The following is a 72089-nucleotide window of genomic DNA, read 5'->3' as shown; positions in this document are numbered from 1 at the left end:
AGACCAGGGAGACCTCACAACCTCCAGCCTGAGAGCAGAGCTGGGGCTTCACTGCTGTCTCCAGGACCTGGCAATAAAGGAAGCATTTCATTGGTTGGCTGGTCTGTTTGACTGACAGATATTTCTCACAGAATAAGAATTCTGTCTCACAGAATAGTATTTTGTAGTACAGAAGTAGAATTCTGTCGCACAGAATGGCATTTTGTAGTACAGAAGTAGAATTCGGTCGCACAGAATAGTATTATGTAGTACAGAAGTAGAATTCTGTCGCACAGAATAGTATTTTGTAGTACAGAAGTAGAATTCTGTCGCACAGAATGGCATTTTGTAGTACAGAAGTAGAATTCTGTCGCACAGAATGGCATTTTGTAGTACAGAAGTAGAATTCTGTCGCACAGAATAGTATTATGTAGTACAGAAGTAGAATTCTGTCGCACAGAATAGTATTATGTAGTACAGAAGTAGAATTCTGTCGCACAGAATAGTATTTTGTAGTACAGACGTAGAATTCTGTCGCACAGAATGGCATTTTTTAGTACAGAAGTAGAATTCTGTCGCACAGAATGGCATTTTGTAGTACAGAAGTAGAATTCTGTCGCACAGAATGGCATTTTGTAGTACAGAAGTAGAATTCTGTCGCACAGAATAGTATTTTGTAGTACAGAAGAAGAATTCTGTTGCACAGAATGGCACTTTGTAGTACAGAAGTAGAATTTTGTCGCACAGAATGGTATTTTGTAGTACAGAAGTAGAATTCTGTTACACAAAATTATATTTTGTATCACAGAAATAGTTTTTGTTGTACACAAAAAGAGTTTTGTCTCACAGAATGGCATTTTGTAGTACAGAAATGTAATTTTGAAAAGACTCTTATACAAAAGTCATTTTGTTAAAAAAAATTATTCTGTGCCACAAAATAAAAAATCTGTGTCACAGGACAAGTTTTGTGTCTACAAAATTTAATTCTGTGTCACAAAAAATTATTCTGTAAACACAAAATCGTTTTTTTGTTCACATAATCTATTATGTAAGCACAAAATAAATTTGGTGTTCACTAAAAGTAGATGTGTAGTTTTGTGCAAGTGTAATGTATTTTGTCTTCAAGCAGAATATTTTGTGAACACAATTATTCTGTGCTTACAAAATGGATTCTGTGTCACAAAATGCACTGTGAACAAACGGCGCCCCATACCATTGATCCTTACTGATTGATAATCATCCTCAGGGCCGGATTAAGGTTGGTGGGGGCCCCCGGGCGCAAAATCTGGTGGAGGCCCACACTAAGTGTAGCGTACACACACGTCCTCCTTCCTTACTTTTCACTATCCCAGCAGTAACACAGCTATATGCAGCCGCCTCATCCCCAGTAACACAGCTACATACAGCCGCCTCGCCCTCATTAACACAGCTACATACAGCTGCCTCATCCCCAGTAACACCGCTACATACAGCCGCCTCATCCCCAGTAACACCGCTACATACAGCCGCCTCATCCCCAGTAACACCGCTACATACAGCCGCCTCATCCCCAGTAACACAGCTACATACAGCCTCCTCGCCCCAGTAACACAGCTACATACAGCCGCCTCATCCCCAGTAACACAGCTACATACAGCCGCCTCATCCCCAGTAACACAGCTACATACAGCCGCTTCGCCCCCAGTAACACAGCTACATACAGACGCCTCATCCCCAGTAACACAGCTACATACAGCTGCCTCATCCCCAGTAACACAGCTACATACAGCCGCCTCATCCCCAGTAACACAGCTACATACAGCCACCTCAACCCCAGTAACACAGCTACATACAGCCGCTTCGCCCCCAGTAACACAGCTACATACAGCCACCTCATCCCCAGTAACACAGCTACATACAGCTGCCTCATCCCTAGTAACACAGCTACATACAGCCGCCTCATCCCCAGTAACACAGCTACATACAGCCCCCTCGCCCCCCAGTAACACAGCTACATACAGACGCCTCATCCCCAGTAACACAGCTACATACAGCCGCCTCGCCCCCAGTAACACAGCTACATACAGCCGCCTCATCCCCAGTAACACAGCTACATACAGCCGCTTCGCCCCAGTAACACAGCTACATACAGCCGCCTCATACCCAGTAACACATCTTTACATCCTTCACCCCTACCAGATACTAGTCCCATGTAAGATACACCTCAGCCACACTACCCATGCAGTCCCATGTAACATACACTTCAGCCACACTAGCCATGCAGTCCCATGTAACATACACCTCAGCCAGCACAGCCATGCAGTCCCATGGAGTGGTGTAACAAGGAGAGATTGGGCCCTATAGCAGATTTCTGCATGGGGCCCCCTTTCCCCTTAAAAAAATATAAACATATGTCGGTTGCATTCGCATAAACGTGTGGTGGCCAGACTATAGCCTGGCAGGCACACATCTGGCGTGCTGGAGAAGAGGAGAGGTGATCGAGGCTCACCACTCCCCTCTCCATAGAGAATAGAGCTGCATGGTCGTTCTTACGGCCATAGATAGAGCACGCTCTATCTCTTTTGCAGCCACAGCATGAAACAGTGAGTACTCGTGGTACTCACTGTACAGAGCCCAGGCGCTATAGACGCCTTTGAGGGAAGTATATCCGGTAGCAAATTTGCGGCCAGATATACATCCCCCATATGTTCTTGTGAATGTACCCTTATACAATTACACACATTTATATACTTATATACACACACATAAAGTTGTACACTCGTATACTTGCACCCATATATACATACAAGTATACACTTATACACACACATTTATGCACTCATATACATTTAAACACCAATACACAGAGTATATACAAACTCAAAGTATATACACACATACAGCAAATACATACATACCAAATACACAAACCACATCATTCACATATATATATAAATGTACACACATATATGCTTATATAAATATATGCGTGTATAAATACAGTATATGCATCTATACACAGTATATACACATATACACAGTATATACATCTATACACAGTAGATACATATATACACAGTATATACATCTATACACAGTAGATACACAGTAGATGCATATATACACAGTATATACATCTATACACAGTAGATACACAGTAGATGCATATATACACAGTATATACATCTATACACAGTAGACACACAGTAGATGCATATATACACAGTATATACATCTATACACAGTAGATACACAGTAGATGCATATATACACAGTATATACATCTATACACAGTAGATACACAGTAGATGCATATATACCCATATACACTGTAGATGCATATATACCCATATACACTGTAGATGCATATATACCCATATACACAGTCGATGCATATATACACAGTCAATGCATATATACACAGTCGATGCATATATACACATATACACAGTCGATGCATATATACACATATACACAGTCGATGCATATATACACATATACACAGTCGATGCATATATACACAGTCGATGCATATATACACATATACACAGTCGATGCATATATACACAGTCGATGCATATATACACATATACACAGTCGATGCATATATACACATATACACAGTCGATGCATATATACACAGTCGATGCATATATACACATATACACAGTCGATGCATATATACACAGTCGATGCATATATACACATATACACAGTCGATGCATATATACACAGTAGATCCATATATACACAGTAGATCCATATATACACAGTCGATGCATATATACACAGTAGATCCATATATACACAGTCGATGCATATATACACAGTCAATGCATATATACACAGTCAATGCATATATACACAGTCAATGCATATATACACATATACACAGTCGATGCATATATACACGTATACACAGTCGATGCATATATACACAGTCGATGCATATATACACAGTAGATGCATATACGCAGATATACACAGTAGATGCATATATACGCATATACGCAGATATACACAGTAGATGCATATATACACATATACACAGTAGATGCATATATACACAGTAGATGCATATATACACATATACACAGTAGATGCATATATACACATTATATAAATATATACACAGTATATACATCTATACACAGTATATACACATATACACGCAGTATATACACATATACATGCAGTATATATATACATCTACATGCAGTATATATATACATCTACACGCAGTATATACACATATACATGCAGTATATATATACACATACACGCAGTATATATATACACATATACACGCAGTATATATATACACGCAGTATATATATACACATATACACGCAATATATATCTATACACATATACACGCAGTATATATATACACATATAGGCAGTATATATATACACATATACACTGTATATACACATATACACTGTATATACATATATACACTGTATATGTATACACTGTATATGTATACACATATACACTGTATATACATATATACACATATACACTGTATATACATATATACACATATACACTGTATATACATATATACACATATACACTGTATATACATATATACACATATACACCGTATATACATATATACACACAGAAAAATACATATCTATATACTTACCTTTTAGGGTGACCGGATGCCTGTTCGGGCGGGTGGGGGGTCTTGCCGGTGCTTGTTCGCGCGGGGGGGGGGGAGTCGGTCAGTCGTTTGTTCGGCCAGGAAGGGGGGGGGGGCGGTCCGAGTGGGGGGGGGAGTAGTTGCGGTCCGAGCGGGAAGCAGGGGGCGGGTGGTGGTTTGAGCGGGGAGCAGGTAGGCGGGGGGCGAGGAGCAGGGGTGATGTCGAGCGGGGGCGGGGTTTGCTTGTTTGGGCGGGCCGGCTCTGCCATGCATGGCGGCGGGATAGGCGGGCCCGGAAGGGGTCACCTTTGCCGGAGGCGGGGGTTGGCGGGCGCGGAGGCGGAGTCGCCTGTGCCGAAGTGCGGGCGGCTCACCATGTAGCAGAATGGGTGGGCGGGGAGTCCATGTAGGGGGGTGGATGCGCTGGGAGGCGGCTCGGTTGTGCAGGCAGATGGGCATAGAGGCGCTCTCCTCTGCCTGGGGGCGGCGTAAGGCTTATGAGGGTTGGGCGCGGGAGGCGCGATCTGGTGGGGGCCCCTAGGGGGGTCAAGATGGTGGGGGCCCCGGGGATCAAGCCCCAGGAGCCCCGCCTATGATCCGGCCCTGATCATCCTGATCCCTTGACTTGGCAATAACAATTCACTGTGCTGTGATCTCATAACATGATGATATGCCATGGAAAGGACCTGTTCTGGGTATCCTCTACTTTGAAATCATCTTTTTAAATCTTTAGCAGCTCTCAGTTTCTGCGAGCCTAAAGATACTGCCCCTTGATGATCCCTCTCTTCATTGTTGGTGGACGTCAGCTCTTCCACTATAGTATGTTGTTTGTTGTTGTTTGTAGAACTCTTACTCCCCGATCCTAGTCACAGGCCTATTACCCAGCCAAACCAGTTCCCTACACTTTACGGAGGAGACCCAACCAGGTCTAAACATCACTGCCTACAGTTGGGAGTCTGTTCCTTCTGGAATAGATATACTGGTTTGGTTTTAATCCCACATCATGTCATAAGGCTTCCTGAAGGTCATGCTTGATGTCAAGGGAGCTGCCTTACAAGGTAGCTAAAAGAGGCGTTGTTTTCCTTAACCCATCCTGGAAAACTTTGCATATTTTTGAAGAATCCCCCTAGTGGAGCATCCATGGCTTTAAGACTCCACACGCTTACATGGTGGTCTTAATTGGCAGGGGCGTGGTCATGGGCCGAGCCACCAATCATTATCCATTGCAGGCAGTACTATGCCGCCCATAATGGGAGGAGGATCAATCTATCACACCCTTGTAGTTTACATTGCTTGTTGGAATAAATACATGAAGCGGTGGTCCCAAGATAAATCCAGTTAGAGTGTTAGCCAGGGGTGCTGTTTGTATAAGACAGACTCTTGTATAAGGATTGAGCCTAAGTAATATAATGTAGTATTGAGCCTAACTACATCTACATGTTACTGGGTTATGTGTGTATTTGCTGCTCTCTATTGGCTAATTGAGGCTACTGAAAGCCTGATGATAGTATATAAGGATTGTATGGCAGTTAGCCCATGTGTTTTTAATCAATGTAATACAATTGAGTTTTTAAAGGGGTTATCCGAGATTAATAAATAATGTAGGGACTGGCTGGGCCAGGGTTTTTAAAAATAATAAATGTGTACTCGCCTTCTCTGATGCTGCTGATGTCCTGCACCACAGTCCTTCTGATCTGTGCCCCTGTTTGTTTACAGAGGCACGGAATCTGCGCTCCGAGAGCTTAATAATAATGTTAAATAATATTAATTCCTTCATTTATATAGCGCACACAGATCTTGCCAATTTGGTCCCTGTCCCCAATGGGGCTCACAGACTAATCAACCTACCAGTATGTTTTGAGGTGTGGGAGGAAACCGAAGGACTCGGTGCAAACCCACGAAAACATACAAACTTTTTGTAGATGTTGACCAGGGTGGCTGGCCAATCTCATCCGACAACATATCCCAGTATCCTACAATACTGAGAGATAGGAACGGATTGATGTGGCTGGCCACTTCCGCCGGCCGGAAGCTCTTGGAGTGGGGCAGGCCACAGATCAGATGGACAGCAGCGCCAGTGGAGGTGAGTACAACCTTTATTATATTTAAAAAGCCTGCCCCAGGCTGGCCCAAGTTATTTATTAATCTCGGATTGTCCAAGATTTTTGTCTCTTCAGGATTAAACAACAACCTACTCTGGAAATCCTTACAAAGGTTAAAGGGGTATTCTCATTTCTGCAAATTAATGTTATTGTTTGTATGATGAAAAATCATGCAATTCTCCAAAATACTTCCTGTATCAAATCCTCACTGTTTTCTAGATCTCTGCTTGCTGTCATTCTTTAGGAACCTTCATTGTTTATCTCCAGTGGACAGAATCTGACCATGGTCACGCAGGTGGGCGGCTCGTTATATCACACAGATCTGATTATTCTCTATGACTAACGAGCTGCCGAGTTCTGTTCTAGTATTTGTTCTATATACTGTAACCAGTACATTGTACTGACGAGTTGCAAAGACATCGAAACAGTGCTGTCTAGAGTTGGGAATCTGTTCCTTCTGCATGTTTGCATATTTCCCAGATAAATTGTACGCTAGAATTGTACCACTGGAAAAAATTAGGGCCATTCTTTAATTGCAGCCACTAGATGGCGCTATATCATTATCAAAACAGTTGCCCAAAGCAAAACAGGAAAATACGAAAACCAGTATACATATACAATAACAAGCTAATTTTATGTGACCACTGTCCATGTGGGAGAAAAAAAGATGTGAAAAGAATTAGAAACAGAAACAAAACTAAAAAAAAAAAAATCAAGACAGTGTAATATAAAGTAAGTATTCAAATTTATATATCACATCTGTACATGCATCATGTAGTATGTAGTGAAGCAAGGACATTATCAGCCTGGTTCACTCTGTTGGGTCAGCCTTTGTACACCTTCCCTGCCTGTCTGGGTCTGATGGATGGGCTGTACACTGGGCTACAGAGTATATTGGGCATGAACAAAGGAGCATTTGACAACACCATGGAACTATATATAACATATTAGGGCTTATTTACTAAGGGTCCGCAGAACTCACTTTTGTCAGATTTTTCGGGATTTGCGCTGCTGCGACAGCTATTTAGAAGGGGATTGTGTAGCATGCGATTCTGGCGCATTGGCGCTGGCTTTCATGCGAAATCGGGAGGGGGGCCATCGGACGATCCGAATGATTTGGACTGAGCACAGGATTTAATATTTAAATTGTGTCGCAACCAATGCACTTACATGCACCAGGAAGAAGAAGGTGAACTCCGGCAGACCCGAGCGACAGATGCAGGAAATCAGGCGCACGATCTTAGTGAATCGCGGCACAGTGCATTATAGATGGACAATGCACTTCGGATGAACTCCGTCGGCCGGGTAAGTAAATGTGCCCCAATCTGTTACATATTTTCTGAGAATAAAATGTTTTTTGCTTTGTATGTACAATGCTCTGCTTCATACCTTTCATGATAAGATCTGAGTGAAGGATTTTATCTATTTATGATTTATCCAAAAATAAAACCAACCTGGAAAATAAGCCCTTGCATGATTTTTTAGCCATGCCTGCAGAGCCCCCCTTCACACAACTGTCCACAGCAGAGCCCCCCTTCACACAACTGTCCACAGCAAAGCCCCCCTTTACACAAATGTCCACAGCCGAGACCCCCTTTACACAAATGTCCACAGCAGGTTCCCCCTTTAATAAAATGTTCACAGCAGGTGCCCCCTTTGATAAAATGTTCACAGCAGAGCCCTATAATGAAATGTCCACAGGAGAGGCCACCTTTAATGAAATATCCACAGCAGATACCCCCTTTGGGGAAATGTCCACAGCAGAGGCTCCCTTTAATGAAAGGTCCACAGCAGATGTCCGCATCATATCTAAGGTCCTTAGACAACTCTTTCCTTTGCTTCCTCTGGTCCATGCTAAGTGTCATCCACACCATGTCACCAAACAGCACAGTGAGTAGCTGCAGCCCTATATACAGTGCAGTGAGTAGCTGTAGCCCTATATACAGCACATTCAGTAGCTATAGCCCTATATACAACACAATGAGCAGCTGTATCCCTATATACAGCACAGTGAGTAGCTGCAGCCCTATATACAGTGCAGTGAGTAGCCCTGTATACAGCACAGTGAGTAGCTGTAGCCCTATATACAGCACATTCAGTAGCTATAGCCCTATATACAGCACAATGAGCAGCTGTAGCCCTATATACAGCACAGTGAGTAGCTGTAGTACTATATACAGCACAGTGAGTAGCTGTAACCCTATATACAGCACAGGGAGTAGCTGTAACCTATATACAGCACATTGAGTAGCTGTAACCTATATACAGCACAGTGAGTAGCTGTAACCTATATACAGCACAGTGAGTAGCTGTAACCTATATACAGCACAGTGAGTAGCTGTAGCCCTATATACAGCACAGTGAGTAGCTGTAACCTATGTACAACACATTGAGTAGCTGTAGCCCTATATACAGCACAGTGAGTAGCTGTAACCTATATACAGCACATTGAGTAGCTGTACCCCATATACAGCACAGTGAGTAGCTGCAGCCCTATATACAGTGCAGTGAGCAGCTGTAACCTATATACATTACATTGAGTAGCTGTACCCCATATACAGCACAGTGAGTAGCTGCAGCCCTATATACAGTGCAGTGAGTAGCTGTAACCTATATACAGCACATTGAGTAGCTGTACCCCATATACAGCATAGTGAGTAGCTGTAGCCCTATATACAGCACAGTGAGTAGCTGTACCCTATATACAGCACAGTGAGTAGCTGTAGCCCTATATACAGCATAGTGAGTAGCTGTAGCCCTATATACAGCACAGTGAGTAGCTGTAACCTATATACAGCACATTGAGTAGCTGTACCCCATATACAGCATAGTGAGTAGCTGTAGCCCTATATACAGCACAGTGAGTAGCTGTACCCTATATACAGCACAGTGACTGATTATATGACTGTAGATACTTATGAAGCTAATTAACGGACACACTGCGATTTAACATGTCCCTTTGTTCACATTTTTTTCAGGGAATTTATCATTTTTGCGAAGGCCTGTTTCCTGAGTTTTATTTAAAAAAAATTCTGTTGAAGCCTGCCTTTCATTTGTTAGTTTTCATAGAAATTAATTTTGTTTTTACATTTGTCAGATTCACGTTATTTCTGTGACCATTTTTCTGTGGATTTTTCTTTCATTAACCCCTTAACGACTTGGCCTTTTTTAGTTTTTTCACTTCCATTTTTCACTCCCCACCTTCAAAAATCTATAACTTTTTTATTTTTCCACATAAAGAGCTCTGTTATGGCTTATTTTCTGCGTAACAAATTGCACTTCGTAGTAATGGTATTTAATGTTCCATGGTGCGTAGTGGGAAGTGGGAAAAAAATTCCAAATGCAGTGAAAATCTTGAAAAAACACATTTGCACCGTTTTCTTGTGGGCTTGGATTTTACAGCTTTCACTGTGTGCCCCAAATGACATGTCTATTTTATTCTTTGGGTTGCTACGATTATGTGGATACCAAATTTGTATAGGTTTTATAATGTTTTCATACATTTAAAAAAATTAAAACCTCCTGTACAAAAATATTTTTTTTTATTTTGTCATCTTCTGGCGGCAATAACTTTTTCATACTTTAGTGTACGGATCTGTGGGTGGTGTCATTTTTTGCGACTTTTGATGGCGTTTTCATTGCTATCATTTTTAGGACTGTGCGACCTTTTGATCAATTTTTATTAATTTTTTTATATTTTCCAAAATGGCTTTGGACGCTATTTTGACTTTTTGACTTTGGACGCTATTTTCCGTTACGGGGTTAAACGCAGCGAAAAACCGTTATTATATTTTGATAGATCGGACATTTTCGGACGCGGCGATGCCTAATGTGTTTATGATTTTTACAGTTTATTAATATTAATATCAGTTCTAGGGAAAGGGGGGTGATTTTAATTTTTAGGTTTTTTTATTATAATTTTTTTTTTTAACTTTTTTTTACTTTTACTTTTACTATTTTTCAGACTCCCTAGGGTACTTTAACCCTAGGTTGTCTGATCGATCCTACCATATACTGCCATACTACAGTATGGCAGTATATGGGGATTTTACTCCTCATTCATTACAATGTGCTGATAGCACATTGTAATGAATGTGTTAAAACAAGACATCTTCGGGCCTCCGTGAGACCCGAAGCTGTCATGGCAACGGATCACCGCTCCCCGTGACATCATCGGGGAGCGATGATCCGCGGCAAGATGGCGCCTCTGAAGCCTCCGGCAGCATTGCCGGCGGCGATCGCAGTGAAAGCACCCGCGATCGGTGCTAGCGCGGGTGTTACCGGTAAGCCTTTGCTGCAATATGCAGCAAAGACTTACCGGCTATGGAGAGGGCTCGGCCCGCGAGCCCTCTCCATGCACCCGGACCCGGCGCGCACCGTACTAGTACGGCGCGCGTCGGGAAGGGGTTAAACAAGAGGAGATTTTTCCTGGTTGACATCCATTGGGTCCTGTCGCGATCCAGCGGCGCGTTCTCCAGTTTTCCGACGGCCACACCCCCTGATTTCCGTCGCATGAAACCCGGCACAGATGCGCCACAATCCGATCGCGTGCGCCAAAATCCCGCCAGAATTCGACGCAAAACGGAAAAATGCGGGAAACCAGACGAAAGTGAGCCCCATTGTGTCTTGCGCACATCCTTCCTTTTTTTTGTGTTAGTGGCGTAAGAAGTGCTCCCATTCTCTGCAATTATTTATTATACTTAACTTATCCGTAGCTCACGTTCTTCCACACCATTAAATTGGAAAATTCTCTATGGAGAATTGACATTAGAGCTTAGGAATCATATCCTGTTCTGGGCACTGAGGGCCAATTTTGGCCCCAGTTATTAAAATGTCTATTATGAATCTAACTAAATGTCTATTAAAATCTATTATGACACATCAATGGAAACTGGTGCACAGATTTAGACTGGTGTATAAAATGTTGTTCCTTTATGTGATTTTCATTCCAAAAGTTCAGACAAAACCAACACCAATCTGATAACATACATTGAATGTAGTACTTTTTATTCATATAATTATTGTCTTTGTTGAATTATTCATCAAGATCAAAGATCACATCCTGTACATACTTCTAAGGCTGCATTCACACTACCGTATGGGGGATGTAAAGCTTGCGGCTCCATAAGCAGCAATGGCCGCACGGAGTGATATGGTCTGCACACGTGTAGCACCGTGCCGCTCCATACACAGGAAAAAGATAGGGTATGTACAAGGGAGGGGTCACCCCTCCTCCTCTTTATGGGGCCTGACGTATGTCAACCCGACCATAGCCGTGTGGGCATACGTCAGTGTAAATGCATGTAAATGAAGGTGAAATGTAAACATATTTTATCAAAATAAAAACTCCCCAAAACATCGTGGTTGGTAATGTTGCCCACCGCAGCCTCCACATACATAGATCTTAAACAAAGAAAAAGGTAAAATAGAGTTCCGTAAAAAAATATTATTTTTACCTGGCATTCACCATTAAAATCTTCCTTTATTTCAATGTATTAAAAAGACTGGTGACCGGATCTGGGAGCAAAGGAACTGTGAGATCTGGGAACAGGGGGATCTGGGAGCAAGGGAACAGGGGGATCCGGGAGCAAGGGAACAGGGGGATCCGGGAGCAAGGGAACAGAGGGATCCGGGAGCAGGGGAACAGGGGGATCCGGGAGCAAGGGAACAGGGGGATCCGGGAGCAAGGGAACAGGGGGATCCGGGAGCAAGGGAACAGGGGGATCCGGGAGCAAGGGAACAGGGGGATCTGGGAGTAAGGGAAAAGGGGAATCTGGGAGCAAGGGAACAGGGAGATCTGGGAGCAAGGGAGCAGGGAGATCTGGGAGCAAGGGAACAGGGGGATCCGGGATCAAGGGAAAATGGGAATCCGGGAGCAAGGGGACAGGGAGATCTGGGAGCAAGGGGACAGGGAGATCTGGGAGCAAGGGAACAGGGAGATCTGGGAGCAAGGGAACAGGGGGATCTGGGAGCAAGGGAACAGGGGGATCCGGGAGCAAGGGAACAGGGAGATCTGGGAGCAAGGGAACAGGGGGATCTGGGAGTAAGGGAAAAGGGGAATCTTGGAGCAAGGGAACAGGGAGATCTGGGAGCAAGGGAGCAGGGAGATCTGGGAGCAAGGGAACAGGGGGATCCGGGAGCAAGGGAAAAGGGGAATCCGGGAGCAAGGGGACAGGGAGATCTGGGAGCAAGGGAACAGGGAGATCTGGGAGCAAGGGAACAGGGAGATCTGGGAGCAAGGGAACAGGGAGATCTGGGAGCAAGGGAAAAGGGGAATCTGGGAGCAAGGGAACAGGGAGATCTGGGAGCAAGGGAAAAGGGGAATCTAGGAGCAAGGGAACAGGGAGATCTGGGAGCAAGGGAATAAGGAGATCTGGGAGCAAGGGAAAAGGGGAATCCGGGAGCAAGGGGACAGAGAGATCTGGGAGCAAGGGAACAGGGAGATCTGGGAGCAAGGGAACAGGGGGATCTGGGAGCAAGGGAACAGGGGGATCCGGGAGCAAGGGAAAAGGGGAATCTGGGAGCAAGGGGACAGGGAGATCTGGGAGCAAGGGAACAGGGAGATCTGGGAGCAAGGGAAAAGGGGAATCCGGGAGCAAGGGGACAGAGAGATCTGGGAGCAAGGGGACAGGGAGATCTGGGAGCAAGGGAAAAGGGGAATCTGTGAGCAAGGGAACAGGGAGATCTGGGAGCAAGGGAACAGGGGGATCTGGGAGCAAGGGAAAAGGGGAATCTGGGAGGAAGGGCACATGGAGATCTGGGTAAAGGGGGAACTGGGAGCAAGGGGACAGGGAGATCTGGGAGCAAGAAAAAGGGGAATCTGGGAGCAAGGGGACAGGGGATCAGGGAGCAAGGGAACAGGGAGATCTGGGAGCAAGGGATCAAGGAGATCCGGGAGCTAGGGAACAGGGAGATCTGGGAGCAAGGGAAAAGGGGAATCTGGGAGCAAGGGAACAGGGAGATCTGGGAGCAAGGGAACAGGGAGATCTGGGAGCAAGGGAAAAGGGGAATCTGGGAGCAAGGGTACAGGGAGATCTGGGAGCAAGGGAAAAGGGGAATCTGGGAGCAAGGGAACAGGGAGATCTGGGAGCCAGGGAACAGGGAGATCTGGGAGCAAGGGAACAGGGAGATCTGGGAGCAAGGGAAAAGGGGAATCCGGGAGCAAGGGGACAGAGAGATCTGGGAGCAAGGGGACAGGGAGATCTGGGAGCAAGGGAAAAGGGGAATCTGTGAGCAAGGGAACAGGGAGATCTGGGAGCAAGGGAACAGGGGGAACTGGGAGCAAGGGAAAAGGGGAATCTGGGAGGAAGGGCACAGGGAGATCTGGGTAAAGGGGGAACTGGGAGCAAGGGGACAGGGAGATCTGGGAGCAAGAAAAAAGGGGAATCTGGGAGCAAGGGGACAGGGGATCGGGGAGCAAGGGAACAGGGAGATCTGGGAGCAAGGGATCAGGGAGATCCGGGAGCTAGGGAACAGGGAGATCTGGGAGCAAGGGAAAGGGGGAATCTGGGAGCAAGGGTACAGTGAGATCTGGGAGCAAGGGTACAGGGAGATCTGGGAGCAAGGGAACAGGGGGATCTGGGAGCAAAGGAAAAGGGGAATCTGAGAGCAAGGGGACAGGGAGATCCGGGAGCAAGGGAAAGGGGGAATCTGGGAGCAAGGGAACAGGGGGATCTGGGAGCAAGGGAACAGGGGGATCTGGGAGCAAGGGAAAAGGGGGATCTGGGAACAAGGGAAAGGGGGATCTGGGAACAAGGGAACAGGGAGATCTTGGAGCAAGGGAACAGGGTGATCTTGGAGCAAGGGAACATGGAGATCTGGGAGCAAGGGAAAAAGGGAATCTGGGAGCAAGGGAACAGGGAGATCTGGGAGCAAGGGAACAGGGGGATCTGGGAGCAAGGGTTTCTTTTTTTCTACAGAAGATGGCTTTTTCTCCTGCAGTGTTGCTGTCTCCACTCCTCCACTGGCCCCCTCCTTGTAAAGGGACGGAAAGGATTGGTAAGGAATGTTTGTGACGCCAGTCGGAATAATGGTTGCTGACTTCAGCCCCGGCCGATAGGTGTTTTGGGTCAGCGTGTTGTTATGAACCCTTCCGGACTAGTGCTAGCTCTCAGGGGATGGATGGAGGAGGAGGTGTGCATCACTTGCCTTGCGCTGATAGTGACACCAAAGAAACAACTCATACACTTGCATTTGAACTTGAACTGTAGGGATGCCGCCACCCTGGTGAGCTATCCTCCTCAATATGATTCTCCACGTGCACCTCCGTATGTTCCTTGCTTGTTAATCAGCTGTGCTGAACTCCTCTTATTACAAGTACAACCTCTGCTTGCTGTGCTGCTTAGCTCCTCTGAGCTCCTCTGAGACTCAGGCCCTCTTCACTACTGACTGCTCCCACAGACTGACTCCTCGCTCACACTGCCTCTGACTGCAGACTTCTGACTGACTCTTTCAGTCTACACACTCTGGCTGCCACTGCAGACTGACTCTTAACTCCTCCCTTCTTCTTCTCATAATCAGAAGTGTCTGAGGTAAAACTGTCCTAGTTGCCCATGGCAACCAATCAGAGCTCAGCATCAATGTTATAAACAGCTTTGGAAAAATGAAAGCTGAGCTCTGATTGGTTTCCAGGTGCAACCAGAACAGTTCTGCTCTCAGACACATCTCATATGTTACTGTACTAGACACTTCTTAGGTATAACAGTGGTGTATGTGCAACTACATTTTCCAGGATGGGACAAAGAATAATGGCATAGTGCCATGAATGACTTCCAAGAAGCCTAATAACATGATGTGGGATTAAGCTAAACCAGTAAATCTATTCCAGAAGGAACAGGCTCCCAACTCTAGACAGTACTGTTTCAAAATGGTTACATCTCATTAGTACAGTGTAGGGAACTACAATGGTGCCATTCTGGGGGAAATGCTCACAATCTCATACATTTTCATAAGTATGTAATCAAATAAACCATTTTATTAATCTCAATTTCTCCATGAACCAATACATTATTGATGTTCCAGCAAACATACTCATTCTATGACCTCTGGAGCCATATATTGTAGGAATAGGAGAGCGAATAAAATCCAACTGTGTCTCTCCAGCCATATTTGTTTTCTCGGTTAAAAACACATATCGGAATTGTCTTGAGAAATGATTTTGAGGTGTATAAATGTAAACATTGCCCATATTTATATATATTTACAGTGGAGTTACAAGGCGTATTCTTATGACCCCAAAATTCATGCTCAAACCACACATGGATAACGCAACCCTTGCTGTTAAGATGTAGAAAACATCCAGTTATACATCATCTGAGACCATGTCCTTGTAGAGTTCTACTGTATATTGGCAGCCAATGTCGCAAATCCCTGAAATATAGAAATAACAATCTTTATTATATCCAACAATCAAAGTTTCCATCTAGTGCCCACTACCCGCTGATCTACATGGGGAATGGGCTGGAGAGATCGCAGTGCTGGAGGGCGGGAGGGTCCTGGAAAGTACATGTTTATATTTTTTTAACCTGCCCCATCTCGGCTAACCAAGGGTTTTTTCATACCCTCAGACAACCCCTTTAATCGGATGTGAAGTGCCAAGCCACTTGATGATCAACATACGGAAACCGGTGCTCGGCATCGGCCTATAAAAATATCCTTGGTTGGCAATTTCTTGGATAAAACAGCAGCTGGCTGCCAAGTCTGCGACTTCCCTAAATCTCTATTAATAACTACATTTCCATAGACTAATAGAAGAAATTCTCTCACCTCTTCAGGATAGACTGTAGCATTTTTCAGGAAACTGCTGGAAATAAATATGCCTCTTGATAAATTTTCTGCAAGATAAAATATAAGAATACATGAAAGGACTTGCCAGAAAATAATGATAATTGTCTTATGAGAGTTGGGATTGCATGACTTACCATTAATAGATGGTATTATTAACCCATGAATGAGCTGCTGGACGGCCTTTTCTGTCACCGCCACCTGAGATAATGAGAATGTGGTCACTATTACAGAATTATAAGCACTTTGGGGAAGATGCAACCAGCAGTTTAAAAACAAAGGCCCATTCATGTGTAGGTGTATGTGAGGACACGCACTACAGGTGCACAGGTGGCAGGAGCCCCATTCACCCACTATGAAATTTCTTTAACTTGTCATCGTTTATAAAATGATTATACAAATGTTTTTTTTTTTTTTTGGGAGTATAAGTTGTATTAAAAAAACCCCACAAATAAGTTACATACAGCATGTACCATATGATATATAAAATTTTGAAAAATGTGAAGTCCTCTGTATTGAAAGACTTGTACAAAACTTGTACAAAATTATGTGTGGTATGCCTGGAGCAGGTTGACTCTTATGCGGGTGTTGATAGATCATATATGTTATACATCCTACCTTGTTTTCTTTAGGTTGACTGCCTTCTATCTGTAACCTGTTGGAAGGCACGTTATAACTTTAGTACATGTAGTGATACATCTAATAAGTCACATACATTGAATGCAGTAGTCTTTAGAAATCTGATTATTGTCTTTGTTGACTTATTCAACGAGATCACATCCTCGTTCCCTATCCCAGGCAAGCACAGGAACGGGAGTAGGAGGAAGAGGGTTGAGCGCTTCTCATCCCTCCTCCATCCATAGACAGATGAGCTGCCACACCACAAATCTGGAATTATATAGAACATATAAGTATTGTGTATACTATATTTTGTAGTGCGGCCTGGACCGTGATGAGGAGCCATAGAAATCTTGGGTGGCCATGATCTGGTCGCAAATCATGCAACCATTTCAGTTCCCCCATACTGGGTGTATGAATGTACCCTTATATATGACTTTTAATGTTTTAATGTCTAATTGGGTTTAGTGGACCTTTTTGATGCAGTCGGAAGGGGATTAGTCGTTCATAAACCTGGATAGGTTTAAATTAAGGAGTATGCTCTGAAAAGCAGCAGTGGCCTATCATTAAAGGGGTATTCCGGGAATATGAACGTCTGACACAAAAACCCTTGATGATATAAATAAATGAATACAACAATACTCAATGCCATTAGTCACAAAACGGAGCTAAAATAATATGATTTTATGATTTACAAAATTTATGGCCTCTCTAAAGTAGGTGGAGTTATCACTAAGATGACCGCCACTGGAAACTACAAGTTCCATGATCCTTTAGTTCTCAGTAACTCCTCCTTTCACTTATGCTCTGCTAACAGTGATGATGTAACAGGTTTTCTTGCACTGTTACCATAGTAATGATGTGTAACTGCCGTCACCACAACACTGGCCATACTGGCTGCACTGCAACCAACCGACATAGTGATGATCACATGACCCTGCCCAGGCAGGTACAGGACATGTGATGTGGACATGTGACCAGCGGCCATCTTCTTTTCTGCGACGGACCGCGCGGAGGAAATTAACGGACTGATTAAAGGGCCGGTAGCATTTTCATTCTTCATTACAGTCTATGTCACCAGCATTTTCTGCTAAGGGGAGCAAAATTTTAAATAACAACTAATTAAACATTGGCTTATATTTTGAGTGCCCACTTGTATATGAATTATGCTGATTCCTGGAATACCCCTTTAAATCTCCGGCATGTCAGTATCGTACCGCTGGCACCTCACTGCCCAGCACCCAGACCAACAGACACGCCGCATGCACACTGAGAATGGAGACGTGGCCCAGCACAGGGAGAGGATGAGAATAGACATCATTAGGTGAAAGGAGGAGGAGACAGAGAATGTTGGAGGAGGTGGGAGGGCTTCTGGAGGATGGTCATGGGTTGAAGGATCCAGGAGGATCATTATGATTTGAAATGCTGAATCATCTGGCAGGGAACCAGGTAAAGTTTCATATTGTTTATTTCAATCACCATATAACATACAGATATTTTAAGAGCATGTTTGCAATAAACTGTACTTTTTGTGTGGGAATCTGTCTATAACATACCTTGCATCCTGACAGAATCCTCTGTGTAGTCCCAGGGTTGGGCTTGGTTTGAATGCATTTCAAAAACATGTGACTTGTCTGTGCTGCAGACTGCTCAGCTCTCAGCCCCCACCTTTGTTCTCCTGTACAGCTCCTCTCTCCGGTACTTTACAGATCTCACAGCCTGGGGAGTTGCCATCAGTGGGAGAAGGAGGAGCTGTACAGAAGCACAAAGGTGGGGGCCAAGAGCTGAGCAGTCTGCAGCACAGACCAGTCACACGTTGTTTTTAGAAATGCATCCAAACCAAAGCCCAAAATAATAGTGTAATGCAAATGCTTAGAGAAAGCAGAAAGGCATATGTGCACTGCAGGTGTAATGGGCTTTTGCAACCTAATGACAGGTTCCCTTTAAACACTTTGCTGTATCCTCATGAGATACAAAAGATTGTCACACAAAGAAAGATAAGTAAATTATAAAGATACCTGTTCAAGTTCATAGATGCTGTGAGGTTCATCCCCCGTGCTCCAATGGCTTCTGACATGGACATATTTACTTGAAAACTGGCCACCTATACAAGAAATGTTGCCATTACAGACTGAAATGTTCCCATTATAGTCTACGATAGAAATGCAAGGTACTTACTATGTTAGCACTGAATATACTCTCATGTTTGGCCTCTGAAGAATAGGCATTTGCTTGTAAAGATCCCCCAAACTGGACTGTAATATTCTTTGAATGAAGAAATACCATCGGAGTCCTTGTAGCATACATTAAAATTTTCACTGGTAGAGAGTTTGGGAAATGCTGAGATATCTAGAAAATAGAAACACAGTAATTGAACTACTAAGTGGTAGTCATAGGGAGACATGTATCATTATTTCTGCTAGTCAAATTGTCTCATTTTTGTCGTATTTGCGCCTTTTTTGCAACTTTTTATGTGTCATTTTTCAAGTACGCCTTGGTCTGCACCTTGTGCAGTGTGTCTTATGTATCTTTGTTTCCATTTCCCAGATGTTTTGTGCGACTTTTCACTTATGTATCACATTTTTGCTTATTTTTGCGATTTTATAGGCGCACATCTGTACCTGTTCCAGGGCAGGTTCAATGGAAGGATTTTTTACATGGACCCGATTTTAACATATAGATTGGAATTATTTCACATGCTTTAACTTTAAAATTTTGCACAGTAGCTTGTTTTTTGAAAATTCATAAATTTTTGCATTTACATTTTATTTTTAAATTTATAGGTTACTTCTAAGGGTGCGGTCACACGTTGCATTTTTATTGCATTTTGAAACCTATTGCAACAGCTGAGGAGAGGTGATTTGCCTAATTACATTACTGTTAACATTTGCTCTTACAAAACGCAATATAAACGCGACGTAAAGGCATGTGTTAACATCGCTTTTACTATGTGTTATGTCATCATCTCCCTGGAATGCGTGACTAGATGCTTAAAAATGCTGGACACGGCCTCAAATCCCAAATTAACAGAAGTGTCCACTCCTGTATATAACCCCTCACGTGACTTGTGTCCACTCCTGTATATAACCCCTCACGTGACTTGTGTCCTCTCCTGTATATAACCCCTCACGTGACTTGTGTCCACTCCTGCATATAACCCCCTTACATGGCTTGTGTCCTCTCCTGTATATAACCCCCTCACGTGGCTTGTATCCTCTTCTGTATATAACCCCTCACATGGCTTGTGTCCTCTCCTGTATATACCCCCTCACGTGGCTTGTGTCCTCTCCTGTATACAACCCCCTCACATGGCTTGTATCCTCTCCTGTATATAACCCCCTCACATGTATTGTGTCCTCTCCTGTATATAACCCCTCACATGGCTTGCGTCCTCTCCTGTATATAACCCCCTGACATGGCTTGTGTCCTCTCCTGTATATAACCCCTCACATGGCTTGTATCCACTCCTGTATATAACCCCATCACATGGCTTGTGTCCTCTCCTGTATATAATCCCCTGACATGGCTTGTGTCCTCTCCTGTATATAACCCCTCACATGGCTTGTATCCACTCCTGTATATAACCCGCTCACATGGCTTGTATCCTCTCCTGTATATAACCCCCTCACATGGCTTATGTCCTCTCCTGTATATAACCCCCTCACATGGCTTGTGTCCACTCCTGTATATAACCCCATCACATGGCTTGTATCCTCTCCTGTATATAACCCGCTCACATGGCTTGTGTCCTCTCCTGTATATAACCCCTCATATGGCTTGTATCCTCTCCTGTATATAACCCCCTCACATGGCTTGTGTCCACTCTTGTATATAACCCTCTCACATGGCTTGTGTTCACTCCTGTATATAACCCCCTCACATGGCTTGTATCCTCTCCTGTATATAACCCCCTGACATGGCTTGTGTCCACTACTGTATATAACCCCTCACATGGCTTGTATCCTCTCCTGTATATAACCTCTCACATGACTTGTATCCTCTCCTGTATATAACCCCCTCACATGACTTGTATCCTCTCCTGTATATAACCCCCTCCCATGACTTGTGTCCATGTGGATTTGGGACATTTGCAACAAAAAGTCTCAAAAAGAAGCCAAAATTTGCACTTGCCAGGATAGAAAAAACTGAACATGTATCACAAGTAAAAAGACAGGATCATGCATAAGTTGCAAAAACTAGCCGCCAAAAGTCTCTAAAATTCACCACAGAGAGACAAAACTATGATACATGTGCTCCATAGAAGTAGTAGTACTAACAGATTCTTGGAGTAGCAGAGTCTTTGTGTCGTGTCTACTTCCGAAAGTGCCAATGATTCTACCTTAATCTACTCAGTATCTGCCCTCAATACTCCAGGTGTGGTCACAAATACAGATGAGATACAAACACTTCATTAAAATGTGTCCCTCTGTAGGTTCCATAATTGGCTTTGGCTAGCAAATTCTGATGCAAAACGCTGAGCACATTATTACCGTGTGAAAGTGCCCTGAAGCAAAAAATATAATAAGATAATTTTATCAAAGTTTTAATAGCATAAAATATAATAATTTTATTGAATGTTTCCAAAACAGCTCTCTGTAAATGAGTGTCTGGTTGAGCTTATGCCCTAGTAATGAAGAAAGGTTGGTTAAAGGGTCAGACACTGGTAGCTACCCTTAAACCGTTGGTGATAGAGACACCACTGTGTATATTTTTCTGTAAGGAGAACTAATTTGTGTTTCTTTGGGACTCATAAAATCCCATTCAGTCAGATTTTTCTTCACCTCATTCCTAATCTTATTTCTCTTTAGATTTCATCAGACTTTCTGTATTTAGGTAAGTTGTAGACAGGTTTATGATTCACCTTATATTTAATGCCACCTATACAATTTAAATATGTTATCTGTACATCACCACAACTATTAGTGACTACTTACATATCTGGGACAGCATAGTTGCAGGTGACTACCATATTTTATTCTAGCACACCTTATAGGTAATATAGGAAGATATATGGCAATTACACATAGACATAGTAAAATATAACATCTGGAGGGTATTAGCCCCCTGTGCATGTCCTAGCAAGAATAATTGAGACCTGTGATGACCAGTTGTAATGGATATTGCCAGCAACAGCTACTAGACAGCTATGGGTGAAAGACTTTTTGGCTGTCACTATATGCTATGTCACCCTAATGATGATTTAAATCATGTTTCTGGCCTTTTAAAGGGAGTCTTCAAGGTTCCAAATAATCCCACAATTACAAGCATTAAAGTGTATGAGCTGTATCATTTTATAACAATTTATATTTTATTTCTATGCAAATTAGTTTCTTAGTGCACCATGGGTAGCACCAAGTTTTCTGATGCAACTATTTTCTTGTGGGGATGCCAATCATTGTGTGTTTGCCACTAGGATTTAAAGGGTTAACACTCATGATCAGTGAAAGCATCAGTTGTTCCATATCGGGTCGGTGTATGTGAACCCGGATTTTTGGTCCAGGTTCGGCCGAACCCATTAGTTGCTAATCCTCCCTGTTCACTTATCACTAAACCTGATAAAATGTGTAATGACTTAACTTTTTACAGAGAGTCCCTATATAGTATATTCTCTTCTCTTCCAGAGCTAAATCATCAAGATATTCTCATTGTATGGAAAAAGTTAATCATTAAAGGAGTTTTCCCACAAAAGAAAATTCTCACATCTCAATCCCCTACTGATGTTAACACAATAAAGATCATTTTAACCCTTTAATTTTACCCAGTGTTATTGCTGTTTTAACTCCTATGACTCCCTAGGCTGCTCAGTGCAAAATTCCATGGTGTGGGCGGGGACTCAGACTGCATGAGATTACACAGAGGCTGACAGACTTTTACACTGTTAGCACTGCTACATCTGTGTTCTCACAGATATGTCCTTGCCTCCCACTTCCCCCGAATCACTTATCTCCTTGTAGTTTTCTCCTCACCATGTGTTTGCTGGCAGGAAGTGTATCAGTGTATGTGTCTCTGAGCTGCTTGCAGGGGCGTGGCTACAGGCTCAGAGCAGAAAGACAAAGAAACTGAGCAAGCATGGCTGTCACACAGAAATCCATTATGGTGGCAACCAAGTCAGAAGTTACAGGGTCGTGTCTCTGGGCAACTGAAACTGTGTACAGCAGGACTGATAGAGACAGGTTGGATTATATATGTGAAATGCTGCATTTTTGTTAATAACAGTGAATTAAAGAATTTTGCTAGTACAAATAAGAAACTCATCTTCTTGGGAATACCCCTTTATCCTTCATATCTGTCTAAGTTTCATGTAGCTCAGACGCTTTTCAGATACACTACTCACGACAGGAGAAAAAGGAGCAGAAAAAAAGACACAGAAGAGCTGCTTTACTTAATAAAGTATGGGGCAGATTTACTTACCCGGTCCATTCGCGATCCAGTGGTGGATTCGGGTCTTCCGGCGATTCACTAAGGCAGTTCCTCCAATGTCCACCAGGTGTCGCTGCTGCGCTGAATGCACTGGAGTTCACCAAGCCCGGCTGAGTGAAGGTAAGCACGTGTCGAGTGACACTTTTTTAAAAAAAAAAATGTGACGGTTTCTCCGAATCCGTCGGGTTTTCATTCAACCACGCCCCCCGTTGCGTGCATGCCGGCGCCGATGCGCCACAATCCGATCACGTGTGCCAAAAACCTGGGGCAATTCAGGGAACATCGGTGCAAATCGGAAATATTCGGGTAACACGTCGGGAAAACGCGAATCGGGCCCTTAGTAAATGACCCCCTATGAGTATACCACAAAGGTTACTTCTATTTCCTACTTTATTTATTTCTGAAATAAAAGAAAATGCTTCAAAAGTTTAGTTATGCTTTAAGCAAGAGGGAACTGATAACAGCTCTGTATTCTTGAAGAAACCCTAAAATATTACATTACCTTATCTTAATATACAGTAATCGATGCACTCACCTCTGGGATGTAGGTAGCCAACTCTGCGGTTGTTAATGCTTTGGAGCCCTGCACAAAATAATTTAAAATAATTTTGCATCAATAAGAAGTAATAAGGTGTTATAGTACGATATATATATATATATATATATATATATATATATATATATATATACACATTTTTAAATTATTTTATTATATTGTATTATTCATTTATATATTTTTTATCATATTATATTAATTTATACTTACTTCCATATGTGAGACCTGAAAAGTCAGAAACTCAGCAGAGTAATAAGCCGAAGCGAGGGAGGCCAATGACGACTGCGATACACCAATATAAATCATTGCGCCATCTTGGATGGAGATATTCAGGGGTGCCGGAGAGAAAGCAGCCTCACTGTGTGATTCGTTATGTGTGCGGAAAAGTCCCTATTTGGAGGAGATTGTTTTATTTTCAGAAATTGACATAATTTGTTTTGCCAATAGTCCTACTTTTTCGAAGAACATGACATGAAAATACCAATAATTACTGGTCAAAGGATGCACTCTGGTGGCAATGTGTGCGCTGGTAATGTGATACATACATAGGTGTGTGACGTATCACACAATACAGCTCTTCCACTTGCTATCTATAACATAAAGAAACATGTCTTCAATGCACACGAGTGGAACACCACAGCACATCTTGATGAAATAAAATATCTTCTTTAATTCCATGTTCATTAAAATTTTTTCACAACGACATCACAGAACACAAGCCAGGCATTGCCTACGCGTTTCGGAAAGTTTGTCTTCCCTTAGTCAAGGCATATCTAGCTATAGAATACCATCTTAATAAATATTGTAGTGTACCCGACTTACAGACGGACCCCTCTATCCACTGTGACCTTTGGTGAAGCTCTCTGGATGCTTAACTATGAAGCTTTATTGATAATCCTGGGTTCAATTACAGCAAAAAAATTTGAAATTGTCACTGGGGCAAAAAAATTTTTTGTCTGGAACTACAATTATAATTACAATGTGAAATTATCACTATAATATCGCTATAATATGGGGGAACTAATAAGAACAAAAAAAGGGTTGACAGTTTAAAAAGGGTAGACGTAACAGGAAAAATTAGGAGAAACAAAAAACAGGCACTAATGGATGCAGGTGTGGACAGGAGAGACTCACCAGTTTTTAGTACTCCTTATAGTCCACAATACCATGACATAGTGAGAATCATTAAAAACTATTTACTTTTATTAAACCCGCATCCCAATTTTGAAAAATGTTTTTTTTTAAAGTGCAACGGCTTACGATGCGGCGTCTGTTCATTGGTTAAAAAAACAGACGGAGTACAGATCGCTCAAAGCAAATTATACATTTTTAAAACCTTTATGAATTGTGATATACCAAAATAGAAGAACAGAGGATGGCCCCTCAGGTGATACCTTCCAGCAAAGAAGATAAGTAAACCAGCCCGTTTGGGGTGCTCACCTGTCAATGTCTTGTCTTATGGCAAAATACCCCGATGCGGGGTCCTAGAAGTGGACGGTAATCCTCTTGTACGGAAACGTTGGATCCCAGTGTAGTACAGCAGCCGCTAGCCAAAGGAGATTTCCCAAAAAGTCCCAAAAATTGGGAACTTAGGATCAATGCAGAAATGAGTTTAAAAAAAAGGTATTGGAAAAAGTTGTGGCGCTATTGACCAGGGATATTAACCAACTATCAGAATAAAATAGTAGTAATAAACCCAAGTAAAATGAATTAGGTTTATTTGTAAGTAAAAAAATATAGGTAAACAGAGTCCTTTCTGACGTGTTTCTCAAAGTGCAGGACAGAAATGTGTGTGTTTTGTCATTTGTAAATATGCCATCACTAAGGAAAGACAAACTTTTCAAAACGCGTAGGCAATGCCTGCCTTGTGTTCACCTCTGTCATGTCTTTGTGAACGAATTTTAATAAACATGCAATAGAAGAAGAAATTTTATTTCATAAAGATGTGCTGTGGTGTTCCACTCGTGTTCTTTGAATACAAGTTTCTTCATGTGAAGTCAGCCTACACCTAGCACTCTTAATTTGCCGCACCTGCATTTTTTCCTGGACAAGATTTGGAAGCTATTCACACTTCTTTGCCAAGTTTCATATCTATAACATAGCTTCTATGGAAATTGAATTATGGAATCAGAATTTTGGGAATAAACAAGGGAACGGAAGGGACAGAATAGGATTCTATACCCGAGATAGCTATAGATCCCGTTCTGGTTGACCAGTGGAGGTCCTAGCTGTTGGACCCCTCCGTTCAACTTGTTATCCCCTATCATGAGGGTATGAAAAATTTGTACAACTTGCGTATGTTTCCTTGTATTTTAGAAGCAGTAAACTCTTACCTTTAAACCTAAACAACCATAGCTGTCTGTAATTTCTGGGTTACCCACAAGAGATACATCAAGGTCTATGAAGGGATTTAGGGTCACATTCACTGTAAAGCAAAATGGATAAAATATTATCTAATTATTGAGTGAGTCAGTGGTTACTAAGAAATATTTTATAACAATTTAGAATACAAATATTAGACAATACAGGTTTAGTAAAATATAATTGGCTATATGTAGAAGTTAGTATAGTATCCGTCATCACTTGGGAGACCGGCTATAATTTACATTAAAAACCTAGGCGCTGGTCTGCAATTTGTAGAATTGTGGTCACATTGAATCCCAGACCCTTATTTGCCTACAATATGGGAATACTCATCCTATAAGTGATACATTATACAGATGTTGTATTGCAACAACTTTACGTGGCATTTGCATTTTGATTACTACTAAGAAATGTAATATAATATTCAGTAATGAAAACAAGTTACTGCAAATTACCAGTGTGCACAATGACGTGACTTTGCAGAGCATTTCATGTACTCACATTGCAAGTGGCTCACTGACTCATCCCATTTTGTAGATTGGCTTCTTATCGCTGAACACAACTGAAATAGAGACATAAGTAATAATTACTGATTACTTTTTTTTTTTTTAGGATATCACTTTGTGCAATAATATCAAGTGGATTCATTGAGGTGAGCTAAATAGAAATCCATATCTGCCCAAATCCTTCATCTAAAGGTAGCAAACAGGTCAGTAGTCTATTGCATAATTTAAAGGGGCTGCATCATTAAAAATGTAACTGATTTCATAATGATTTTTACCAACTTGTCATGTGGAAGTATTACTTTAAAAACATGCCCATATTGATGCTTTTCTTTCAAGAGTTATGGCCTTTTCTGTACTAAGCTACTTGATGGAAATCTTCTTTCACAGCAGTGAAGTAGGGAGATACTTACCTCTGCCTTTGCCCTGAAACTGTGTCTAAATCATTCTGGCCACAGTTCCCATTTTGCCTTGTGTTCTCTTAGCAGTTAACCCAGTATCTTACAAGTAAATCCACTGATCTCTACATAGTGTAAACATAAAGGACTATATAGTGATTAGCCCTGAAGCTTTTAGCACATGGAGGAACATGCAGCATGTAATAAGTGGTAAAAAACAGCAGTGAAACTGTTACACTGTATAATCTGCACTTTGTAAATACTAATGTTTAGTATTTGGGGCAGAAATTTGGGGAGGTTTGCTGCAGAGGAGCGTGTAAAAAAGTTTGAGCTAAGACAGAGAAGGTTCTGCAGAATCACAGACTGAGATGGGGTGGCTGATAGAGATAAGGGGAGCCCTTTACTTCACTTTTCTGTGTATCCATAGATCTGTACAGGCACAGCTCTCCTGCTAGTTATACACAGAGAGCACTATCACATTACCTCCCCCTCCTCCCTCCAGAGTGTGCAGGGAGCAGCACAGCCAGGGGAGACAACCGCTGCAAGCATAGACATTGCTAGATAGTGGTAATCAAGATGATAAGCAAAGGTGCTCTACATGACAAATATATTGATTTGTAAAAAAATCAGTTTTTTGCATTGGTTATAGTGAGCAAAAATCAACACAGTGGTGGAACACATAGGACAGGTGAAGATCTTTCCTTATTACTGTATATTCTCCATACCTTGTTTTGGCTCACAATAACTTATGAAATAACTGAGATGTGAGCTGGCCCTAAGATACATGTCCTTTAAGGATTTGTTACCATATTGGGGGTCAAAATTCCTTTTAGGAACCCAATCTACTAGCTGGTGCAGAAAGGTACCATCCCCACAAAGACTTTTGTTATGGAGGACTTACCCTGTCTATACATTATATGGTCAGACACATTAATGTGACCCACTTGTAGAGAAATTGGGAAACTGGACCAATGGCAGTCACTGATCTGTCTCTAGAGCATATGGAAAATGGTTGTCTTGAAGAGACATCATAGCAAAGCCCAAGTTTATTAAAGCCTTTGTAGATCTCACCTGCCGGTTAACAGTTGCTCGTACCACATCTTGAAGAGGCTGTTTTAGGCTCTCATAGACGTAGCTAGAAAGATAGTAGAAATATTTTTTGGATTAACAGGACATGATTAAATACTGTGAAAAGATTTAGTCATTTTCGAGCATCTTTCCAAACATGATGAGGTGCTAAGCTCATGGACATACAAGCTTCTAAGATTTACCTCTGTAATGTAAATTAAATATGTGCATCTGTTATGGGGTTAATAATTTGGGGATAGTTAGTATGGGGTCTGTATTTTTGAGTCTGTATTTAAGGGATCATCTGCTCATTCGTCTTGATTTCCGTTTTTGTCTGGAATCAGTTCTGTATTATGGGGATAGCCTGGCCCTTGATTTCTGTTTTGGGTATAGTGTGACTGGGAGGTCTGAATTTTGTGAATGGTGTTCTCTATAGTGTGTATCAGGAGTATAGTCTGGTCTGGGTTTTGTATTTTGGACAAAACTGGTCTTGAGTCTGTGTTTGGAAAGAATTTGATTGAGCATATGTATTTGGGGGATAGTCTGGGACAAGGTTTATATTTAGGAGCCTGTATGTAGGAGTCAGCCTGTGAACTGTACTGTAAGTTGGACTTTGGTTGTGTATATTAGGTATAATCTATATTTTGGAGATATTTTCTGGTCTAACATTTGTATCTTTTGGATAATCTGGACTAGCATCTGTCATTTTTGGGGATAATCTGGTGTGTATTTGTGTATAGTGTCTTTTGGGGGTCTCTATTTTGGCAATAGTCTGGTCTGATGTCTATAATGCGATTAAATCTTATCTATAAGATTTATAAGTGTAGTATGGTACATTTTTAATCAAGTGGCCTGGTTTTTGATTTATATTTGGTTGGGGCTTTTAGTGTTGGGTCTATATTTGTTTTGTTGGGTCTAAAACAATTTGGCAAATGTGCTTAAGAAACAGGAAGCTTACACTAAAACCCTTTAATTTGAATAAATGTCCATTTCTTTGTATTACCTAACTCCATCCAACATCTGAATGTCGACATTATGAATGCTAGATTGGCAGTCCAGCAGGGATATCGATGGTACACCTGGATCAATTCTGCGAAGCCCCATCATCATGGAGATAGATAACCCAGATATGGTGAGGATGCCTCTTCCACTGTCTCTGCTGAAAATAAAAAGAAAAGGTATAACTTTCACTCTCATTTAACATATGGGGATACGTTTCCTGTGATCAAGATGCTTACATGAGCCAGCTGTCTATTTTCCAGTTACAGTTGATTGTAGCACTCCCATTTTCCATTGATACATGCATTCCAGTCTCAGGAACCCAATCGGAAAGAATATTCCCGTGATGAAATTTTACCAATCGTATCCTTAATGAATAGACAAAAAGAAGTAAGTAGATTAACTGTACTGTGTTATTGTCTACATATGCTTTGCAAAAAGTTACCTATTGACAATGTTAAGTTGACCTTACACGTTAAATGAAAGCCAGCTAAACAATAAGGCTGGCCCAACCCTTTTTCCAACAGCGCAAGTCAGAGGAAAGAGGGATTAGGTGAACATGCATCCTCATCATTTCTCCAAATTACTAAATAATTATATATATACAAAAGTCCAGACTTCTAAATTCTAATGGCTCCATGTTTTATTACAGGCCTACACAGCAAGGGCAACCTGCAGTCTGCAATCAGGTATGGTCCTCAAGAGCAATTCTGTTCAAATGTTCAACTACATTTATGTTCCCATAGGACTTGTACCATAAAGATAGAGGGAACAACCCAAGAGGAGACGGTTTCCAGATAAATAGATTTGTAAAGGAAGATTCAGTTGCCAGAGACTCTACACATCTCTTAAATGGAGCCTGGTACCTCTCCTAATATGTCTGTTGTATAACATTTGTTCACCATGAAATAAAATTTGTGCAGCATCTTTTCTTATTTTCTTATATCTCATATTCTGGTTCCAATATTTCTGTTAAATGTCTATGACAGCCTTGTGTTCTTCCAAAGTATTTAACCATTGTTCACTGAGACTTCTGTGGTGTTCCATTGTGGGTTTCCAATAAAAAGTTTTTGGGGACAGAGCTATTCCTTGAACCCGTCAGATACCAGCAGATGCTCTTCTGATTCTGTTGTGCAAGTTCTATCCCAGACTTATCAGTGGTGGTCTGCCATCCAATATCCCCATAACACAGTTGTTCACTTCAATGAGCAAAGGTGGTGACCACATACAATAGAGTTTTGCTACTGGCTCTGTTCTTTGATTTAGGCTTCATTCAGATGGCCATAATGGCCGTGATCTGGTCGCATGTACAACCAGATCACGTCCCTCATATACTTCAGTGTTTTCCATGTCTGAGAGTGTTCACCCCTCCCCCACTCCTCCTGGCCCTGTGCTTTCCCGGGATCCGGTCCAGGTGAGCAGCTGGCGGTATGAAGAGCTCTTAGATTTGGTGATGCCGGCCGGTGGTTGTTTATTCTCCGGTCTGATATAAAAATGTTCACTTCAGGAAAAGGATCGGCGTTGACTCGAACAATGTCTGCAGCTCAAGCCATCATCACATATTATGCAGTATTCTTTATAATGAAACCACATTAATGCCATAAACAGTTAACATTACAACTATTCTCACTTACTGTGTAAACTCATAATTCATATCTTCAGATGCTATATTTTCACTTCCGGACACATCTGGGAGTTGGTATTCAGTGTTATTTGACATTAATTTATTCACAAGATATTCCACTCCTATGTGAACAAAACATTGAGTATTTGTTATTTGATCAAATCGTTATTTGTTTTGGTAAAAAGCGAGCATTCAGTAAATTAAATTTTTGAAAGCACTTTGTAGGAACTACTGTAGGTGCAGTTGCCAATAATGGAATTTTATGTGATCTCCTCTTTTAGTATGGTGAGCAACTCCAGGTTGCAGGGAGACAGAGAGAAAATGAGACAGAGAGAGAGAGAGACAGAGACAGTCAGTGACAGAGACTGACAGAGACAGTCAGTGACAGAGACTTACCTTTTTTCAACCCTTGTTCTTTTACTAGAATCTTGGCCCCAGGATTCTCTCCATAGCAAATGGTGGACAGGGTTAATAGAAGAAATGTGATAACGGGAGACCACATCATTGTTTTTCAATATAACCAAGAAAACTAAGATAGAACATAAATAATTAAAAGGTATTTGTAAAGAAAAATAAATCCCCTTTCACTGACTTCTATTTATCCAGTCATTTATCCAGACAGCTGCTCTATTAGGGTGCTGGGTGTCAACTGTATTGCAACCATTAAGCCAAATGCTGAACAGAACCTAAGGCTACTACTCAGGTCCAATGCATAAAACACATGAAAATTTAGCCTAAAGCATAATGAAAGTCTTTTTAAGCCCCCATGCAAAATTTTGGACACAATGGGGGGATTTAAACTCCCCCCCCCCTCTCCCACCACATGAGATTTATCAGGATATTCCAGATAATTCCGGTGGCATGCTGTTCCCGATGTTCCCGATTCAGGCTATAGGTCCTGCTCAGGCGTGGGGCAGGACCACCCAGCAACAGCCCATTCTACCAACCAGCATAGCCTTCTACACACCCTTCAACACCCACTGGCCGTGGAGTTGGCATAAGTAAATCTGCCCCAATGACTTTCTCAAGCATTCTGTATTGTATGTCTTGTAATCTTAGTGAGATTTAGGAGTGCTTGTGCCATCCATTTCCATTATGTGTATCTATTGACTTCTTTGGAGGTCCATGGTTTGCATCTAGAAAAAATTGTGCATGTTGCAATTTTCTTCTCACAGTCTGCACTTTAGTGAAAGCAAACAGGCATGTCCGAGAGAAGTCTTGGTGACGCAAGTGGGAGGTTCGAATTAAGGAAGAGAATAATCTAAGATCACTGGCGGTTTCGACTACCCCAGGTTGATATGTTGTTTTTTTACTGTTAGAAGTTAACTTATTGCTTTATATGCGATGTATACCATTCTTTAAGAGTGCTTACCTAGATCATTTGAGCGTATACACATGCCTAACTGTTGCAAATTATGTAATGCATTACCACCTCCTGTACTACTATGCAACAAATAATAAAGTCTGATGTTGAACCATAAGATCACTGGCGGAACGGAGAGAATGGTTTGGGCGATAGACTGAAATAAGAGAAGAGAGGTAGGGAGGTGCAGCATTATGCAGAGCTTTGTGGATGAGGGAGATTAATTTAAATTGTATTCGGAAGGAGACAAGCAACTAGTGCAGTGACTGGCACAGACTGGAGGCATCCATGTAGCATTTGCTTTGAAAAGCAAAGCTGGCTGCTGCATTGAGAAAGGATTAGAAAGTAGAGAAGAGAGTTTAGTAAATGGCAGACAGAGTTACAGTATTTTAGACAAGAGTGAATCCATGGTGTTTTAGATGTTTCTATTGTTCGAGATGGTCAGATTCTAGAAATGTTTTTAAGGTGCATCCGGCAAGAGCGAGCAACAGCAAAATATGGTTTGAAGGAGATGTTGGAGTCCTGTACAGCCCCGAGCCTGCTGCCTCAGGGTTATGGTGACATCACAGACAGAAATGGAGAGATCAGGGTTAGGTCAGTTAGTAGGTGGTGAAAAGACAAGAAGATCAATTTTGCAAGGATTAAGTTTCAAGATGAGAGAGACAGTCACTGGTGTTCCACAGTAAGATGGGAGATATATTACATGCAGACTTATATAGCTGGGTATCATCAGCATACAGATGATACCTAATGTCCAATGGAGGCAGTAAAGAGGGAGAAGAGAAGAGGTCCTAGGACTGAGCCCTAAGGAACCCCGACACCGAGAGACAAAGAAGAAGAGAGAGATCCAGAAAAGCAGATGCTGAAGGTCACTGAAGCCAGAGAGACCGGGCGAAAAACCAAGAAAGTGCAGTGTCCTACAGGACACTGGAGTGAAGCCTCCTGAGGAGGAGCTAGTGGTCCACAGTATCAAACACTGCCGAGAGATCCAGAAGAATCAGGAGAGAATAGTCACCTTTGGATTTAGTGGTGAGGAGATCATTGGAGACTTTAGAAAGAGCAGCTTCAGTACAATGCATAGAGCGGAAACCAGATTGTAGGGGGTCAAGGAGGCAGTTAGCAGAGAGATAACAGGTAAGTTTAGAATAGCCCAGGTGTTCCAGGAGTTTGGAGATGAAAGGAAGATTAGAGACTGGTGAATAGCTAGCAGCACTGGATGGGTCCACGGAAGCTTTCTTTAGTAATAGGGTGACAACAGCATGCTTGAATCATTCATCAGTCTCTTTTTGCATCTTTTTTTCTTCTTAATGGAGGAAAATAAGGGAATTATGGTTCAGAGATTTGAAATTTACTTTACATTATGATTATTCACCTCTGGACTCTCTTCCTCAATATTTTGGTGTTGAATGAGCCTAGTGATTTCCTAGATGCATATCTATTTATGCCCTTCTTATCCATCCTATAAAAATACCAGCTTTGACTTCAGTTGTGGTCCTCTGTAAGACGTTGAAACCATGAATGCCTTAGTTAGGGTACTTACCTGTAAGATGTTCCTCACGCTGGTGTCATCTGCTTCTCAGCTGTGAAGCTCTCGGTCACAAAAGATGAATGGAATGACTGATCTGGTTCTTCTTCTTTTATTTTGGGTGGGGAATTAAGGAGGAGTTATCTGCATGTGACTGCATTACTTTCCTATTTCTAACACTGTAATAAAAACAATAGAAGGTGATGAATGTCAAACAACTGCTTCCCGCGGGATGGTCTACATATCAGGACACACTTTGTTGCTCATAATGATGACAAGATGCCTGGAATTAGTCATCCAGGAGCACTCTGCCTGTTTGAAGTGTTGGTCACGGGCACAAGCTCTTGGTCATTATGGGTGGCATACAATTGGCATTCATATATAAACAAACAGTAGTTTTGCAGGTGATCATTTAATATATATGGGATATAAACCCATTCATGACTTATGAGGAGGAACAGTTGAAGGCCAAATGATCTGTTATATAAAGATGTTGTAAATCAGTAGCTCAGTATCCATCAGCTGCACCATCATTTGACCTTCAGCTATTCCTTCTGACCTAGCATACACACGCACACACAGCTTAGGCTGAGTTTACACCAAGATTTTTGCCATATGTTGTAAGGACATGTCAGGGAAATTCCAATTGTGTCCTTACAATATTTGGCACAGACATATCCCACTGTATGCTGATACAGTGGGATATGTTGCCGGGGATCCCCCTCTTCACTGAATACATGAGGAGGAGTGTACATCGGCAGCAGGTGGTGATTGGCGTAGCAAGCTACGTCTTTCCATCCTGCTCCATCCTGCTGAGCGACATAAGATCTCAGCGGAGGTAACAGAAGCCTATGGCCAGCAGATGCAGCTTGCCTTATCTTTGGGGTTTGACCACAGTAGCGACCACCGATCACTAGAATGGAGGTTCCGATCATTCTGGATTGAGCATATGTTGGCTGCCTCCGGTACTCTCATAGTCAATCAATCGGTGATGGGACCCCTGTTCTCATGATCGTAGCTATCTTGCACAGATGAAGTGAAGGGAGATTCCATCCTCACTTATTGGCACAGCACCAGTTCATGCATCCTGCCCCTTTGTTCACCACATAAGTGTCTCAGAAGTTGCTGTGAACGACTCTAGAGTATCGCCAGACAGTGAATGAGAAGGCTGGAGATACCTGCATACAGCTCTGCATTTTCTGGCTACTACAATTCTATTGCGTAGAGCGCCAAGTCAAGCATAGTAATATTGAGATCTCTAGTCTTGTGATCATTGGGTCGGACCCCCAATAATCAGATTGTTATCCCCTATCCTGTGGCCAAGGCATTACATATAACTAGGTTCATCCCCTTTAAGTCTTGTTTTCTTTAAATCCCTAATTTATGTACCAAATTTTTACTGTACAGGCCGTACCCGGGTTACCTACAAGATAGATTCTGTACGTTGAATTTGCATAGAAGTTGGAACAGGTGTATCTCCAACTCCAACTGCTGTAAATCGAGAAACATTTTTTTTGTCTTAGTGACAATTAGATTTTGAAAATTCTAGATTGTCAAGAGAACGAGAATTAAATATTAATTTTCATTGCAGACACCTTATAGTTGATGATACTAAATGAGACTAAGGTTCAGTAAATTATGGACATCCGGAGAGCTTCACCAGAGGGCACAGTGGGCACAGAGCTCTGTTTGTAACTAGGGGTCATTAAGTTAGAGCCTTTATTACTAATTATTGCTCTGAAGGTCTACATTCACAATAATATTTTTCTGGTAACACACTGAAACACAAAGGCAGAGGCATTGCACCATAAAATTCAGAACTTATTTTAGTATCTTGGGCAATAATGTGTTAAATTTCTGGCTTTATCTGGTTGCAGTTTTATGAGCCAATGCATAGGGAGAGGCTCAGTTTGTGTGTATTGCCTTGCTGGAGAATAATTCAAGTCTGGGCCAGGTAATCTGTATCCATAATCTACATATTGGTAATGAGGTTGGCAAGATTTCTCTATTTTTTCCCGAGCTGTTTGATCAACAACAATATAGCATGGTCTACATGAAAACATCCAGAAAGGGCTGGGCCTGAATGCAGTGTACGGGGAGATTGGTCTGACATTTGGAGCTGGAGGTCTATTGATGGAAAGAAAAACATCGCAACCTATTGTCGGTAACATATGTTGTCAAAATAAATAATAATAATAATAATTCCTTTATTTATATAGCGCACACTGATTACACAGCGCTGCACAGAACTTTCCGAATCAGTCCCTGTCCCCAATGGGGCTCACAATCTAATCACCCTACCAGTATGTTTTGGAGTGTGGAAGGAAACCGGAGTACCCGGAGGAAACCCACGCAAACTCTTTGCAGATGTTGACCCTAGGACTTGAACCCAGGTCCCCAGCGCTGCAAGGCTGTAATGTTAACCACTAAGCCACCATGCCACCCTAAATTTACTCCACTGTCAAAGTCTCATTCTGTGCCTATTTATATTATATTGACAATTATGATTTTAACACATTACATGGACTGTGTAAATACAGACACTAATACATGTCATATCCAGTGTAACCGGTTTGTTTCACTGCAACATCAAAAAACCATCTAAGAGCATGTGATACAGTAATTGCAGGAATATCTGTCCTGTACATGTGCCAATTGTCTAATGACACACTATTAAAAGCAAAAGTCAGCAGGGAACTAGGACTCACCTCAATCTGAAGTGAGGCACTAGATCAGATCATATTCTAGAATTTCAGATCGCTTCATAAAATACAAAACTATCAAAAACTGTTATTATAAAATAATATACCTGGCAATTTTATGCTGGAAAAATAAACGTTTGTGTTGTGTTCTTTATTATATACATGTAATTTATTTTCAACCGACATTATCATAGCATGCCAGCCGATGAAGAACTTGATGTAGGTAGTGAAATACATGGTTTTTTTTAATGGTAGACAGGCTGTCCCCTACTTAAGAACACCCGGCTTATAGATGACCCCTAGTTACAGAGAGACCACTCTGCCCCCTGTGACCTCTGGTGAAGCTCTCTGGATGTTACTATAGTCCCAGGCTGCACTGATCAGCTGTAAGGTGTCTGTAATGAAGCTTTACTGATAATCCTTGTTCCCATTACAGCAAAAAACTTTGGAATTGTCACTGAGGCAAAAAATTTTTTGTCTAGATCTACAATTAGAAAATATACAGTTTCGACTTACATACAATTTCAACTTAATTACAAACCTATGGAACCTATCCTGTACGTAACCCGGGGACTGCCTGTATCTGTGAATGAAGCAGACTATGTCAAATATAATATACTAAATTGGGCACCAGGATTTTTTGAGGTTTCCTTTTTAAACTTATCTTACTTTTTCAGTAATACTGTAATACCATGTTTCTGCAAAAATAAAAAGACCTACCCTGAAAATAAGCCACAGCATGATGTGTAAGGCTTTTTAGAGTAGGGCTGTTATATAGGTGCTACCCCAAAATGGCTATACAAAAGGCTATAACTTTTGTACAGTGGCACCTAGATACACAGTTCTGGTGTCATGTTAAGGGGGAATTTGATATTTTTGTGGCTGCACAATATCACAGTTTGAACTCTGCCCCCTCCACCCTATTTGCTAAAGTCAGCAGGGAGAAAGATAGAGGATAGAGGAGGCAGCTGAGAGGTGCAATGTACTACAGGGCTACATGGACAAGGGCGAATCTCAAAAGAGTCACAAGAAATTCACAATGCAAGCTAAGATTTGGAAAGTTATGATAATGTTCAAAAATGAAGATATGATTATATTTGAATAATGTGATTTATTTATTTTTTGTGCTAGTGCCATTTGAACAGTTGACAGCCATATTTGGTGCCAGTACTGAATTCTAAAATTCAGGTAAGGCCAAACTCATCCAAAGCCAAATTTTAACGGGTCCGATCATCACTATTCAAGAATAAATGTGGATTTTTGTTCATGGAAATAAAAAATTAGACATTTCCTGAAAATAAGCCCTAACTCATGTTTCAGGGCAGGATATAATATAAAACTTATTTTGGTGAAACATGATAGTAAGTGATCATTACAGGCAGCTACAAGATAGGTTTGTTCTTAAATTGAATTTGTATGTAAGTCGAAACAGCTATAGTTTTATAACTCCAGACAAATTCTTTTTTGGTCCCTGGTAATAATTGGATTTTCAGAAAACCTGGTAACAAGGATTAACAATTAGCTTTCATTAGAGACACCTTCCAGTTGATCGTTGCAGTCTGGGACTAAAGTTCAGAGGTCTGATTGTAACTAGAGGTTGTCTATAAGACATGTGTTCTTAAATCAGGGACTGCCTATAGTAAGGGTAGAATTTGTCAGGGGGCAACAATAAATAGTCAAATAGTAAACTTCTTACCAGTTTCGGGAACTCTTGCTATCATGGATAAAAGAAGGACCCTGCTAGTTGGGAAGAGTCCAATGAACGGGCACTGGATACGTCGCAGTCTCTCTCCAAAGTGTGTGCACAATATAGTTTCCTTATGGAGGAGGGTGGATTATCTGGTGGAAAGTCAAAAATGTTTGCACAGTATTGATCAGATTGGAACACAGAACTCAGCTCCTGCTAAATAACAATAGACTCCTTACTTATCTCACTGCAGCCACCACCTTCTCCCCCAGCCCCATTCCTGAGCTGCTCGCACGTATTTGTCAATTGGGCTTTAGTGATTACACTATTTACCTAGGGGTTTGGCTAGCTACATATCTTAGGGTCTCATATCGTACACAACAAATAATTTAATATATACTTTGGTCCACAATTTTTCCAAAATTCTTTGGACAGTAAAAGAGCCACATTTGGCATAGCACCTCTCAGTCACCTGTGTCACATGTTAGCATCACACACCCCATAATGATTATTAGTAAATTCCTATAAACCAACCAAAAATCAACAACTGCAGTAATGTGATAGGTACTAAATATGATGAGGTATATAATGTAACATCATTAAAGCTAAGTCATGGTGTCTATGAAAGCTCACACGTGTGTTTAGAATGTGCACTACTTGAGGGCATCATCAGGTGAGTTTAATGGAAGTGTGACTTTGTTATGTTCTGACAGATGACAACGCCCTTTCGAAGTATCCTGCTTTTCCTATTAGTCACCGGGAATGTATGAGAAATTCCAGGCTGAATTGAATCATGTCTGCTGACTGTTCAAAACTTTCCACTATGTAAAATAAAAAACAGGTACAGATGTATCCTCTCTTCTCAGTATATCATGAGATGCATGGTGTGGGTTGACCAACTTTGATAAATGAATGATTTTATAATGACCTACCCAAAAATGTCTATACAGTATGTGATGACTGTCTATGGGTTTGATAACATGTTGATTATTGGTTAAATTAAAGGGGATGGAGAAGTCTCATCATTTTCTCATATTTTATTCAGGATGCCAGATATGACCCTCTATCTAGCCAGAAGACATTTTTTCAGTCTATAGTTAAAGTGTAACCATCATTTCAAAAAACTTTTGATATGTTGTAGGGCAGGTAATTTTAAACAGTTTTGCATTCGGATTAGTTACCTGAATTCTGCTCCCTCCTCTTGTATTCTGCAGCCTTCCCCCTGTTGTCAGTGACTCCTCATATAGCTGTTGCTAGGCACATTCCGTCTTCACTGAGGAACTGACTATGGAGGAAGAGACCCCCCCCTCTCTCTCCTCTCCATGCTTTCATCTGTTTACTCAGTGCTCCAGCACTCATGTGCTGCCATGAGCTCTAACTAATGTAGTAACCAAACGACTACACTTATCTCTCCCACTTGTATATAAACAAATAACCCACAAGATGCGGAGCGATCACAGCCCCCCTCACCTCACACTCCACAGCAAGAAATGGCAGCAGAGGAGATACTCTCCAAATCTTCAAGCTGTCCCTTCATGTTATGTGCTTAAGTTTTACTTAGATGGGAGATATATAGATAAATATAGATAGATAGATCAATAAGAAATGGTCCCGCCCCTCCACCTTCCATCTTGCTGATTGTAATTTTTTTGGGAGGTGGAAACCATCTACTTTAGGCTTATTCCCCAAAAGAAGCCTGAGATAGCATGGGAATATGAAACCTATTGCTGGACAGGGGACAATAAAGATGACTCTCTTATGTGACTCCAACTGTTTATAGTTCATTCATGTTACATTATGAGGAGAGACTTACATTGACATACAGACTGTTAATGACAGGAAAGAAAAAAACCTACTTACGCTTCTAATTTGATGCTATTTAAAGTTGTACAATGAAAATACATTATAATTTTACCTTTTAATGGAAGAAGAAAAAGTTTTGAAAACAATTAAAGTTGGATGGTTGAATTAAGGTTCGATGGTTGTGCCATGGACATCCACTTTTACTTCCAGCCACTGATATGGGTGTGGTTATGATGGAGAGGTCATACATACAGTTATCAGTGCACGGATCCCTCCATCCACCAGAAACCAGCAGGACACATGACATCACAGGAAGTCCTCTTCTGGCGAGTCATGTGACCCATGGATCCCGTAGATTTAAGACAAACTTTATTGGGGTAAGTACAGTTGCCCAGTTAGTACAGATAGTAAGATATATTCAGTTCCTGAACTCACCCATGTAAAGGTTTTTTAATAGTGGCTAACTCTATTTATGTTTACGTGCTATTATATCTGGTATGTTTAGTGCCCCTTTAAGAACTTATTTACATTATGGGCTATAATCTCTGTGTATCAGGATTAGGTGAAGCGGAGCAGGTTTTTCTCTTTGCACGCATCCTAATCACATTTCCCATTGTGTCTTCCGTGGTGATGAAAACACCTTTGTTAATCTCCTGTGGGGTTAATCTCTGAATGAGAAGAACCATATTTCCTTAAAAACTGAAAGGATTTTTGTATAAAAGAGAACACTGAGTCACTTACCTGTCACAGAGCACAAGGAGGGCTGAGGAGAGGTGAGTTATAGCCCCCAATCTACTACTCTGCAGGGTGATAATAGGAGATCATTGTCTATAGTATATAGTGTATTGTCTGTAGAGTCAGGGCTAAACTAGAATCATGTTAGGTGTTAGGATCACGCGTTAGGTGTTAGGAAGGGCATACTGCTCTGACCCTTTATGGTGCACTAAATGAGTTGGCACTCATAAAAGAGGTTCATAGGGCACCTTGCTCGTTCCCTGAGGGCTGACAAAATACATCAGCACCTTGAATTCAGTCAAGCGGGGCTAGATCACACTGGTTCCGCCTAGACTTGATCCCCAATTCAATAGCCCGTTAGCCGGGGATTACCTCTATACTGACCACCCCGTCTATGGACCCTTTACATAAGTCCTTATTATTGGCCAATGCCTAAATTATCTGGATCCCACATCCGGAAGGGACTAGACTGTGAATACATATTTTTAAACTGATAACTTAATAAAATTTTGCTATTTTAAACGTTTCGAATTAGGCAGGCTTTTAGTTATTATTAGAGATGAGCGAGCACTAAAATGCTCGAGTGCTCGTTATTCGAGACGAACTTTTCCAGATGCTCGAGTGCTCGTCTCGAATAACGAGCCCCATTGAAGTCAATGGGAGACTCGAGCATTTTTCAAAGGGACCATGGTTCGGGAATAAAATGTGTTAATTAATTGAAAAAGAATGTCTTCTGATAAGTTAGCAGATGTATGCAAACATCTGCAATCTATTCTTCACTGTTCCGCGCGTATATTATCTCCCGACAAGTTAACAGATGTGAAGAACAGTGAAGAATAGAATAAAAACAGTGACCACAGGATCATTTAAGTGAAAAACACAGTGAAGAATAGATTGCAGATGTTCTGCACATCTGCTTACTTGTCGGAGATACGCTGTCCCGGGATCCGCTGCTCTTCTTCCACTGAAGTCTCCCCGATGTCTCCGTGCCCCTCGATGTCTCCGTGCCCCTCGATGTCTCCGTGCCCCTCGATGTCTCCGTGCCCCTCGATGTCTCCGTGCCCCTCGATGTCTCCGTGCCCCTCGATGTCTCCCCGTGCCCCTCGATGTCTCCCCGTGCCCCTCGATGTCTCCGTGCCCCTCGATGTCTCCGTGCCCCTCGATGTCTCCGTGCCCCTCGATGTCTCCGTGCCCCTCGATGTCTCCCCGTGCCCCTCGATGTCTCCCCGTGCCCCTCGATGTCTCCGTGCCCCTCGATGTCTCCGTGCCCCTCGATGTCTCCGTGCCCCTCGATGTCTCCGTGCCCCTCGATGTCTCCCCGTGCCCCTCGATGTCTCCCCGTGCCCCTCGATGTCTCCGTGCCCCTCGATGTCTCCGTGCCCCTCGATGTCTCCGTGCCCCTCGATGTCTCCGTGTCCCTCGATGTCTCCGTGTCCCTCGATGTCTCCGTGTCCCTCGATGTCTCCGTGCCCCTCGATGTCTCCGTGCCCCTCGATGTCTCCGTGCCCCTCGATGTCTCCGTGCCCCTCGATGTCTCCCCGTGCCCCTCGATGTCTCCGTGCCCCTCGATGTCTCCGTGTCCCTCGATGTCTCCGTGCCCCTCGATGTCTCCGTGCCCCTCGATGTCTCCGTGCCCCTCGATGTCTCCGTGCCCCTCGATGTCTCCGTGCCCCTCGATGTCTCCCCGTGCCCCTCGATGTCTCCGTGCTGCCGCTGCCCCATGTCTCTGTGCTGCTCACCGTGTTCTTCACACATATATATTGTTCTTCACATACTATTTTGTTCGCACCGTTCCGCGCGTATCTTCCGACAAGTAAGCAGATGTGCCGAACATCTGTAATCTATTCTTCACTGTGTTCTTCACTGTGTTTTTCACTTAAATGATCCTGTGTTCACTGTGTTCACTGTTTTTATTCTATTCTTCATTGTTCTTCACTGTGTTTTTTTAATTAAATGCTCGATCTCGAGCAGGGGAAATACTCGTCCGAGCAACGAGCCGTCTCGAGTACCTTAATACTCGAACGAGCATCAAGCTCGGACGAGTATACTCGCTCATCTCTAGTTATTATCTATCTGAATGAAACGTAAACCTATACAAAAACTAGATTGTGTATATTGCTAAACTAGAATCATGAGTAGGTGACAATTTATAGATTGTGTATTTAGACTGGTTTATTTGATAATTGTCACGAATATTTGGACTGTAATAGATAAATCTGCGGTGTTCTCCAAACTTAGAGACACTCTTTGTTGTTGGCTTCTCATGTGCCTAATGATTTAAATGCACAATTACCCAACAATATGGATTACAATATGGATTACACTAGGATCAAATTAGAAGAATTACACATTTGTAGCATGAAAATTGTTTAGTTGACTTTCCAAGCGTATGTTACAGTATTATTCTATAGTGACAATTTCATCCAAATTTTATGCAGAATGTTACAGAGCAGGAAGAACTGAGTAGTTTGTACAAATGATCTACACCCATTATTATCACTCTATACTACACGAACTGCAGATAGGACACTATGAACAATCAGCTTAACACGTCCTTTATTATAAACAAGACACTATGCACAATCTGCTCTATAACATGTATATGAGTGCATTGTCTTGCAACACAATTTGAATTTTAAATCCTGTGCTCAGTCCGAATCAGTCGGGTAGTCCGATGGCCACGCCCCCCGTTTTGTGTTGCATGAAAGTCAGCGCAAAAATCCAATTGCGTGCGCCAAAAACCCCTGTTAAAAGCGGTGCAAATTGGTAATAGTTGGGAAACTCGACGGAAATGTGGTCTGCGGACCCTTAGTTTTGCTTAGCTTTTCCTGCTTTACAACATGCTGCCTTTAAATAGACCACTACCTACAAATTTCTCTAGAAATATGATGCAAGGACTCCCTGCCTACCGCGAAACTGTACCGGCAACCTGTTTGTCCTGTAGACAGGGAGTAGACAGAAATACACAATACATAAAGTGTACACATTCATGCAGGGCCGGCGCCAGCACTGGGCATATCTGGCATATCAGAACTGCTGGGAAGGGGGCTCACATAAGGTGGTACATAAGGAATTCATGAGGGGCTGTATCTAATGAATCTATAGAGTGTTGAGGGGGCTATATATAAAATAACCATGAGGGGGATGATAAACTATGGACTATTTTAGAGAGCAGGAGACTGCAAAGGGGCCTACTGATGCTCTGTCGCCCAGGGGCCTCCTGAAACCTGGAGCCAACCCTGTATTCATGTGTAGCTGGTCTAGCATGCTTCCTGCAGATGGTCTGACTGGATATTGCATTTGAAACCCCTGTCCCACAGCAGCGGTCTGTGGCCACATAAATTAATAATACTGTATCTGTGATGGAGTCTATAATTTTGTAAGTCTGTTTCATTACTTATATACATGAAGGCACTGAGGTCTTGTATCTCTAATGAATCTCTGCACAATTTCACAATGTAATCACAGAAATGGAGACAGACCAAATAGCCCTGAGGGAAAGCTGCCAAGAGGAAAGAGCAGACGTGTCCTGTTCCTGCTGAGATTCTATGTGGCTGATATTTATGTCACAGATAAGAATCAGCCAACAAATAATAAGTCAGATGAAGAAACAGGACTAATAATATTCATAATTATGTCTGTGACTACTGATTGCAAAAAAATAATACCGTAATAATTGCAACAATTCTTCTCTTACACATGTTGTATTTCAGGGTGGAAGGAAAATGTACATACAACACCCATAAAGCGCAACATGTGCCCCCCCCAAAGTGCCCCCCCAAAGTGCCAACATCCCTAATAATATAGAAAATAAGTTCTGACCGGAGCTCCCGATTCTCTTGCTTCCGTGTGTCCTTCTTCTTCCAATATGTCACTCACAAAATAGAGTAGTTCACACTCCTCCGGCACAAATTCCTGAACCCTCCGATAGGAATATACCGCTATTCAGACCAACACTCCTGCTTTTCTCCTGTGACCTCCTCCTTTTGCACCATAAGTTGCGGTGGATCTCTAGAAAAAATTTACCCACAGATAGCAATAAAAATGTACATGTAAAACTCCAACATGGGACGCCAGCTACACGTTTTAGGCCGACCCTGGGTTTCGCCCTGTACGGCTTCTTCCGGGGTGTTGCTAGCGTCTAGTCCCAATTACTTTTCATACCCAACATATGCTGTAATAGTTCAACTTACATTGAAAAACATTTATAAATATCCAACTTGTTCGTTCCTATACATAATTTATCTCACTGTAGATTTTTGTACATTAATACTTATAAAACCAATTCCTCAACCATACGTTGTTTATCAACTCTATTCATTTCATTCATAGACCACATTGCACCATTTTCCATACTAGCCAATCCTACTCTATGGCGGAGAATTCCGGTCATCCAATCCCCAGCCCCGGAGGCGACACACCTTCCCCTCTCAGGACTGAGGTCAATTGAGGTTCACCATTGCCTCACACCCCCCATCTCTATGACGTATCCCCATGGACAAATCACATCCTCCTATCCGCCACACCTCTTTCAGTTAGGAGAGGCGTTAAGTTTGATATGTCCAATCCGTACACCCTAATAGTGCACGCCTCCCCCAATTTTCTATATTGTCTTACTTGCCTGCGACACTTCCAGCGCCTAAATCTCCATATTATGATTTGGGGCTCGATGAATGTGCATCCGTCCGACAGTGTGTCCAATTTTATTTGCATCATATTTTATCATTACAAGGATTTATATACCCAAATTTAATTTTACCCATACGATAGTACATCTAATCCTATTGGGCTTCCATCTCTCCCTAATGTACAAGGGTAGAGAATTCAACTCCTATGCAATGTTGCTCCAATTGTTCTGAAAATAGGTATATAACTCTGCCTAGGTCTCTAATGCACAGATATTTCTTAATAGTGGGCGAGTCCATAGCTCACCGGTAATGCTCTCACCTACCATGCTCAAGGTTGTGAGTTTAAATCCTGGCAGACCACCCAAATATAAGATGACTGCTCTCACTGAAAAAAGGAAATTACAGATTTTTCTCATTAGACCCTGCCTTGTTTCATTCATTTTCCACACAACTTTCCCATTAGGGCTGAGATTTGCCTTTGTGTTATAATTAGACTTAGAATTAGGGTTAACGCTAAATCTAACCCTTATGAAAAACTTGTGAGAAATTGAACAAAATGTAACCTTTTTTAATATAAACAAAACATTTATAGGAGATTTTTGTGAAATGCATTTTAGATCACCAGAGGGGGTTATATACCAGTTTCCAGAACAATTGGAGCAATAGAGCTTTGTCAAAAAAGAATCCGAAAAAAATTCTGATTCAATTCGGTGCCGGAAAATTGCCGATTTGTACCCATCACTGAGGAATAGTAAAAGCTAGAGAAAATTAGCTGCATATTTATAAGAATTGAAGTTAATGGAGGTGCTCATTAAGATTTATCATTTTCATACTCTAACCAGAAATGCATTCTAAGATAAAATAAACTTGGCTGAACTCCAGGAAGAGGATGTCTAGATAACCGGCGCTCAAGAGAACTCTGAACTTGATTTGATTTTTAATGTACAGGCGGTCCCCTACTTAAGGACACCCGACTTACAGACGACCCATAGTTAAAGACGAACCCCTCTGCCCACTGTGACCTCTGGTGAAGCTCTCTGGATGCTTTAGTATAGTCCCAGACTGCAATGATCAGCTGTAAGGTGTCTGTAATGAAGCTTTATTAATAATCCTTGGTCCAATTACAGCAAAAAATTTTGAAACTCCAATTGTCACTGGGGCAAAAAAATTTTGTTGTCTGGATCTACCATTATAAAATATGCAGTTTCGACTTACATACAAATTCAACTTAAGAACAAACCTGCGGACCCTATCTTGTATGTAACCCGGGGACTGCCTGTACTCGTTTTGGTCCAGTATGTGGACTTTCATTAGGCATAAAACACTGGGACTCATTTACTAAGGGTCAGCGGTCCGCACGATCATTGGAATACCCGTTGATTTCCGTGTTACAGCGCATTTAGAAAAGGTTTTTTTGGCGCACGAAATAGGCTTTCACGCAACCCAAATAAGGGGTGGGGGGGCCTGCCGTCGGACGATCCGACGGATTCGGACAACACGCAGGATTTAACAAAGCAATTTGTGTCGCAAGACATGCACTTACAAGCACCGGGAAGAAGAAGTTGAACTGCGGCGGACCTCAGCGGGGAAGCACCAGATGCAGGAACTCATGCGTACGAGCTAAGTGAATATCACCAGACTTCATCTTCATCGGACCATCGGCATCGGGTTCACAATAGGACCGGGTAAGTAAATTTTCTCCACTGTGTCATAAAAAACTGAGAATCTAGATTGGAGGCATGATGTGGTCAAGGCATTCACCTACGATTGGGTTCTCTGCCTCTTTCCCAGGTTACAAATTCATACTTAAGAGACTTATCCTGTATTTTTCTGTAGAATGAAGCCTGTGTGGGTGCTGTGGTGGAGCTGCCTCGCGTTGTGTGGACACTGTGGTCCTGGCGTTGTTATGCGGGTTACTCAGAAATGGATGGACTACAGTAAGTGGCCTGATATAGGACACTGTTATTCTATTAAAGTGATCCACAAGCAATCTTCAATGCTGTCATTTCATTCACCTAGTTTTAACAGAGGGAATAGAGGTTTTTCGATACAAGATTCAACATGACCGCCTACCAAATATTCTTGGATCAACACGTGTATTCGGCATGGTTGAATATGCTATTACTGGGTAAGAAACATACAAATAAATACCCTAAAATCTTCCCCGAAACAACTTATTTTTTATTTTTATTTTGCAGAATATCTGTTTTGGAATTTGACACTTCGGATATAGTTGTTATCCCAACACCCCCGAAATCTATTCTGTTAAATGTTAAAGGTGCGATGGCAAAGGTGTTCGGCCAGTGGAATGTAAAGCATTGGTTGATGTAAGAATTCTGTAATACAGATTATAACATTTGAGAATACGCTTTGTCATGTTTAAGGTAATGTAGTCGAAAACTGGATGTTGTACATGGCCGAGTTTGGTCTGACAAACTTGCATTGTGTACTTGTGGGATTTACTGGATTGAAGCTGGAATCCCTGAACTCAGCGTGATTCTTAGCTTGGTCCGGTAAATTCCATAAGACCGAGAAGCAAGTTTGTCAGAACAAACTTGCGTGTGGCTTACGGGCTTTAGCCTTGTTAATTGCAAAGGAGTTACTCAAACAAGCATTTTAGTCCATATACTAACAGGGATTTTCACTGATGCCATACTGATACATTATTTCTCATAGACTTATCCTGACATGTAGTGCAGGTGCTGGCATTTATAGTTGTTCTGGATAAGCTCAGGGGCTGCCCCTCTTTCTTTATTTGACAGATAAAACCAGCCCATACTGCTACCATTCTACTCTGGTATGGAGGCCCTAGGCCAGTGGTGGCAAACCTATGGCAGGGGCGCCAGAGGTGGCACTCGGAGTCCTTTTTGTGGGCACTCAGGCCATTGCTCCAGGACAGAGTTCACGAAACAGGACCAAATCCACCGAATCTTCCTTCAGTTCCAGGCAACGGAAGAGATGCTGCACTTTCATTTTAAAGCGACACTTCATTGACTATTTGGAACTGCGGGAAAAATGAAAAGGAAGATCTTTGTAGGTCATCCTGTTGGACCCACCATTCTTCCTGTACAGAGAGACCCTGGAGGGAAGCTACGAATGATAGTCTGAATTCATCCTCCTTCTTTCAACTGTATTGGTGGCCTCAGGCGGCCAATACAATTAAAAGATGTTGAAGAACAGGTAACAATAAGCTACTGCTTAAAATGCCATGCTGGCACTTCATGGTAAATAAGTAAATTTTGGTTGTTGTTTGGGCACTCAGCCTCTAAAAGGTTTGCCATCACTGCCCTAGGCGCTATGATGCATAGTCTCATTCAAATGTATCAGAAAATAGCTGAATGTGTTTCTTTAATTGTCCTGGAAATTGTTATGTAACCCCCCCTCTCGTCCTCAAACAAAAATGTATTTATAAAAGGGTCGTATCTTAAGTTATCTATGAACTTTCTCATTAGGCTTAGGGTTAAAAATGTTATCATTTTCCATTTGTAACAAAGCCATTAAAAGTCAAATCAGTTGAAATGTTAATGAATTTAGCAAAAAAAGGAACTCACACAGCATGGGGGATCACCGTTCTATAACCTAATGTATATTTCATTGGTGGTATAGAAAAAACCCTAGGTATCTTAAGGTAACCAATTATTAAATATCAAAAATATCACTCCGACAGCTCCAAAGTATAAAATATTTTTTAATTAAAGTAAATAATAAATATTTATTATTTTATAAATTTGTAATTTATTATTATATTGTTTTACCTATTTTATTTTTCATTTTGTATGACTTGTTTTTATTATTATTATTCTTTTTTTATTTATTTATTTATTAACTCTGATTAGATATGATAATACTTTGGAGTTGTGCTGGATTGACATCAGGGCTGGAGTTAGGGGACGGTAAAGTGGGCTTTTGCCAAGAGCCACCATAAAGGGGCCCCTGCATATGGACTTTTGTGGGCAGCGGATGTATTGCTCTTTTGATACCCTTTAGTTGATTGCCTGGGTGAAGATGCTTATCATCTATCTCCTCTCTCTCTCTCTCTCTCTCTCTCTCTCTATATATATATATATATATATATATATACACATCATTCTTCTGTCTAGTTATTGATCTATAATGATTTGTGTATTTCCTATCTATATATCTGTCTATCTTACCTTTTATCTAGCTTTTTGTCTATTTATCTATACATATATTCTATCTCTCTATCTATCTTTTATCTATCTATTATCTAACCATCTTGCATCTCATCTCCTATTATCTATCTTCTATCATCTATCTATCTATCTATCTATCTATCTATCTATCTATCTATCTATCTATCTATCTATCTATCTATCTATCTATCTATCTGCCCTGTTCGACATTATTCATATTTTAACAAATATGCAAGACTTCTTATGTAATGGTATGTACAAGATTCTTTTGAATAGAATCTGTTTCAGATTCCATTTGGTACCTTAAAATCTCTAGATTCATACCTAATCTACAAATTTACAAGTAGTTTGGCTAATCTCTACCAGTCACTCCATAGATTCTGTCACAGTTGAAATTTCTCTCTAGTCCACACCATTCCCAAACAATCATTTCAGTTAATTTTAGCATAAAATATGTAAATCTTTTTATTCTGCTGTCAAGTGGATGGTCCTGGGTGAGTGCAGACACCCGGACATCACCCACCTGATGGAACAGAGGCTAATATATTGCTCATTACCAGTGGAAAAAAGAAAAAATTGGAATTAGTGGCCTTACGCCTATAAAAGACGCAAAGTATTGGCTTCGGTGAAGAATATAAAAAGTAACCTATAACGGTTACAATTCCGCCCACTTATTCAGCTTTAATTACATTTCTTGATATAGGGATTTGTAGAGTAAATCTCTTCCTACAGAATGTAGGATTTGTACATCTGAAATATTATGTTCTGTTATCACAGAAATGACAATGGTAACTTCTCTCTCCGGGTCTCTGGCGTAACAATGAAAGTTCAGTTTACTACCTTGGAAGACTCAGCTGCCCGTCCATCTGTAATTCTCTCTTCGTGCCAGTCGGAGGTGAAAAATGCCAAAGTGCACCTATCCGGAGGAGCCAGGTAGATAAGAAGATTAGGAACATTTGGAATTATCATAATATCCCAGTTCTAAGGAAATGTTAGTCTCATGTTTATGTGTTCACAAGAAAAACCTGTTTAACAAGGATGAGCTTCTCCATTCTCAGTTTTATGTGAATGTCTGATATAATCCTGATGTTACTTAACCTGCTCTTTCGTCTTACAGCTGGTTGTACAATCTATTTACTGGCTTTCTGGAGAGGCCCATCAGAGAAAACCTGAATAAAAGGGTAATTTGGTGTCATGATATGACATTTAAAACGTTATCAAGTTGTAAAGGTTAAGGATTGTCAAATTTCTCAAAATCTGATTTGACCAATTTGTCGGAACTAAAAGTTCAAGTAAGCCATGACCGACCTTCTGAGCCCTTGCGGCATGGCCTGTTACTTTGTACCGATTGTGGCAGAATTTCTATCAAGACTTGGAGGCTTGGAGACCATCCTAATCACTGACTTGGCGTTGTGGAGAGCTAAAGTTACCAGGGAGCGTCCGCTAGGCAGAAGCTTTCCTGGAAGTCTAGGAGTAGAAAGATCTGGTCCCTCCCAGATTAATTAAGGGTTCAACGAGAGTGGCTACTTTTTGAGAGTCTCTCAATCTAAGCAGAAATTCTGCCATGACCAGAATAAAAAGGGCTTGAAAAGGCTTTCAAGACCTACCAATCTTGATATAGAGCCCAGAAATTTCCTAAATTCTCTCGCAAAGTCCATGCTCAGGGATTATAATTTAGAATAATGGCTTACAGCATGTGCAGGAATCACAGTACACTGTGGTAGGACTGTATATGTATTGTAAGATGGTCTGTACTAATTCCCAACTTGTAATGTTGTTGAAATATTCCTTAGCTCTGTCCAGGAGTGGGGGAAGTCATTCAAATTCTTCAGAAGGAGCTGGCCACATTTCAGGGTGAGTGGTAAGAACTTTTTGATAAATTTGTGTAGTTTACATTTTTCAGCAAGTTATTGCTGAAAGCTGTTATTCACATGATCAAATTATGTAGAATCTTTTTTTGGTACAGTGTGGAATCAGACACTGTGCATTTTGACAATTCTAGTAGAATGGACTGACAAACATTAAACCCAACAAATAAATGTGAAATAAGCCAGTCCCTCTCTGCTAGAAGTAGATGAGGTCATACTCTACACCAGGGGGTCAGGAACCTTTTTGGCTGAGAGAGCCATGAACGCCACATGTTTTAAAATGTAATTCCTTGAGAGCCGTGCAATATGCACATACCCCTCAGTAGATGGGTAGCTACAGCACATGCCCCCCAGTAGATAGGTAGCCCCTGCACAGGACCCCCAAGAGATAGGTAGTCTTAGGACATGACCCTCAAGAGATAGGTAGCCACAGCACATGCCCCTCTGTGTCACACTAAGTGATCAGCGCTATGTATATCTTAGACCAGTGATGGCAAACCTTTTAGAGGCCGAGTGCCCAAACTACAACAAAGACCTGCTTATTTATCGCAAAGTGCCAACACAGAAATTTAATTTGTGATTTATACTCCCTTCTCTGTCACAGTTTTCATTGATACCAGCCCCCTGAGGACACCAATAAAGCAGAAAATAGTCCCAGGTAGAGCTGTCACTTTAAATTACCTCTGTGCACAGCAAGTCCTGGGCTGTCTGGGACTGCAGGAAGATACCTGGAATCATCTCTGGTGATGGCCTGAGTGCCCACAAAAAGGGCTCCGAGTGCCACCTCTGGCACCAGTGCCATAGGTTAGCCATCACTGTCTTAGACAGACACAGCGCTGATCACTATTATCTGGCTCCCGAGCCATAGGTTCCCTACCCCTGCTCTACGCTGATGAGGTAATTAGACTTCCTACAATTTTGTTTTACCCTGTGAGATCCGGAGGTCCAGGGGTGTAGAAAATGTACATGGTGCACTTGTATCTGGCCCCAGAAGTCATGGTTGGAACAGATGGAGTCTCTGCTCATATGAAGGAATTAGCACTTTAGACAATACATTTCAGCTGAGGGCCTGGTACAGAGTTTCCATTGGGCCCAGCAACTTTAAGTTACACCACTGCTAAATGCCTTTGGTAAAAGTTACGCTAGATAAGTAAATGAACCCTATGAGAATACATTACAATAAAGCCTGCAACCCAATGTACTTGAAGAGTGTACACAGGTGATTCCTTGGGTGATCACAGCTGATCACAATAAATTAATATTGATGGTCCATTCTGTTAATTTTAAAAGACTTATAACCTCTTTTAAGGAACTCTACTCACCTGTAGTATTCCATGTATCCTTATTTTACTTTTTTTCCCAGAAGCCTTCTCACTTAAGATATAGGCTATGTTCAGTTTTGAAGTGGGTCACAGTAACATGTCACAATATGCAGCCATTGCATAGCCTTTAAATATTTGAAACAAGTTGGAACATGTCATGTGGCGTGACCGAAATCATGCCGTGAGCAAGGGGAGACAATCCTAGTACAGAACCCATTGTATTGTGAATATTGGTTGTGACTCACCCTGCAGAACATGATAATAACGAGTTTAATATAGTCTATGACTGGTTGCGTACAGATATTTTTACCCACCCATAAGACTGGTTTAGTTTACCTTAAGATGACAACGTAGCTGAGCTGTATTAGAGAAAGTATTAATGTACAGTACCTATGGACCAGCAGTATGGCAAACTAAAGACTATGTGTAATGGGGACAGTGTACTCAGGGACAACAGACAAGACAGTGAACCTTAAGGGTGAAGACACATGTGGCGTTTTTAATCAGTTTTTGTCCATTTTAGTCGTGTGTTTTCAGATCGTAAAAATACGCATGCGTTAAAAAAAAGCATGCGTTTTTGAAAACACATGCGTTTTTGACAAGTTTGACCAGTTATCTTAATGCAAACTGGCCAAAAATGCATGCGTTTTTTACAATCTTAAAACGCACTACTAAAAACAGCCCAAAAACAGCCTAAAAACGACACGTGTGTCTTCACCATAAAGCTCCAGGACCTCAAAAACCTTGCTTGCTTTCCTGTGCGTATTCTAGGCGACACAGAACAACACGAAGACAGTCCTTCCCTAATGCCAAAGTTTAGGCACAAAACTAGACATACAAATAACACAAAATAAAGGTCAGTGTTCCGGGTCACAACAGAGATAGCTAACAAGACACAAAATCACAAGGAATAGTCAAGGAACGAGAGCCAAGTCAAGAACAATGCTTGCAGAGAGCTGGGCATGACAGATTCAATCAGCAGCCCAGAAATAGAGCCCTGTTCAGCCTGACATTACGAATGGAGGGAGACACTAAAATACTGAGTAACACTATGAGACCGCCATCTCAAAAGCAAGGAGGCAGGACTACAAATGCTTTGAGCAAAGGGGTCCTTCTACTGGACATCACAGTGATCATGCCTACTCCATATGGAAAGACCACTGGAATGCCTGCTTGATCACCCTTCTGTTCACTTTAATGGGACTTTATGGGACATATCCCCCAGGCGCTTTGTGGTAAACGTGGAGTCGGTCGAGCTACATGCTTTCTAATGCTTTCATGTGGGTCAAGAGAGCATTGTTGTCCTGTTCATATCAGGCAGAGTGAGAAAGGGGGAGAGGAAGAGTTTGTAACTGTCTGTGAAGCTGCAGCACAGAGGGGCTCTGGTAATGCCCCCCCTCCCGCGCCATCAGGGAGAAACAACCCTCCCCAAAATGGTGGCACAAACTAATGGCCACTCATCACTAATGATTACTTATATTTTATTAGGTTGTGATCTGTTGTGATGATAATATAATCATAATTTGATTGGTTGAGTTATGACAATGTCACAGTAGTGTTTACATGTGTTTATAGGCTATGTGTTATAATGTAGTATTGTGATGATGTTTATGATGTTTATAGTAGATAAAGTACTCTATCATTTGATAAAATACTAAGTATTCCATCTGTATTACAATATCAGATTTACAGGAAAACAAACACGCCCCTAATGGTCATCAATACTCTGACAACGGGTGACAACTGCCTGACAGAGAGAATTAATTTTCTTTTTCAAACACCAAAGATAATGTGGCTTTATTGCCTGTGGCATCTAAGGGATACACCATATGGCATAACGGCTTGCTCCAACTCTGGAAGGCGCAGCAGGGGCTGTCAAGGCTTGTTCAGAACACACTTTCAGTTAGTACCACCAAGGAGTTACACCAAACATTAGGGTTAGGAATACCTACTTTATGATTGTTTTTAGTTCAGATAAAACAAGCTTTGACCCTCATTGAGACTGTTCAAAAAACACAGGACACTGATGCAATGTTTGGAATATTCTGCACTCAGATGTAGTGTTGTACTACCCTCTGCTGGTGGCTTCCCTATAAAGATATTACAATACCGTAATAATGCTATAATGGTACAATAGTGAGTGACTGACACAATAGTCTATTTATAGGCTTTGCTCTAATGTGATGCTATCACTAAAGCATCTTCAACCCCAACCTGTTATTTATATGTCACTATATTTATATGGCATCTTGTTTTTTAGGGACAAAATGTAGTTTTTAATAGCACAATTTTGGCTTTTATATATCCTAATGCTGAACCTTTATTTATCCTTTCTGTGAAGCTTATTTTCTTTAAAAAAAGAATGTAAATCTGACGTTTTTTTTAATAACATTTTTCTGCCTTTATCATCGAACGTAAATAATATTTAAAAAAATCTCTGGGTCAATAAGCATACAGTGTTACCAAATGTATAGCTTTTTTATTTTTTTAATGACCTTCCTTTGCATAATGAAATACTTTTGGAGGAAAAACAAACTTTTTGCATTGCCACCTTAGTGCCATAACTTTTTTGGTCAATTTAGCTGGGTGAGGGCTTATTTGTTGCAACAAATCTTGCAGTAGATTTTATTTCTACATACTTCGGTTGCATACATTTTTTGATGAGGTTTAATATAATATTGTGTGATGGATGATTAAAAAGTTTCAATTTGTGCATTGTGTTTTTTTTTTTTTAAATTCTATTCGGACCACCCACTTTAGACGTCAGCCGTCTGCTCCTACTCTAGCCACCAGAGCAAGACCCGGTCTCCAGGTGTCAGAGACACTCAGAGACCCTGGGGAGAAGCGTTTTATTACAGCTTATCCCTTCTCTGCTGCTCATGGCATTGCACTGCTGCCGGCTCTATAGGGGTCTAAAGGGGTTAACCAGAGCTGTTGGGTCTAATCAGCCTTCACAAGTATTCAGTCCCCCTGTATAACTGGGGCTCTTACAGGGGAAAACTGTAAACTGTCCCCAAGGGTCTAATATGACCTCATGGAGACAGTAAAAAGTAAAAGTAAAAACACACATATACAAAAAATATGAATAAATATTTTTCAGGAAGACCCGAGGCTATCATGGCGACTGATCGTCGCACCCCGATGATGATGATGATTTTTTTTTAAGCCGCCGGCAAAGACTTACCGGCTATGGAGAGGGCTCAGCCCGTGAGCACTCTCTATGCAACCGCACCTGATGTGTGACATACTATTACGTCACAAGTTGGTAAGGGGTTAAACTGCTGCATGCAAAAATTCGCTATAAATGCCCGGTCACTAGAGCCTTTTCAGGTTGCGGCACTAAGGGGTTAATTCATGTTTTTGTCATATGTGAAAAATACTATTATAGTTTTGTAGCCTGTATTGCCATGAGTTTGTGGGCACAAAATGTGTGTGAATTAACTTCTTAAAAAATGTATATTACTTTGCCCCACAAGTGGACACTTACATGAGATAATTCTCTTATATAATGCACTGCACTTTTTGTAACCATGTAACTATATCTATATGTCCCTGACAAGTCTCGCCTAACTGATAGCTGCTCCTGAAGTTTTGGGGTCCTCCCTTCGGACACCATTAGCCCCTCATTTATGTCGCTTCTCTCTCTGCACCCGATTAGATTCTGCGGTTCATATTCGACCACAGTGTCTAAGGGGCTAAACACTAGGGATGGGAGCTTTTCCGAACCCGGATGTTAGTGCCGGCATAATCAGGACACTATGGTTCAATTCTAGTTCTCATTGTAGCGGGGGCGTAACAATCGCCGTAGAACCTATAGGGGCTGCTACGGGGCCCGCGATACACAAGGCCCTGCGGGCCCAGATGGCGAAAACAAATGCCCTCCTACCGGGCCCATCTGCACACCTCATTGCGCCTCCAGTAAAAGTGCCCACCTGCGAACACATGGTCTGCATGGCCGGATGCCTGCCCTGCCCCCCACCTGATCAAACAAACACCCTCCAACACTCCTCCAACTCCACCTGATGTCATATATCACTGCCCCACCCCGAGCGAAGGGTGGCACAGCCACAAATCACAACCCCACACCCCATTGGTGTTGGCACCTGTGTAAACTATATGTATGTGTGTATATGCTGTATGTATATTCAGTATGTGTGTATATGCTGAATGTATACTGTACATAATATGTGTGTATTTAGTGTGTTTATATTTGGTGAATGTATACTGTATGTATATGATATATACTATATGTATGTGTATAATGTGTATGTACTATACAGTTTGTGTACAAATTTGATGTGTACACGCTGTTGGTATATATGCTGCTTGAGTTTGTATTTACTGTATGTATTAGTGTATACATTTATATGAGTACATAAATGTGTGCATATAAGTGTATACATGTTTGTATGTATATAGAACTTTATGTGTGTGTATAAGTATATGTGTAAATATATGAGTGTATAAATGTGTCTGTACAAATTGTGAAAGCACAATGGCTGGACTGATTATATTAGTATTATTATACTTTTTTGTGATGAATTCATCATTGATGCTTATGATGCAGGATACTTCACCTAGTATCATAATATAATTATAGATAAGGCTGAAAATACATGTAGGTAAGTTCATTAAAGGGGTTGTCCCATGAATCAAGTTAGGCCCTAGCCACACCAATGTGTTCTTTTGCTTCTTGTACTACATCAATGTATAATGTGTGTATATGTGGCCCACGTTTCTTTTACAAAATTGTGACATTTTACATTGGTTATCCTTTGCAGTTATTGCCGATCTTGATGCCTATAATAAAATTGACTACTCTCTAATAAATCCTCCTCGAGTTGAGATGACACATATTGATCTGGATTTGAAGGTAACAAGTCACAGTGATTCGCATACAAAGCTGTTTGAATTTTGCTAAAGTAGAGGGCGTCATGGTTTCTTCTGGGCTTCCCGGAGTAAAACTTACTGGGGGAGATTTATCACTGTATCTACACCTGTTTTCTGGAGTAGAAGCAGAGAAGGAATCGCAAGTTCTTGAGCAGTGCAAGAATTCAGGATTTTAACGTTGACATGGGGTGTGGAGGGGGCATACAGGGGCCTTGCAGATGGCAGATTCTTACTCAAAAGTCTCCCAGATCAGACCTTCCATGCCACCAGACAAATGCATCAAGAAACCTAAGCCTTTAGAGGTATCCGGTGGGTCATGGGGTTGGGTGTGGCCTCTATCACATGTATGAGCAATCTCCCCCACTCTATTGTCTGTTTTCCCTGATGTTTCTGGTGGCCGGTTGATCTGGAGTGTAATTCAACAATTGCGCTATTAATTGCACCTGTACAGGCTTGAACTGGTTCAGGCTATAGCTAGTAGTGCAGGCCGGTGGCCCCGCGCCTGTGCAGAACTGCAGCATGAAAACTTTTAAAAGTGAAATTTTGCAAGCTCCAGAATATTTCTACACCAGGTAGGACCGGGCGCAGAAATGAACTCTGAAATGAACACCCAATATACTGGAGCCTAATGACGTATCAGGTTGCTCAAAGGGGAGCCATCAGTGAAACGTGTATAAAGACATCTAAAAAGTGCAGGCGGTCCCCTACTTAAGAACACCCGCCTTACAGATGACCCCTAGTTACAAACGGACCTCTGGATGTTGGTAATTTGCTGTACTTTAGCCTTAGGCTACAATAATCAGCTATAACAGTTATCACAGGTGTCTTTTGTTAATCCTGGTTCTTATGACAACCCAACATTTTTTAAATCCAATTGTCACGTAGGCCAAAAAAAATTTGTCTGGAGCTACAATTATAAAATATACAGTTCAGACTTACATAAAATTCCACTTAAGAACAAACCTACAGAACCGATCTTGTACATAACCCTGGGACTGCCTGTGCTGTGTGTGGTTTGTGTGTGGGGTCACTGGTGACAGGTTCCCTATAAGCTGGTGATCCTTCTGGTCAAATGACATAATTGGAGGTGGAAGTGCACTTACTGAGCCAGAGCCAGAAGCATTATGCCAGGAGAATAATTTTAACATTAGAAATATTTGTGGTCATTGTGCTGTGTTTTTTGGATTTTCTACCGTGATTATCTATCATGTTATTGCACACAGGGAGCTGTATACCATCCAGAATCTCGGGATCAACAAGAAGATAATATAACCCCCATCATCCTACCTGACACAAGGCAGTCTATGATTCTTTTAGGATTGTCTGAATATTTTTTCAACAATTTAGGAAAGACGTATTTCATTAGAAATGTTCTAAAAATGACAATTACACCTGAACAGGTAAGAACAGAATTTCTATATCCTTTAGATTCATACAAATGTTCTATTATAAATAAAGGGGTTTTCCAGGTGGAGAAATGTTGGGTTTAAAGTAGGTTAATAAAAGTAAAATAAACCCTATATTCACTTGTCAGCTGTTTCCATTTTGGCCTGATTCCGCCCTCTGCTCATATGGGACAAACTTTGAATGACACTTTTTTATAGCATGCTCCAAAAAACCATGCCATGCATGCTGTACATGGCCTCATGTGGACACGCTTGTAGGAGTCTAGTCTTAGCCAGTCTTATGCCATGGATTTCACAAGAGAATTTGAAGCATGAAAAAGAACTCTATAGAGGAATTTATTCGTTTAGTTTTTCTTATTATGGACTTTTAAATGGAAAACTGGCAGATTTTTTCTTCCCTTGCTGCACCACTTGCACCTTATATATAAAGTGTCGGTACCACATGTTTGTGGTTTTTCAACACTCCCCAATTTTTTTTATTTGGGCACAAAATTTTGGCACAGCTTGTGAATCTGTTACTTTTCCAACTAGTTTTATTTTGTAATTTTTGGCGCACGATTAGACCTGCTAAAACAGTTCTATTTTACCTTCCTGAATGGGGAGACTGTTTTCAACCTTTTTGTTTCTGCTCCAAATTATGAATCCCTTGCGCCACAAACTTATATCCCACTGAAAATTATAGCGCACTTCCTGTTTCACCCTGCACCCACATTGATAAATGCCTACCGATGTGTGCCAAAATTGAGCCAAAAATAGGTGTCGGGAAACTAGAATTGCCCAAAACAAGAGCTGGGAGTGTCAGGAAAGTGAGGTTTTTGTGGCTCCGACATTCTGTAAATTTGTCGGAGCGAGTGCTAAATAAAAAAGGGGATTGCCTGACAAAAACAGGCGCAAAAACATTTATAAATTTCCCCAAATATCTACTTCAAGAAAACTTCATGTGAGTATACCAGTTGACAATTTGATTAAAAAGCGCCTCATATCTGCCTCCTATTTATTTCAAAAGGAGGCAGTGGCAAACTTTTCCTGCACTCTGATTAAAAAAAAAAAAATCCCCCCCTTGCTGCTCCTCTTGTGCCTTATTTATGAAGTGTCGGCACCACTATTCTGGTGGTTCTCCGACACTCACAACTTTCACGCCCCTTGAGCATTTGTAATTTTTCGTTATTTTTTTACTTCTTTTGTGGCACAGTTTTTGGCACAAAATTATAGCAGCTAAGAGCCGGTCTATCGAGTTCTATTTCACCTACATGAATGGGGAGACTGTTCTATACCTTTTTGTTCATGCGGCAAATCATTGCAAGGAAAAGTGATACAATTTTCCAATATACCTTCTGTATCATTTCCTCACCGCATTTAAGATCTCTGCTTGCTGTCCTTCTATAGCAGTGATGGCTAACCTATGGCACTGGTGCCAGAGGTGGCACTCAGAGCCCTTTCTGTGGGCACTCAGGCCATCACCAGAGATGACTCCAGGTATCTTCCCAGGTATCTTCCCAGGACTTGCTGTGCACAGAGCTATTTTAAAGTGACAGCGCTACCTGGGACTATTTTCTGCTTTATTGGTGTCCTCAGGTGCTGGTATCAATGAAAGCTGTGACAGAGCAGGGAGTATAAATCACAAATTAAATTTCTGTGTTGGCACTTTGCGATAAATAAGCGGGTCTTTGTTGTAGTTTGGGCACTCGGCCTCTAAAAGGTTCGCCATCACTGTTCTATAGGAAGCTTCTCTCTTTACTTTCAGCTCATAGAAATCTGTCCATGGTCATGTGATGGACAGGAAGGTGCACAAGTTATTAGTACCATTACTCGCTTTGATACTAACAGCCCGTGCACCTGTGTGTCCATCACATGACCATGGACAGATTTCTAAGCACTGGAAGTAAACATAGAAGCTCCTTGTAGAATGACAGCAAGCAGAGATCGATTTACAGAAAGTAGATTGGAAAATTACAAAACTTTTCAATACACAAACATTATCGATTATTTGCTAAAAGTGGACGACCCCTTTTAATCCCTTCCAACACCAATTTATATCCCAGTGAAAATTATAGCAGACTTCCTGCAACACCCTGTGCCCAAATTAATAAATGCCTGTCATAGTTTGCATAAAATAAAAAGCCTCACTGACATAGATTACAACATGTTTTTTATTGGGTTTTCCATCTCAAGGTTTTTCTATATATGCGTATTGTGACTCATCCACAGAGGTGGGACCTACACCTGGCTGAACTATGGGGTTCCCCTGACCCCTTCCTGTGGCCGGCCTGAGTGTAGCGTTTGCCTCTGATGGTTGGTCACTCTATATTCAGGCCTATAGGAGCGACAAAAAAGATTTTTCACTGAACTACTAAATATATAGGTCCCTTTTACATGTTGACAAATCATAAACATGTGCAGTCATTGTTCTCCACTCAGATTCTGAATGCGTTTTGTCAGTAAGAGATATGGGGATAGATAAAGATATTTAATAATGCTATGTATTCTACCGGAATTGTTATAAGGAACTTTCTAATAATTGATTGTTATTTTGCAGTATCCAGAAGAATGGGGGGTCCAAACTAGTGACTATGCCCAAATAATTCCTAAGGTAAGTCATGTCCTAGATGTAACTCATCCCATAACAACTCTACATTTATCCGCCTATACACTTTATAACTGATAGGCAGTAGCCATGTTCAGGGGTCCTCCAGAGTGCAGCTAAACATGAGGCTCTTGTATCCAGAGCTCCTTCTATGTTTTGTTGTTAACACTATAAAACTATAATCAATGATTGGTAAAACAAAGGAAACTGCAATGGAACTCTAGGGACAGATTTATCAAGCTGCAAAAAAGCAAGAATGTGCTTAGTTGCCCATGGCGACCAATTACATTTCAGCTTTCATTTTACCAGTGCTAATGAAAATTTTAAAACTTTAATTGGTTCCCACTTGGTGGGCAACTAAGCACATTCTGAGGCACCTTTCACACTTGCGTTTTTCACGTGCGTGTTCTGCGCAGGCTTTTGGCGTGCAGAACTTGCATTCTGTTACCGATTGTAGTCAATGGGCCTCTTCAGACTTGAAAATTTCATTGAAAATGCATTGAAAATGCGCATTAACTGATTGAACTCTGATGCAAAATGTCAGTTTTTCACTAGCCAAACCCTGATCACACCCTGATCAGACTCTGACGTGATCTGCAATGCAAGTGTAGAAGGGGCCTGAGGCATCTTGATAAATCTGCCCCTATGTATCTATTGCTTGCATACAGTACTGGGCAAAAGTTTAGAAATGCTGCAAAGTAATACAGTTGTGAAAACTGAAGTGTTCATATTTATATGCAAAGTGATTGAACAAAAGGGAAATCTAAATCACCCTATTACTTTAAAACATCAGCACTTCTTTTATATACACCCGCAACCATGTTTTTGAGGGAACTCAGCAGGGAGGTTGTTCTAAACATCAGAGATCTGCGGATATGGACTTGCTCAAATCCTATTGTTTCTCCATGTAATCCCAGACAGACTTGATGATTTTAAGATCAGGTTGTGTGGGGACCACTTCTAGGACTTCTTGTACACTAGATAATAAATGTGCAGCCAATAAGACGTTTCTCTGATGGTCCTGCTCATAGATAAGTGTCTCTGCCAGTAATTCCCAGGGTTGAGGACACATTCAGGTTATCCGTGTACAACTAGGAAATTAAGACGTGTGCTATCCGTATTTTCTACAGCTAACACACGTCCTCATTCACTTCTATGTGAATATCACAGCACTGTACATTACACACCTGAGAAAAGATATAGGACCTATATATATAGGTGAGCGGAGCTCAAACAATATGAAATCCATGGTCCATGGAGCCCTTGTCTGCATCCCATATAACTGCACATGATCAACTAAATGCAGCTATGAACTTGCAAGGATATCAACCAAGCCTTACTTAATCATGGATAACATTATACATAGAAGATATCATGAAGATATGAACAGTCTTATTTCTGTTCTGTATACTGTAATCAGTTCCCTACACTGTACTGACGAGATGTAAACACATTGAAACAGTGCTGTCTATAGTTGGTAAACAGTTTCTATTGGAATAGATGTACTGGTTTGGCTTTAATCCCACAACATGTCTTTAGGCTTCCAGAAAGGGGGCTACCTTACAAGGTATCAAAAGAGTCCCACCCTGGAAAACAAATTTGCATATTTCCTAGATATAGGGGCACATTTACTTGCTGCGATTTACTAACATCGTGCACCCAATATCCTGCTTGTGCCGCTTCTCCGATCAGGTCCGACGGAGTTCACCATTTTCTTGCTCACCAATATCCTGGTGCATGTAAGTGCTTGTTCTTGCGACATAATTTAAATGTTAAATCCCGCGCTCAGTACGAACCAGTCGGATCTTCCGCCCCCCCCATTTCTGTCCCATGAAAGCCGGCGCAGCTGCGCCAAAATCCACGGACCCTTAGTAAATCCACGGACCCTTAGTAAATAATACCCATAGAGTGTGCTAGAATTGTACTGCTAGAAAAAATTAAGACCTTTCTTCTATTGCGGCCACTAGATGGTGCTATATCATTGCCAAAACATTTGACCAAACGAAAACAGGAGAGTGACAGCTCAAAACAAAACCTGTATCAAATTGAAGAAGCAAAAAAGAAAATCAACAAGACAGTATAATATGAAGTAACCCCCAAAATAAGCCCTTGTTACAAGCAACTCAACAGCCCTTGTTACAACAATCTTCTGAACTGTGGGACCTAGGAACACAGTTCTGGGGTAATTTCTAGATGGTGTTTCTAGGTGCCACAGTACCATAGATATCCACTATAAAACTAACAGTCAGGAATGCAATTCTCATACACACTCCAACTGCTGACTGTAACTGTAACAGTGTAATGCACAAAGGAAAACATGAGAACATTAGAAAGTGGCGCCAATGATTCTAAAGGCAATTGGGTCACAAGAAATTCACAATAGAATTCAGGATTCGGAGGGTTATGATGATGTTCTAAAAGATGATTACATTATATTGGATTCTATTTCAATCATTTTCCTGATCAAGAATAAAAGTGGATCTTTGTTTTTTGGAAAAAGAAGACTTCCCTTAAAAATAAGCTTCAAACTATTTTTCGGATAAAAAATTAATATAGGATTTTGTCTTATTTTCTGAGAAACCCGGTAAATGCAAATTAATATTTCAGTACACCATGGGGCTCATTTACTAAGCGTTGTGAGATGCTCTTTTGTCGGACTGTGCACCTTTTTCGGGGATTACACGGCTTGCACAGGTATTTAAAAGGTGTGTGCTTGCATTGTGTCGCACACAACCCTTTTTTGTGGTGCAGCAGCGCTGGCTTCTATGCAACACAAATTAGGGGGTGTGCCGTCAATCCGACTAATTTGGACTGAGCGCAGGATTTAACTTTTGAATTGTGTCACAAGCCCAAGCACTTACATGCACCACTAAAAAGATGGTGAACTCTGACGGACCCGAGCAGGGAAGCGATACATGCAGGAAATCGCCGCACAGGGCATTATAGACAGACAAAGCACTTTCAGTGAACTGCGGAGACCAGCTAAGTAAATGTGCCCCCATGGGTGTAGCAAGAAATCTACAGGGGAGTATGAGACGGATAGTGGCAAAAGAAAAGAAGGCCAGGGGAAACAGCGAATTTTTTAATACCACATGAGATTTTTTTGTAAAATAAAAGAGGGAATATGCTCACCGCATTGTGCTCCAAATAGGCACAACACTATTCAAAGCTTTAAAGGGTTATGCCCAGTGCTGCCTTCAAGGGTTGGTCTATGTTCAGTCTCCACACTGGACAGGACTTTTGTAGTTGAGAAGGGTCTGGGGATTAACACAACATGTTTTGGGGTATGTTACCCCTTTTTTAAATGTAAAAAGGTATAATGCTGTGGGTATGGGATAGTATTGCCCAGAGCATGAAGGACAATACTATCCCATACCCACAGCATCAGATCTTTTTACATTTGAAAAAGGGGTGACATACCCCAAAACGCATGGTGTACAATAAATATTACTATTCTTCACTATTTGAATGCGCCATTCGGTTAATCCCCATACCCTTCCAAATTTACAGCAGAAGCAGGGTACTGTCAATCATGGGTCAGTGGGAGGTGCTTGGCAGTGAAACTGGGCAAATAAAATGCTCACATTTCCTTTCAGTGGCTCAGAATATGTAATTGCTGTATTTTTGTGACTTTTTATGTTTTAGATAAAGAAATATTACACTGAGTCCAAGTTTGTGAGACTCATTTTTCAAGCCTCCAAGCCTCCTATGATTAACCTGACATCTCAGCTCACAATGAAGTTAGAAGGAATTCTGGAGGCTATGGCTCTCCGAAAAGACATGAGCCCAGAGACTTTCTTTGCAACTGATGTGGTAAGTTATAATAGAGATTGCCAGATTCTATAAGAACAATGGCTTAAAGAAAATCTACCATTTGTTTTTATTAATTATGAAGCAAACATACCTTGAGAATGTGGTGGCTACACTGATGCAGAAACATATGTTGCTTAATCCCTGAATTGAGTGGTTGCTTCTCCTCTTACCCTAATTATGCACTGCTTTAGAGAACGGTATTCACTGTGTTATCGCTGACAGGCATAAGTAATCAATCACTGTACCATCCCCCTGCTGCTGTGTATGAGACATCCAGCTCAGGTTGATTTGTCCTGCCTAGACAGTTGGCTTAACCTACTTACATATAATAATAATTCCTTTATTTACTTACGCAGCACTGTACAGAGCTTGCCAAATCAGTCCATGTCCCCATGGGGCTCAAAATCTAATCAACCTACCAGTATATTTTGGAGTGTGGGAGGAAACCAGAGGACCTGGAGGAAACCCATGCAGACACAGAGAGAACATACAAACTCTTTGCAGCGCTGCAAGGCTGTAATGCTAACCACTAAACCACCATGCCACCCTAAAACATATGGTTCCAATAGCCAATTCACAGGATAAAAGACAACAGTTTGATCAGCGAGTCTCAGCAACCTACAGTCTGTGTTACTATGGATGGTGTTTAGTCTTGCCAAAAAAGAGAATCACAAAGAACAAAAGTTGCACTTAAGCAGCAAGAGAGGCCCTTTGGCCAATAAAATATAACTTTTATTTGTAATTACATAATAAAAAGATCGAAATTTGGATCTATGAGGGTGCGGTCACACGTAGCGTTTAACGCATTGCAACAGCTGAAGAGAGATTTGCCTAATTAAACAGCTGTTAACACTCGTGTTTACAAAATGCAAATGCTAATGTATGCGTTAATGCATGCATTTTGTAAACACAAGTGTTAACAGCTGTTTAATTAGGCGAATCTCTCTTCATCTGTTGAAATGCATTTTTAAGCGCATGCATTAAACGCCACGTGTGACCGCACCCTTAGACACATTGGGGCATATTTATCATATGCAGGGGAGCCGGCACAGGGACAGTAACGCCCCGCGCCGGCCCACTTCTGGCCGTTTCACGCCCACTGCCGTAAATGCTGCGCAGGACCCTTCCCAATACATCATGCTTATACGCTTATACATTTACAAGTCTTTTATTCATTTACATATTTTTGTACACTAACAGGACTTGTCTTCCACAGGTAGCAACTTTCATTGCTGACATGATGCGTCTATCCAATTTCACATTGTATCTCTCATTCACTCTGCAGAGGTAAATATAGGGTATTACGGGGGGCCAGTGAAAGCCTGAGCAGGCATCTCAGACAGGACCAAGACAGCCAGCACAAAGCCACAAAACTGGTATCAGTATTGCATGTGCAATAGGGGAGTCATACTACCACTATGTATGTGGGTTCACGCTAGAGAAGAAACCTGCATTTTATCAGATATGCCTGAAAAACCCAATATTAGACTCCTCCTGTAATACCAACCAGTGCTTTAAAGGACATTTACCACCAGGATCAAGGATTGTAAACCAAGCACACTGACATACTGGTGTGTGTCCCCTTTGGTAGGTTCTGTACTTTAAGCTTGCTATACCCTTGTTTTTTATGCAAATTATGCAAATGACCCTGAGGGGTTCTAGGCTCCATAAAACCTATGAAGCCTGGAGCCCCTTAGGCTCATTTGCATAAATTTCAAAGCTTTAAAAAAAAAAAAACAGGGCATAAGAAGCTGAGCAGATACTGTTACAGGGCTCACACACCTGTATGTAAGTGTGCTTGGTTTACAGTCCTTAATCCTGGTGGTAGATGTCCTTTAAGAATCCTCCTAGAATCATGTTCAGGTCATGTTTTAGGTTCATCTTAGTGGCTCTGCTAGAGAAAGACCATCTTTACATAGACTTCAATGTTAATCACGGTTTACTTTTTGCTGGTGTATTGACCAGAACTGGGATGATCCCATCATAGAGGCAAGATATTGACATTTCTTTAAGACTTGCGGCCTAAGGAAACCAAGAGATTGTCACAAGAGATAGTCATGAGAGATATGGGTTGCCTTATCTATGATACCATAATGTTGCTATTCCTTCTTATGGTTGAGGTTCTGTCTCCTTATTTTTTATCCAGTTTTCACTTCCAAAATTTCAGAAGTCATGTGGGTGAAGCTTCTGTAAGTATACAGGATGTGGATTTATCATGAGTCTATATTTACTGACAGCACAACAAATCTAGATAACTTATGAGTAAAGATGAATGTACTTTACTAGGGTTATAGGGTCACTTATATCATAATTAAGAAGGTAAAGTTTCTTATATGTGACCAACCCTTTTAATATTGGGTAATGATGGCTGAAAGAAGATGGCACTGTTCTCGATGTGGTGACTAGAATAGGTTAATGGATATCAGCTCTTCTCAATTGATTTGAAACTGAGGTGCAGTTTCACAGTTTGGCCACTACACTGAAAATGGAGCTGTCTGCTCCCTGTTCTATATTCTCTGATCATTGACTACTGAGGACAGCTGATTGATGGGGGGGTTCCAAGTTTCAGACCACCACCAAGCACAACCAGACAGAAGATAAAGGCGATGAAGTCAAGGACAGTGACAATCCTCTAGAAAAGGGGATGCCCACCGCTAGCATTTTAAGAGTGATGCCCAAAATGGGTGCCAGGACCAATCGGCAGGGTTACCAGTGGGGTTGATAGTCCCTTCAAACCCAAACTTGAAGAGGTCAACTCATCCATATTGATGAAAAAATATAGGTATGTTTCAAGTCACCATATTAGAAGATGCCAATGTATACGATCAACTGAGATGAGAGGTCAGGCCACTACAAGGCATGAGAATTACAAAGCTCTGAGGTCTTATTTTCAGGGATGTAACCAGGAGAGGCAGGACCCAATACTAGACTTCTGAATGGGGCCCCCCTACCACTTAAAAAATTAACATACTTGTATACTCACACATGTGAGTTACAATCACCCACATTCATATATACACACTCGGAAGAAAGCTGCTGCCTCTGTAAACAACCAAAGGCACAGTAGACGTTGGACAACAGGAGCGACGGAAAAGGAAAGCAAAATTATTTTTGTTTTTATTTACGCCTCTTGGCTGGATATTGATTTTTTATATGAATGTATCATCCAGTCTTGCCATTTAGAAGTCTCCATATCAGTAATCTCATTATGTTATTCCTCTATGCGCCAGATTCCAGAATTAGAGCGTTCACTGGGACACATGCTGAAGGAACATGTAGTTCAGGAAATCAACAGTAAGTGACTCTTACATGTCAGAGTCTCATAATACTGATGTTTGCCTTTCAGAAAGTGATGGTAAGACTATATATGTGTTTTCCTTCCAGGGGGACTGAGCGGTGGTATCCCCATGCCGTCACTTGCTAATGTAACTCTAAAGGAACCAGCGATAACGGTCAATCCGGTGAGATCAATGTGTTGTAATCACTGGGACACATCTATTGTGCTAAACCCGACCTCTGCAGAAATGTCTAACTTTTTGGGTGTTTTTCCCTATGCATGCTACTTTTAAATGTGGACTGTAGTAGGGTCTAGCTATTACATACTTGGCAAAAGGGCCCGAAATGATCCCCCGTTATTAAAAGGTCCAGTTCAGACAACACCAACAAGAATGTTTATGTAAAAAGGATTTGAGTTTAGCTCCGTTCCCTGTACAGTGGTCAGCGCTGGGTATTGCAGCACATACCTCAATGCACGTAAAGAGAAGTTTCTGCTTTGAACTGAATGGGCGCGAGATGAGACCATCATAGATCTGACATTGATGATCTATACCTGTCCCCATTATCATTTTCCTGGAAATTTGTGCCTCCCCGTGTATCTGTAAAACCAGTATTTAGTGAGCTTTCCATATACTTGGTGAGTCAAAAGTCCCAGGACAATGTTTTATTTCAAAAGGGAATATTACATTATCTGAATACCCCAGAAACGGATGGCTGCAGAATAGTGAGGATAGGCGACACCATTCCAGACTCCAAATAAGGTCATCTTCTATAATACTTCTGGGATACAGTATTAGGATGGAGTCTTGGCCCACTGGAGGATGCCTCCAATCAGGTGCCTCCACCCAAAATCAGATCAGTGCTTCTGAACCAGGCAATCACTGAGATGTACATGTACGTTGGGATGCAGCAACAGCCAGCATATCCCGACGTACATATACGTCCGAAAGTGCTAATTGTAGAATATTGCTCATTTCTAATATTTGTAGTAAATAAAATTTATGGTGCAATTTTATTAATAGAGGACTAAATAGAGTTAAATATGAATTTCCAGAATAACTGGATATGATTGAGACCCAACCTGAATCCCTTGAAAAATTTGGTGGAGCTTCATCGAATCAAATTTTAAATGATTCGCCAATCACTACAATAATAATAATTCCTTATTTATATAGCTCACGCAGATTACACAGCGCTGCACAGAACTTGACAAATCATGGGGAACCATGGGGAACACAATCTAATCAACCTACCAGTAAATATAGAATTAACATACAAACTCTTTGCAGATGTTGACCTGGATGGGACTTGAAACCAGGTCCCCAGCACTTCAAGGCTGTAGTGTTAACCACTGACCACGGTGATGTCCACAAAGTAGCACAAAGCTGTTATTCTAGACAGTGACTGAATTACAATGTTCTCCATGCACATTCTTGGAGATTCAGCATTAAGCATCTTTGTATTTACTGGGCAGCACGATGGCTCAGTGGCTCTGGCAGTGCTAGATCCAAGCGCAGCATCCGCTTGGAGTTTGGATATTCTCATTGTGTTTTGATGGGTTTCCTCTGTGTATCCTGGTTTCCTTCAAACCTCCATAGACATACTGATAAAATACACTATAAAGAATTATTGTATAGATGTGGGATCTCAACTACTACAAGAGAATAATCCTATGTTATTTCATTTCAGGGCTGCCTAGTGATGGCTGTAGACATGGTCTACACACCATGGAAAGAACTGGTGGCCAATCTCCCAGACCATGGACCATAATAAGTTCCATATCATTCTCATGGATTGTAATAAACACTTTTTAATGGGCCGGAATGGATTTTTGTCATAGGACAACCTGAAACAAAGCAAATTTATTGGAATAATAGCTTTTATTGCATGGTTTGTGAGATCCCTATAGTATAAGCCACCAGCCTCCAGCTATGTATAATATGCTAAATCAGTGATGATGTCAATAAATGATGTAACAGCTTATCTCCTCCCCCTCCCTGTACAATGACCTCTATATAGATAACACTGACCCTTCATTACATCAACTACTAACAATAGATGATGTCACAGCTTATCTCCTCCTCCCTGTACATTGACCTCTATATAGACAACACTGACCCATCATTACATCACTACTGACAATAGATGATGTCACAGCTTATCTCCTCCTCCTCCCTGTACAATGACCTTTATATAGATAACACTGACCCATCATTACATCACTACTGACAATAGATGACGTCACAGCTTATCCCCTCTCCCTCCCTGTACAATGACCTCTGTATAGATAACTGACCCATCATTACATCACTACTGACAATAGATGATGTCACAGCTTATCTCCTCCCCTTCCCTGTACAATGACCTCTATATAGATAACATTGACCCATCATTACATCACTACTGACAATAGATGATGTCACAGCTTATCTCCTCCCCCTCCCTGTACAATGACCTCTATATAGATAACACTGACCCATCATTACATCACTACTGACAATAGATGATGTCACAGCTTATCTCCTCCCCTTCCTGTACAATGACCTCTATATAGATAACACTGACCCATCATTACATCACTACTGACAATAGATGATGTCACAGCTTATCTCCTCCCCCTCCCTGTACAATGACCTCTATATTGATAACACTGACCCATCATTACATCACTACTGACAATAGATGATGTCATAGCTTATCTCCTCCCCCTCCCTGTACAATGACCTCTATATAGATAACACTGACGCATCATTACATCACTACTGACAATAGATGATGTCACAGCTTATCTCCTCCCCCTCCCTGTACAATGACCTCTATATAGATAACACTGACGCATCATTACATCACTACTGACAATAGATGACGTCACAGCTTATCTCAATCCTCCTCCCTGTACAATGACCTCTATATAGATAACACTGACCCATCATTACATCACTACTGACAATAGATGATGTCACAGTTTATCTCCTCCTCCTCCCTGTACAATGTCCTCTTTATAGATAACACTGACCCATCATTACATCACTACTGACAATAGATGATGTCACAGCTTATCTCCTCCTCCTCCCTGTACAATGTCCTCTATATAGATAACACTGACCCATCATTACATCACTACTGACAATAGATGATGTCACAGCTTATCTCCTCCTCCTCCCTGTACAATGTCCTCTATATAGATAACACTGACCCATCATTACATCACTACTGACAATAGATGATGTCACAGCTTATCTCCTCCCCTTCCTGTACAATGACCTCTATATAGATAACACTGACCCA

At 41.5% G+C, this 72089-nt stretch overlaps 2 protein-coding genes across 3 annotated transcripts; one reads left to right on the top strand and one right to left on the bottom strand.

Moving 5' to 3' along the window:
* Positions 1-15664: 15664 nt before the first annotated feature.
* LOC140064818 (BPI fold-containing family C protein-like) lies at positions 15665-38452 on the bottom strand. Of its 2 annotated transcripts, none has more exons than XM_072112063.1 (17): positions 38332-38452; positions 33949-34112; positions 31442-31574; positions 31056-31167; positions 29661-29789; positions 29426-29578; positions 28426-28489; positions 26955-27015; positions 26423-26514; positions 24300-24479; positions 24069-24116; positions 19292-19462; positions 19132-19217; positions 17114-17150; positions 16633-16696; positions 16478-16545; positions 15665-16081 (listed from the first exon to the last, which is right to left on the bottom strand). In XM_072112063.1, exons 3-17 carry the CDS (start codon positions 31548-31550, stop codon positions 16049-16051), a joined length of 1407 nt encoding a protein of 468 aa, XP_071968164.1. In that variant the 5' UTR covers positions 31551-31574; positions 33949-34112; positions 38332-38452; the 3' UTR covers positions 15665-16048. The 2 variants fall into 2 exon arrangements, with proteins under 2 accessions (XP_071968164.1, XP_071968163.1); XM_072112062.1 differs by having other exon boundaries at positions 29426-29581; positions 38332-38448.
* Positions 38453-40835: 2383 nt separating this feature from the next.
* LOC140064817 (bactericidal permeability-increasing protein-like) lies at positions 40836-70631 on the top strand. Its single transcript, XM_072112061.1, has 16 exons — positions 40836-40898; positions 47325-47425; positions 47508-47616; positions 47687-47815; positions 50420-50575; positions 50760-50823; positions 51436-51496; positions 57614-57705; positions 58946-59122; positions 61665-61718; positions 65358-65525; positions 66742-66812; positions 67672-67714; positions 68756-68819; positions 68910-68986; positions 70491-70631. The coding sequence occupies exons 2-16, from the start codon at positions 47326-47328 to the stop codon at positions 70569-70571; spliced, it is 1446 nt and encodes a 481-aa protein (XP_071968162.1). The 5' UTR covers positions 40836-40898; position 47325; the 3' UTR covers positions 70572-70631.
* The last annotated feature ends 1458 nt before the right edge of the window (positions 70632-72089 follow it).

Source organism: Engystomops pustulosus, chromosome 6, assembly GCF_040894005.1.
Source record: "Engystomops pustulosus chromosome 6, aEngPut4.maternal, whole genome shotgun sequence".
NCBI classification, from domain to species: Eukaryota; Metazoa; Chordata; class Amphibia; order Anura; family Leptodactylidae; genus Engystomops; species Engystomops pustulosus.
Note: the sequence above shows the minus strand (reverse complement) of the source record. Positions and strands in the feature narration are given on the sequence as shown.

Excerpts from the sequence above, each read along its gene's own strand:
- LOC140064818 (XM_072112062.1), bottom strand. The coding sequence starts at position 31,550 with ATGATGTGGTCTCCCGTTATCACATTTCTTCTATTAACCCTGTCCACC. Across the intron at positions 24,480-26,422 it reads ATGGTTGTTTAGGTTTAAAG|GGACTTTTCCGCACACATAA; the intron begins GTAAGAGTTTAC and ends TCCTCCAAATAG. Across the intron at positions 16,082-16,477 it reads CTACAGTCTATCCTGAAGAG|GGATTTGCGACATTGGCTGC; the intron begins GTGAGAGAATTT and ends TCTATATTTCAG.
- LOC140064817 (XM_072112061.1), top strand. The coding sequence starts at position 47,326 with ATGAAGCCTGTGTGGGTGCTGTGGTGGAGCTGCCTCGCGTTGTGTGGA. Across the intron at positions 51,497-57,613 it reads GGAGCTGGCCACATTTCAGG|TTATTGCCGATCTTGATGCC; the intron begins GTGAGTGGTAAG and ends TATCCTTTGCAG. Across the intron at positions 67,715-68,755 it reads GTCATGTGGGTGAAGCTTCT|ATTCCAGAATTAGAGCGTTC; the intron begins GTAAGTATACAG and ends TCTATGCGCCAG.